General features: G+C 42.1%; 1 protein-coding gene across 1 annotated transcript; it reads left to right on the plus strand.

The window, feature by feature from the left end:
• The first annotated feature begins 2,762 nt into the window (after positions 1-2,762).
• Positions 2,763-45,844, plus strand: LOC148039189 (ARM repeat superfamily protein). The gene is made up of 8 exons (XM_087675091.1): positions 2,763-2,946; positions 4,545-4,733; positions 24,947-25,016; positions 44,205-44,303; positions 44,653-44,751; positions 44,910-45,035; positions 45,136-45,195; positions 45,323-45,844. The coding sequence occupies exons 2-8, from the start codon at positions 4,626-4,628 to the stop codon at positions 45,448-45,450; spliced, it is 690 nt and encodes a 229-aa protein (XP_087531217.1). The 5' UTR covers positions 2,763-2,946; positions 4,545-4,625; the 3' UTR covers positions 45,451-45,844.
• Positions 45,845-72,089: the final 26,245 nt, after the last annotated feature.

Below are 72,089 nucleotides of genomic sequence, written 5' to 3' on the forward strand. Positions count from 1 at the left end.
TAGGAGAGGAGGTATCATCATCATCATGATTCACTATTATCATCAATCAGATAATCATTCTTACTAGTAGCATTTCTACGAGTTTCAGTAAGAGAGATGGTCTTACAATCGGTATCTCCCCTTTGCATTCAATCAAATATCGTGAAAGTGAAGACAGAGTCATTATGGACACAATACTTTAAAGATCCCTCGCTGTGGCGGGACAATTACAATAGTAAGTTAGTTTGCCTCGATATATCTCATCATGACATAATCAACCTCTACAAAAATATAAAATCTTATGAGCTATCATAGAGACATAGCTTTTTCTCTCAACCCATTGCAATCGCAAGCTAATGCAAAGGTCTCTAGATTTCAAGCACAAAGTGACAATCGAGGCCTTGTGGATGGATTGCCAGTACAATCCAACCTAGGTTTTTGAAGAGCTTAGAAAAATGAATCAATGTCAATACTTGAATTGAATGAAGTAGAGCCTCAAGAGGAGAATGGATCTATCTTTTGAGAGGAGACTGCTCATGTTGTGGAACTTTGTGCAAAGCAAGCCAATCTATTCAAGGGCACAAGGCTACATGAGGAATTTGCAAATGGTGCTTACTTGAAAGGAGCCCCTATGCTACAAGCACTTTAATAACTATGTATGCTAAATGTGGTGCTCTTCCAAAAGCATAACAAGTACCTGACGAAGGTATTGTTCATGGATAGATTCTCATGACACTAATTGCAGGATATGCACAAAATGGCCACGATGATGAAGCTCTAAAATGCTTTGATAAGATGCATCACGAAGGTCACTTTCCACATTTAGTCACCTTTACATGTGCATTGAAAGCCTATACTTGTGTAGGAGCACTCGATAAGGATGAATGAATTTGTGATGAGATTGTCAGAGCAAAGCTGTCGGAGAAATATGTTGTACTCGTCGGTAATGCTTTGGTGAACATGTGTGCCACTTGTGGTGCATTGGGAAAAACACAAGGAGTGTTGGATGAACTTCCTGTGTGAGTATAGATGAAGGAGCTCCTATTATCTCTATTAGTATCCACCCTAGGCCATATAGGTCCGGTTTTATTTCATCATTTTTATTTTGACACATCATTCCCCTCCTCAATATACATCATCCCTCTTTCAATATATAAACCTATAAAAAAAGGGAGCCATGAAGATGAAAATTGTCGTGACAAAGATATCAATAACATCATTATGTTACTCACAAGACACACTTAATGGATGTATCCTTTTGCATTCCTCTTGTTTTTATCAAGAAGAGAATATGTGCTCTTGAAAGATGCTTCTCAAAGCACCCATTGATGCAAAACTACTTCTCGCAACCCCAAACCATGTACATGGGCTTCTCAGTCTGGAAACCCCTTTTCCCTCTTTCAAGTGTTGTTGTCAATCAGCGACACAATACTTGGAAGCAACATCACTCATTCAAACCAGGACATGGTCTCCCAAATAATCATGCACAAATATGATTTCACAAGTGACCATCTAAAAAACATGTATCCACAAAGTATTCACATTATCTCAACATAAACTCAAAGTTGTTTCCTGTTTTGCAACCATGGAACTCTCCCCATATGATCCAATGGTTTGCCAAGCCCAAGGCTAGAAGGCCAAAGAACAATCATGTTGCCACTTTTAACTAACAATAGTGTCCCCAAGACTATATACACTTCCTAAGACCATACTATCAAATGTGCTAGATCCAACCTTATATTTGTTGTATTCAATGGCAATTGAAGTAGGAGATGGGACATGGGATTTTATCCCACCTCCCACTTGTGTAGACACCTCTCTCATTCCCACTCTAATGGCATTAAAGCAAAGAGTGTTGGCATTCTATCCATCCAAGAACATGCTAACAACCCCTTGCTCTAATTATAAGCAAATCTACATTCTAACAATCTATCCAAGAACATGCTAACAATCCCTTGCTTTCATCATAAGCAAATCTACATGCTAACAATCTGTCCAAGAACATGCTAACAACTCCTTGCTTTCATTGTAAGCAAATTTACATGTATCTCATGGTGCTTGATCTTGATGCAAAGTGTCCTAGCATAGAAAGTTCTTTCAATTACATATGTGTGTGCCAATATCACATTGTTTTGGTCCCTTAAATGCTTCAATAGCTTCATACTTGAGGAGCGCTTGAGACCTACCTATGAGAGTACAACAATATAGTGGTTGAATAGCAACAATACAACAATATTAGTAACCAATAATATAACAACAAAAGAACAACAATATAATTGGACCCAATTCAAGGTTATGTGGTGTTCATCTTCCTCTCGGGAGCCCTTCTTCAAAATTTGCCATTTTTTCATCAATAGACAGCTTAAAGAACTCCATTTGCCCTCATCTTATTACTTTAGACTAAAATGCCTTCAATTTACTCTTTTTAGTTCAATGAAAAGATCCGATGCTGTATGTGCATGATCCTCTACATATAGTGCCACTAGTCCAGTCCTATTTTGTTTACATTTGGAAAATTTACATCAAGCTCTTAATACCAAAGGGCATAATAATGTCTTGAGGACATTACAATGTCTTAGTAGTGAACTAGTGTTGAGAGGGGTTTTTCACTAACCCTTTTCAAATGACATCTCAAACTATTCAAAAGGATATTTTTGCATGTTTCCTAGAAGGGACGGTGGGAAGCCCCTCTAAAACAATTTCTACTAGTGTGGAGGAATGTTGTTGAAGTTTCAAGAACGAGGGAAAATGAGGTTAACAGTAGGAATAACAATAACAATACTAGTAACGATAAAAACAAAACAAAACAAAACAGCAACGAACGTTTTCTGCTTCTTGCGAGAGAGGGACGGGGTTTAGGAAGCCGTGTATTTCACCTGCGCAACCATGAAGATCGAGGAAGTGCAGCTCACAACCAAGAAGTAGCGGGTGGCTTCCCCCACACACACCAAAGGCCTTGGTTTGAAGGTCGCCTCTCCCATCCCGTTGTTGTTTCTGTTTCCTTATAAACAAGTGTTCAACAAGCATACATACGTCTAGACTGCAAATTATCATGCTATTATGTCCTGCTTTGGAGTTCTGATTGCAGAGCCAAGCCATAATAGCAACCTTATCATGCAGAAATTATGCACATGGCAGGTTTCACACAGGACATAAACTGTTGTTTTCGTTTCATTGAAACAAACGTTCAAACAAGCATACACGTGTTCAGATTGCAAACTGTAATGCTGTTAGCCTTGCTTTCGAGTTCTGATCACAGAGCCAAACCGATACTATCATATAGGAATTATGCATGGCTGGTTTCCCACACAAGAAAAGATATAAATGTTCAATTATATACAGACATTCAGACTGCAAGTTGTGTCCTGCTTTGGAGTTTTAATCATGTAGCCAAGCCATTGTAACTGTTATCGTGTAAAGATCAGCACATGGCAGGTTTCTGATGCAAGGGAGATTGCATGCATGTTTTGATCCATGTTGCACTCTTGCGTGCTTGACTATCAGATGGACATGGCAGGTCCCCCACACAATGAATGTTGGGTTCATCTTGCATTCTTGTGTGCTTGGATTACTGACTTGGTTAGCCACATTTTCTTGCCAATGCTTGGTGCTAACATGCTAGTTGGTTTCACATGTTCTCACAAACTCTTGTATGTCGCATTCTTCTAGTCTAGTTTGTCTTGCATACAAATTTTCTACAATATGCAGACAATTACATGTTCATAAGTGGTGCATGGCCTGAGTAACATGGTGTTTGGCTTGATACAAGCATGTGCGAAGTGGCATCAGTATGTTGTCTTGTGCACTTTTGTTCAAAAAATTTCCATGTTTTAACAGTTTTAGTCAATCTCATATGCCCTTTGCTCAATCAAATGAGTTGACAGGGTGGAGGGCTTAGTTTTTATGCATGTTGGCCCTTGCAAGTCATTTCTTCAGCTTTGATGCATGTTGGCTCTTTTCGAGTTATTTCTTCGATGGTGCATGTCTTGAAGCTCTAAGGACTGGCTACCCATACCTTGTCTGCCAAGGCATTGGGCTTGAAAATTGGTCTCTTAAGTGGTTCAAAAATCGGTTTTCATATTTCACTTGAGTGAAGGGGGTTCGATAAGTCATCCAGCAACATTTAGTAATGTCTAGAAGTGGTACTCTAACCTACTAGACCTGTTCAGTATAAGTTTAATTTCTCAACCTTAATAGATTAATGTTGAAATCTGGCCACTGCTGTATTTGTGTCAAGCCTCACCACTTTACTATTGGGTCATTTGTGTGCAGTGGTACTTTGTGCAATCAATATGCTCTGTTTACATGTAATGCGCTTATGTATATTGGTTGCTTTTCTTATTGGAAAGCTTGTTTTTTTTCTTGTAATTCTCTTCAGACATCTTTACTTCACATGCCATATGGATGAATTTTATGACATCTCTTTGTGTAGGCACAACTTAGATCAATTGGTAATTATAGCAACAACTAACAATTTTGTAACATTCAGTTTAACAAATTTATTGGCCATGTAATTGTTGTATCAAAGTTGAATGACTAAAGAGGTTGATGTTTCTTACATTCAGGAAGATGGAACAGCTCTAGGTATGGGATAAGGTTTTGTTGGTCAAGAACAGGCTAGAGAAGCAGCAAGGTTGGTGGTTGATATGATTCGGGAAAAAAAGATGGCTGGACGAGCACTACTTCTTGTTGGTGCTCTAGGCACACGAAAGACCGCTCTTGCTTTGGGAATATCTCAGGACCTTGGAAGCAAGGTGAATAATTTTTATTTTTGGACATTACAGAGTGGGATTTCTACGGACTTTGTGTTATGGTAGGATGTTAGGGCTGACAAAATTAATAAGAGTGCTTGTTAGACTTCTATCTATTGAAAATTTGTTAGGTAGAATTAATGCAGACTTGTTACAAGAACCAATTACTTGCGGAACTTGTGTTTTGTAGTCACAGAAGTTAAAGAAAAAAAGGTTTGATGGCTTGGAATCCATGTTGCAAAATGTGTTAGTTGTGTTAGAGACTCAAGAGTTGCATTTTGAGGTGCATGGGAGGAAAGTTCCATCATGCCTTTGTTAGAGATCATCCCCTGGACACATGCATTTTTCTCTTTTAAGCTGTGTACATAAGTATTTTCCAGCCAGGCAGCCATTCGAGAGTGTTCCAGATCCGTTAGGGTCAGTATGAGTGCCACATTAGCAGCAGGGTGCCATGTCATCATTTTTGCCAGGTCAACAATCACATGTGTGATGGGAGATGCTGTCGTAGGTGCCACGTGACAGAGGCTGTGCAGTCGGACAGTTTTTGGGCATTTTTTAATGCAGTTGGTTGCATTTAATGTAGTCGACCTGATGCTGGGCATTGTTTTTTCCTAGGCTATATATAGCCAGTCTCTTGCACACTCTCATTCATTCACAGGCACTCTCAAGAGATCGTGGAGATTAGATCGTGATTAGGCCTTGTTGTCCTTGAGGTGTGCGCATGTGGTAACATCATCGAGGAGGAGATACACAGACATACGCACTGTGCCAGTGTACATATTTGCATTCCTTTGTATTCAGCATACTTCCTACAACAGATTTTCTTGTTGTACTGTCTCTCTCTCTCTCTCTCTCTCTCCTCTTCTCTCTATGTTCACTCTCTCTCTCAGTCTTGGTCCCACGTTTCTGCATTGTTGCACTCTAATATGGTATCAGAGCATTGAAGACAGACTGACTGAGTGAAGAACCTACCTAAAGAGGAGATTTCAGCGCGACACAAGGCTGCATTTCCAGCATTCGAGGGTGAGCAGAAGGGCTGCGCATTGAAACAAGGCTGAAGCGAGCGTGGGCGTGTGGGAAAGGAGTCCAGTTGGTGAATTTGCTACTATTTGTTGCTGTTTGAAGAGGAGGAAGGCTGCGTTTTCGGCCTTTAACTGCAGATTTTACCTTTTCGTCGCCTATGGGGGCTGAAGAAGGTTTGGGAAGTGGAGGAAAGAGCCCTAGCAGGCAGCGTCTTCACAGTCAGAGGGGGCTACTTTTGCGTTTGTGCGAGCATTGCAGGTGAAAATGTCTACAGAGACCGACTTGGAGTTTCAGGTGATCATGGACTGGAAGATACCTGTGTTACCGCTCTTCCATCAGATCAAAAGCTCGATGGCGACAATTATTGCATCTGATGCACATGATGATGTTGGCCATCCTAGAGCTCATCAACAAGCTGAGAGAGCTTCAGATGCAGATTCAGAATACAAGAAAGCCGATTTTCTCCGAAGACATGGCGATCACTTTACTGCCCCAGTTGCCGCCACGATTCGGTGCCTTTTATTTCGCTCTTATTGCTTCAGGGTGGGAGTCAACTCTTCATTGGAAAGAGTTAGTTCCTATGGTCTTGGACCAAGAGGAATAGTTGAAGGGACATAATGCTTCCAAATCGGAGGCATTGACAGGTCAAGCCTCTCAAAAGAAGGGGAAGGACCAAAAGAAGACTCAAATGGTCGATGGAGCATCGTACAATATCTGTAACTTCTCCCACACCTTCAAAGCTATACCTTCAAAGCTATATTGTAGGAGGCAACTGTCGGAAAGACCTCTTTAGAAATGCACCAAAGAAGCATAGAATAAGCATAGACGTCATGTGTATCCCAAGTAAATCCGAAGTAAGAACTACTTTCTCATAGTTGTTGCGGTCTCAATCATCTGGAAGAGGAGTTAGAATCTAGGGATGCACAATAGCTCCTCAAACCATGTACCACATGCATTTCTGTACAAACCAAGCTGCCATGATGGAACTCTAGGTTAGATAATTAGGACCATAAAGCTTATCATAAGTTGAGCAACACGGAAGTGCCATTGGAGAGGATGAGACGTGAAGGTGAAGAAAAGGAGAGAGAGAGAGAGAGAGAGTATAACCAAACACAGCACGGACTACACTTGGCATGAGTTCATACATAGTGAAGAGAACAATTGATCACAAAATGATTGCTATATATATAGAAGGGCATAATATGATCAAACACAACCAAAAAATGAAGATTGCAGCCAATAGGACCTGAAATAAAAATCATCCTAGCTTGGAGAGGCGATTAATGCAAAAAATGCAGTTGCTGTTAGGAAAACACAAGCAATACAAGCATTAAATGCAGCAGTACATGAATAAACTAATGTGGAAATTGAAGTTGTAGATTGCTGTGGACAATGTAGATAACAAATGGTTGGAGACAGGTCAATTTTGGTCAGGGACAGGTCGCCCAAATAGTAGTACACAGAGAAAGGTAGGCTAGGGGGTAGTTGTTGAAGGAGATCCCAACTAACATGTATCCCTTTGTATCCAACCTTGGCAATGATAACTCATCAATCCTCTGTAGCATCCCAATCCCTGTAAATCCTCCTAGATCATATGGCATCACAAACTCATAGGTCAACTTGTACTCCTTCCTCCTCTTCATCTGTGTCAATGTGCTCATCTTCCACCAGGTTCTCCATTGCATAGGCATCTTTTGCATCTCTTCTCTTGCATATCCTGATCCTCTTTCCTATCCTTGGTACCCTCATCTTAGTCTCAAACATCTCTGTCAAAGCATATGTCACATGCAATACTTTACATCCATCAGATTCAATCTTATCCTGTTTAGAAAACTGTCCTATAGGACCACCTTGTAGAAAACTGCTCGTATCTTTTGAACCATAACTTGGATTACCAAGCTTTAAACAGAAAAAATGTAGCCCCACTAGCAATCTACAACTTTTCTAAAGACACCTAGACCAACTTGTGAAGATTTCAGCCCCTAAATTTTTTTGCGCAACCTGCAACTGCTTATTACTGCTCCAAAATCAATGACATATGCCTTATATATCCATGCATATAACGGAATCCTTGTAGTAAATGTTGGGTATCATTACCTAGAAGTGTTATCATCCATCAGAAAGCATCAATACCTGTGTTAACCCATTATGGGCCTTCAAAATCCATTTCAGTCCTTTGAAACAGATTTATTACAGCTGCAGTAAAACATACATATGCTGCCCAAAAATCACTCCAAAGCATGTACTTTGGTTTTGGCAATCATCTATCAACCATAGAGCATCAATAGCAGTCAACGGGAGTCTTTGAACACCATAAATCAATCTGGAAAACCCTATGGATAGTGGATACCCGGCTATATACACAGTTTAGACAGCAGTAAACTGTCATAAGCTCTCACTTTGAAGGCTCTATGAGATCTTTGGGAGTACTACCATGCATATAACAAAATCCCTGTAGTAAATGATGGGTATCATTGCCTGGAAGTGCTATCATCCATCAAAAAGCATCAATACCTATGTTAACCAATTATGGGCCTTCAAAATCCATTTCATCCCTTTTAGACAGATTTATTACAGCAGCATTAAAACATACATATTCTGCCCAAAAATCACTCCAAAGCATGTACTTTGGTTCTGGTAATCATCTATCAACCATAGAGCTTCAGTAGCATTCAACGAGAGTATTTGAAGACCATAAATCAATTTAGAAAACCCTATGGACAGTAGATACCCTGCTGTATACCTAGTTTAGACAGCAGTAAACTGTCACAAGCTCTCACTTTGAAGCCCCTATGCAAGTGATCTGTAGGTAATGTCTCTGTCTGCCCTTTGCATGAAAGATGAGCTATCCCAACACAAAGCTTCTAGATTTCTTTTTGTTTTGTTTGCTTAATCACGAAGTATATATGTATGTTCAGCATATGGGTGAGCAAAATGTGTCTTCAGCATGTGCATGAGATGATGGAAATGTAGGAGATTGATCATTGCAGGTTCAATTCGCGAGAGGGTTCTCCCCAAGACATCTAGGACTGCATGCTCCTCCCACAATGGCGTTGTCCCGTTTTTTTTTTTTTTTTTTTTTTCCCTTTTGGATACGCTACTCTCGTTCAAATAAAACTCCTTGTTTTTTTCTATAAAGTTAGGCTATTGAGACTTAGTTAAGTCCCCCTTGTCCACCTAATTCCAGTCTCATGCATGCAAACTCCACTTCTTGACTTACTTGATTCCTTCCCCAACATAGCATGATCAATATTTGTCAGTTCTGGCAATGGCCAATACGCTTTCATACCATAGACATAAATCCCTTTGACAGCGTAGGCACCGTCCAACGAGTGTGAAGGGTCCATTGGATCAAATGTAGGTTTGTATTGTGGTCTAGCTCAAAATGCAGTAGGGAAGGTGGCAGAAATAGGTTGCCTTGCACTGTAGAATAGTAAACACAAGGTCTTTAGCACCTGGAGATGTCGCCTAACTGGTTGTAACATGGACATCAAGCTTCTCTTCATAGACTTTGGCTCCCACACTGTCTGGGGGTAGTGTGTTTAGCCACAAACCGCGGGGGTTCTTGAGAATGAGCAAGACAGAAGATAAGATAGAAGCAAAATCGACTGACACCAAAATCCTCTATGTATATTTGGAAACAGAAGTAGCTTGCATATCTCAATCCTCATCCCTATCCTTGGTACCCTCATGTCATTCTCAAACATCTCTATCAAAGCATGTCTCATGCAATAATTTACATTCATCAGATTTAGTCTTATCGTGTCTAGAAAATTGTCCTACAGCACCACCCTGCAGAAAATTGCTCCTATCTTTTGAATGGTAACTCAGATCACCAAGCTTTAAAAAGTAAAATTGTAGCCCTACTCACGATCTACAACTTTACTGAAGACCCCAGGACCAAATGTTGAAGGTATCAGCCCCTAAAATTCTCTGTGCAGCCTGCAACTATTCATTACAGCATGCAGTCCTGACCTTTTCAACTTTGTCTCGGAGGCATACGAACGCAGATGTCAACCAAACTTTGTAGGACCCTTCCTAAGGTATCAACATCCACTTTGGATGCATCGGTCATCATTAATCCTCTCCTAATTAAAACTGTTTTAGACATCTTTAGTTCAGCCCTGCTTGTCCATTGCAATCTCCTACAGCCATATCGCCCTCCTGGGTTAAACAACCACTACATACTCAGCCAATCGATCATGCATGCAACCCAGACATTGTCTCTTGGATCAAATGGTAGTCCATTAATCATGTCATTGTCGATATCCCTGAACCATACTCTTATATGCATACTTTTCCTTGGAAGAAAAGTGGTAGTATCATCCCAATGTCTTCTTTATGCTTCTCTTGGTTATTTGTATCCACTTGAACATTGGATAAGACATGAGTATCTTGTAATCCTTGTGCTAGCTTTTCATCTGCATCCTCCAATTCTGTAGTATCCATATCCACAAACTTTGCGTCTGACATTTCTGGGTCTAGTTCATATCTAACATTTCTAGGCATTTTATTGTGGCCATTATGATGTTTATTTGGGCATTTTATGCTGGCCAAGCTACTCCATTTAAGGCATATTTTTGCTCTTTATATTCAGGCTCCTCCTCAGTCAATCATTATCACCTACAGGTTATGTTGGAGAGAGGAAGCCAGTGCCATTGCCTATGCAACTAGTGACTCATTGTTGTATGTGACTGTCTCGTGTTTGGCGTATGGATTCCATTTTTCGAACATTCTTTTGAGTTCTCTTCTTTGCAGTGTTCTTTTGTGTTTTGTTCTCTTTTGTCCTTGTGTTCAGCAGTTTATTACAACATTTGTTTATGCTTCCATTGCTACATCCACTTTTGACATGGTATTAGATTTTAGGATCCAAGTTCGTGTTGTTGTTTTCTATTGTTTTAGGTTTGCGTTTTGACTTTTTTGCAGCTGATTGGACTTGTTTTTGATTGTTGCAATTGTTTTTTCAGCCTAGGTGACCATCTTTTGCTAATTTTCGGCCCGGTTTTTTCTCTTTTTCTTAGTGTTTTGTAGTCCACCATTTGCGTTTTAGGGACAATAGGCTCAGACGACCTGCTTTTATGGAGGACAACTGCATTTATTGCAGTTATTGATTGCGTTTTGACTCCAGCCTTCACTGCTTGTGTAGGGCTGGGCGGAAGTGTTTCAGGTTGATTTTTACTATGCCTGATTCGTATTTTTACCTTATCCATTGCGTGTGAACTCTGTCGTATAGTTTGTGCTCCTGGTTTGGCTATACTCTCTTTCTCCTCCTCTTCTTTTCGTTCTTTTCTATTCCTATTGTCTCTAGATGGCTCCCCCCTGTTGTTCCACTGATGACAAATTACATGGCCCTGATTATTTCACACGGAGTGTTGTTATGAAAGCTGGGTTTGTGCAAAAGCGGTTATGATATGTTGTATCTGGAGCTTGTGAGCGTCCTACTCCTCTTCAAGCTGATTTTGACTAGGACGATTATAAAGAAGTTGTGCTCACATGGGATACTGAGGATGCTTGTGCATATTCTGCCATTCTTCACTTCATTTCCAAAGTTCTTCTAGCAGTCACCGCTTGCAGGAATTCTCTTGCAATTTGGGCAAAGCTTCAGATATTGTATGAGGCTTTCTTACCTATGCATGACATTACTCTTAAATGGACAACTCAGACAGACGAAGTTCGAGCCAAAGGATATGATTTGGTCTTTCTTACTTCATGTCACACTGGTATAGGACCATCTTCAACATATGCAATCTGCCCTTCCAAAGGCTTATCTTATGGGGAATGTGCTCTATAAGCTCCCTCTAGAGTTTAATGGAGTGGCCAATGCTTTGTGGGCTCAAACAACATTGACACTTGTCAGTTTTCTATGTACTTCCTCGATGCTGCTTGAGCATGAGATGTCTTTGCGGTTATAGGCGAGGCTTCCCTCCTTATCTGGTAGATCCAGTGAGGCCTTTATAGCTTCAGAGAGGGGTGATAGGAAGAAGAAGTTGAAGTCCCAGCCTAGTGTTATCATTCTGGTAAGAAGGGACATTTGCGCAAGTTTTGAAAAGAGTTAGTGGCTTCAAGGAAGGCGGAGATGAAGATGAAGCAGGATCCTAACTCCCTGCTCAGTCATCCTCTTTCTTTGACCCTGACTTGGATCCTGGCCAAGGCCAAGGCCAAGGGGCGGACATGATCATCTTGTTCGGACCGCAGAAAGGGCTTGGCGGCGCTTCCTGCTTTCTAGTACTGGTGATGCGGTCATCCCTCACGACTCTCTAGTGCAGGAGGAAGAGTGAGTGGGTGGCGAGATGGGGTGAGTACGCCTCATCTATATAGGTATATAGGTGTACAGGTTCCAGAGAGGGACATCCTTGACACATCAACTAAAGTCTGACAGGTTTTGAAATCCTGGAGTTAGGGTTGATATCTAGGTTCATGATGGGTTGTTATTCGACAGAGGGCGGTATTGGCTCCTAGTTTGAGCTCATATGAGGCGACACTTTGGCGGTCTTGGCCAAAGGCAAGAAATCCATGGTTACATATGTTTAGAGGCATTTTCAATAGGATGGTCTTGTATTAGCTGCTTGACATCGACACTTAGGTTCTCTTTGAGGCACCTTGGTGGTGGCTTCATCACCCAGTACTTGGGTTTCCATGGTCTTATTTTGGTGGTCTTTGTTGTATGGACTATGATGAGTCATTATCATTGTATCATTCTATTGTATCATATATAATATCACCCATGATTTGAGAGAGGGCGTTAGCAGTGTGGCTAGCTCGTGTGACTCTAGTTCATACTTGATATTTCTAGGTATTTTGGACATTTTATTGTGACCATTTTGATGTTTATTTGAGCATTTTATGCAAGTCAATCTGCTGCCATTTATGGCATATTTTTGTCCTTTATATTTAGGCTCCTCCTTCTCAGTGAATCATTATCACATACAGGTTCTGTTGGAGGGAGGGAATATCCATCTTAGATCATAGTGAAAATTACATGGCTAAAGTATTGTAGCATCATGCTTTAATTTGAATTATATAGAAAGGGCCATAAAAATGCACTCTCTTTGAATTTTAGATTTATAGAAGAGATATAACTATTGCCTCCGAAATTCATAGAAGGGGCCGATACAATATGCCCCAAAAAGTGGATTTCATGCAAAAAGAATTCACTTTTCTTGTCATTGATAACCAACCTATTATGCTCACCCAGTTCATTGAACACAATGTCCAAGTGTTTTCTATGCTCTGCCTCGTTCTTTGAATAGACAATCATGTCATCAAAGAAAGTGTCCACAAATCCTCTATGTGGCTTCTTCCCATTCTCTAGGAAGCCCGAATCCTTCCCATGCAGCAAAGCATCGGCTGTAGCAGTAGTCTCTATGAGCTGAAACATGCTAGATTTAGTGGACTTAATGCAAAAATCCATGATTCCTTTGGGCAGCCCACAAACATATTTTTCCATGTGCTCATGAAGGGGTACGGGGCGATAGGAAGTAATAGGCAAGAATCCATCCCAAAACTTCTTATTATATTACTCCAAATTTTTACATTCCTTAGCATCTAGCTTATTCCAAGCTGTCACGATGTCCACCTCAAAGGTACTTGTCAACCAATTCGATGCAAACATTTGTTTGAATTGTACCCACGTTGACGGTGCTCTACCTTGCATCAAAAGAGTGGACCACCGCTGTAATGCATTCCCTTTCAAGAAAGTGGCTGCATTTCGAATCTTCGAGGACTTTGTGAAGCTCATCCTTGAATAGGCTGCATCAAAATTCTGAATGAAAGTCAAAGCTTTCAGCCTATCTTGTACATTGCTGAAGGACTCAAACTTCATTGTTTTTCCACCTCGGTGTCAAGTTGTCATATACTGGTTACTGCAAAAAGGGTGCATTTGCTGAATTTACATCAAAACCAATACCAAACGGAGCATTTGCATGACCAACATTCATTTCTTGAGCCCCATAAGCATTCGGGGGTGCAAATGTAGTACCAAACATGCTACTTTGTGCCCCAGGCATCAAGCCAATGCTGCCATACATAGGGTTTTGCATATTTCTAGCCATACCCGAATACATTGGGCCTGCACACCATGCATTGGTTGCTGCATACCATAGGGATTTGTGCCATACATTCTCGTATGCGGTCCTTGTCCAACCATAGCATGAAAAATCGCGCTTCCACCAAAATATCATGGCTGCCCCATCATAGCACACATGCCCTGCTGTCCAAAATCCATTGGATTGGCACTTCCGTGATGGCCTTGCATTTGCATTCCTTGCCTTGTAGGTACCAACTGTTTTATTTCATTAGCATCTTTGAGAGCCTCAAATGAAGGGTTTGGCATTATCTTCGGTGCATCTTTGTTGTCCCAAAGGTGTAGAAGACGTCTTCTTCTTCTTGCCTTTGCTGTCCTTCTTTGGAGCATTCTAAAATTGGGTGATTTGAGGATCCTTTGCCAATTCAGCAAAGAGATTTGCTGCTGTCCTTATCCGATTCTTGAACTAATCATCAAATTCCTCTTTACTTTACTGGTCATCAGCCTGCTTATGCCCTGAAGGCCGTGCATCTTACCCAACAGCAACATTTTCAGCTTGCTGTCCATGGTTTGAGTCTTGTCCAAGGTCAAGCATTGCATTTCCTTCATTCCCATGTGAATGTTCATACTGAGAGGCATTATCACTGCTTGAGTCCATCTCACTGTATAAAGATATATTGCTGTAATTTCTCAGCTGAGATTAAAAATCAGCACTACCACAAAGCTTTGGCTTGCAATTAGGTGCCTCGGGCCTACCAAATCAAGGGATTGAGTGGTGTCCTGGCAACGGAACCATGTAACCAGTCTTCCTCCTTGGATAGGGTGGTAAATAACTTGATTAAGCACTATTTACAATAGTTAACAAATTCACAAAATTGAAATGCACACTTTACCATATAATCTTGGACATTGGACACCCTGTTGGCCCCAAAATTGGTGCCCCTTTTTGTATTTATTTAACTTAATTGAAGAAGAAGTTGATGTACAATCTCTTTCGGTATTTCAAATCCCTTGCTGTCCAAAATGACCAGTAAGTCTTCAATATGATTTGCCCTTTGATTCGGGCAATCAATTGGCCTTCACCCACTTTGATAGAGATGAAAAATGCCCCAAATTCAATGATTCGCTGGTCCCTCCACTTGAGTAGGCTAAAAATAGTGTCAGCCTTGTTGAATCCAAGTCTTGGAGCTTTCGGCACACTTCTCGAGGTTGCTACTAAATCCTAATTTTTGATGCAAATCAGGGTTTATGGCAGAGAATTCTGAAATTTGTTAGCCTTTGGTGATCTCAATGCTATAATCTTCAGAGCAAGGCTATAGAAAGGCTGGGAGAATGCTGAGGAGAGAGAAAATTCAGGCTTTCTTCGCGAAAGACTGAAGAAAATCTGTTATTTATTGCTGTTGCTCTATCTCAATAGCTTGTAGATTCAAATAACTGAAGAAAATCAATCATTTACTATTGCTGTGCTATCTCGACAGCTTGTAGATGCTGTCACTTGCTGTTGATTGGTCTTCTCGTGCCCTTGGCTGCCTTAGAAGGTCCTCGAATGGCTGTAAATCAAACTAGCAACATCTCCTTCCTCTCTCTTGTAGACTGAATACACTAAAAATGCCTCTCTCTAGCCTCCAAAGACGGATTTTAGTCTTGCATGGGTATTTTTGACAAGTGGATGCCTTTCCAAATGGGTTTTCTAGTATTATCCATAATTAAAAATTAATTTTCAATCTTTAAATACTGAAAAGTAATTTAATAATTATTTTGGTATCTTGAAAAATAATTTGATTGCCAAATAAATTAAATTGGCTAGGCAACTTCCATTCCTGAGTGTCTCTGTGCCATCTTTGATCATTAGATTGGCATTAGGTACCATTAAATGCCACTTTCTTAGTGTCACCGACTTTTATGGCCCAATGATTGACCTAGGCCAACAACTGGCACCAACTACCACAAAGTACCTGTGTGGCATAACTTATAACAACTTTTGCCTTTGATATCCTGTGATTTTTTCGGGTCCCGAGCTTGTAAATTTACTCTAAATCCAGTTACATCTCACATGTGGAACATTTACTTAACCATGTGATTAAAAATTAATCCAGATGTTAAGTGAGGTTTCAAAAATAAATGTCATCGTGACATTGAGCCTTTGCTAACTCCACCTTATCACTGGAAGATAATCTGAACCTGTCTTGTGAAAAGGAACAATGAATAGTCTGCGTAACAAGCTCTACCAAATCATAGGACTCTAGAATGGCAATCATCATGACTGCCAAAAATACTCGGCATTGACCTTTTGATCTAATAGAAGAGTTGGTAAGATGGGCACTTTGCGATCCATGATCGCTTGAAACTCTGTCTTGGCCTTAGAAGATATCTTCACTTACAATGCTTGCACAAAATACAAAAAGCAGCCCTCTCTGACTGTGAGAATACAGCTTGCTAGGGCTCTTTTTCGCTCGTTCCGCTCGTTCTTCAACCATCGGACGCGATGAAAAGGTAAAATCTGCACTTGAAGGCCCAAAACACAGCCTTTTTCCTTCTCTAATAGCAAAAACCAGCGGCGATTTCAGTGAATCTTCTCCTTTCTCATACGCCCACGCTTACTTGAGCTTGGTTCTGATGTGCAACCCTCCTACCCGTACTTGAACACTGAAAATGCAGCCTTGTGTCATGCTGAAATCTCCTCTTCAGATGGGTCCACCCTATTTATTCCTTCAATGCTCTGATACCATATCAGAGTGAAGCAATACGGAAGAGAATAACCAAGACAAAGAGTGAACAGAGAGAGAGAAGAGAGAGAGAGAAAGAGAGTGAAACATAGAAAATCTGCAGTGTGGAATACTATATAAGGATGCATAAATATATACGGGTGCAGAGAGAATGTCTGCATATGTCTCCACCTCGAAGATCTCAGTCTCCGTCAATCCCAAGGGCAGTCTCCATGGTCTACAGTTTGAAATTTGAGAGAGCAATTGTATAAGATTGCTAAAATCAGGGCCAATAAATAGGCCAAAAAATAATGCCATAAATAATGGAGGTCGGTTGCATTAAATGCAGTCGATTGGACAACAGCTGTTTGACTTGCATTGACCTATTGCAACAAAACTGGCCAAGTGTGCCATGCGGCACTTGCGCTCCTTTCCGCTTGCTATACGAACTGACTGCCATGTGGACTGCCTGGTACAACTGCAGAGAAATTGCTCAGATGTGAAACCACTTGTCCAAGGAATGCCAATCTCTAACAGAGGGTTGCTACCACTTTGCTTTCCTTGTTGGGGGTTATTCGACAGGGATGCGAGGGTTTAATTTTTGGATTTGGACTGTGTGCCTCTTGCCTTAGAGCGACACTCATCGTCATAATGACCAGCCTTTTGACAACGTTGACAATATCTATTCTTTTTAGGTACATTCTACGATCTAGGTTTAAGTGTAGATTGTTTGGTTCCTTGGGATTCAGTAGTCCTGTTTTGATTTTGATTTGAGTTTTGTGTGCCCTTACCTTGTTGTTGCTTTTGAGAAGATGTAAGAAGAGCCCCCTCTATTGAGGACGTGCTATGAATTGATCGAACCACCGTGCATAATGCAACAATTGACACTCAAACTCATAAAATGTAGGCATCTCAGGCTGTGAAGTCACCTGTTGCACAAAATGGAAACATTTTTTTGGTAGCTTGTTAAGGAACATGATAACGCGGTCATCGGAGGACTTAGGAGCCCAAGTTGTTGAGAACTTTGTGAGAAGACGGCAATACTCAGCCAACTTGACTTTCAGGTCATCCTTGTCTATGATTTCGAAAATTTGGAGCTCATGATTCAAATTGATGCAACAAGTCCTGTCTAGAGCTGCGTAGTGGTTAGTCCAGTATGCCTAACACTCGAATGCTAAGTTAAAATGCTAAAGCTGAGAGTGAAACTCAGGCAGCAAGCCCTGTATAAGGTCGATAGTAGTAGAGGCATTATGAGCCTTCCATGAGTGGACAACCTCATATGGAACAAGAGCGAGATCAAGTTGGGGTTCTAACCCTTGCATTAAATCCCATAGGTTCTCAGAGTCTAAGACATGTCTCATCAAATTTGACCAAGTGGTGTAGTTTGACCCATTGAAATGAGTCTTGTCATTAAATGCATGCTTAGTGGATGAGGAGCTAGAGCCATTATGTGTCTGGGAAGATGAATGGAGAAGATGAGATGATGAATAAGACGGTGGTGGTGGTGGTGGATAAGAAGTAGGAGGGGGTAAAGGTGGACAAGTAGAAATAAGCTGTTGATGTCCAATGAGTGCTAATTGCTGTGAAGATACCAAAATGGACATAGGTCCATATGATACCGGTGGTGTAGATGGAGGCATCGGGACACGATAGCTTGGTCCAAATGTCGGATGGAGCACTATAGAATGATCGGATGGTCCACTAGGTAATGGCATGGAGGCAAACTACGGTACCGAACAATCCACACTTGAGTATGCTTGGGATGCACTCCTAGAGGGAGAACATGAAAGTGTGTGTGGGGGATGTCGAGCCTCTGTCACAGGTACACTCGAAAATGGATATGTAGAGATCCTAAAGGTTGTGTCTAAATGTGCAGAATCCCCCGATGTGGTGTGTGGTGGATAAGGTGGTGCGAAGCATCATAGGTTCCTTTTGTCCATTAAATGCATTGGATAAAGATGCACCTACTCCATAGTAACCATGAGAAATAAAATCATTTGAAGGAAAAGGAAGGGTAGGAATACCTATAAGTTTTTCTTTTACCTTCTTACCTAGGTTTGAGTTCATGAAGAAATACTTGTTTTTTTCATTACTCACAAACCGAAGCTTGTTTTGAAGAGTCCCTTCTTGATGAGCATCTCTTGATCCAACAGAAAATATAGAATCTGTTGGCATAGAATTCGAAATAGTAGGGTTTGTACTTGGCATTGGAGAAAATATGTACTGTGGAAGTGATGTGTAATCCAAGCCAGGTTCCACTTGCAGATGGCCGGTCCGTAGTGGAGATTCTGAAGGTCCTACAAGATCATTAGTTGTGTGCACTGAATCTAAAGGAGAAAACTGAGGCTTACCTTCAACCTCTTGTTGACCCCTATACACAAGGATGAGATCATACTCAGCGAGAGAAATTTGATATGGTCTATAGACTCCATGGTAGTCCCATGGTTCTCTACCCATATCAGATCGGACAATAGCAAGTTGGGAGGTCTACTTCTGATCGTTTCTGTCCATGTTTGGCTATGGAGATTGGAGTGGTGTTGTGCATGTGTTCAAAGTCATCAGACCCTTCTGTTGTTCTTGCTTTCATGAATGAGCTTTCTATAAAGGCCAAGGTTTCTCAAAGTACCTACCTTTGATACCATGCGAAGAAATGCTCTAAATGCAAAAAGCATGAAATCAATTGTATGACAAAGCATAGAATGATAAACTCAGAACACAGTTAGGGTAACTCAGAGATAGTGAACACAATGAATAATAAAGTGAATGAATAATGAATATATAGTGCTCATGCAGCAAATACACTATGCTGTGAATACTGAACCTGGAACTCTCATATCTCTAGTATCAAGGCATTGGTTATTAGTTGTAGAGTGTGTCGTACTTTGAATGGATCCGGAATTGCAGCAAACACAGTCTCCGAGTATTAAACACAGCAAACGCAGCTAAGGAACGTTGAATCTGATGCAGATGGCAGTGTAGTAGAAAGACTAAAAACGTAGGTACTTGAGGAGAGAGAAAATCTGCACAACTGTTAGGTGAAAACACATTAGATAGTGGTGAGAGAATGTCAGAGCGGCAGCCAGAAAATCGAAATGTAGCATTCAAAGGGGAAAGAAGATCCGGGGGATAGCTCTTAGCTGGTGGTAATAGCATCTAATTGTAGGCGATCGCTGTCATGGACATGCCATGATTAAGTGTACGCATTAATTCTTGTTCATGCCATATGAATCAATACTCCATGCGAATGCACCCTTAACAGGACATCCGCGCACTAATCATGCGAATCCACCCTTGCCATGTCATCGCTTGCATCATCGATGATGTCATCATGGAACATTCTAGAAGATCTTTATTTGCCCTCCAACACCTATAAAAGGAGGGGCTCGCCATAGAGCTTCTCAGTTTTGCCAACCAATGCCAGTCTTGGTAGCTCAAGGAGTCGAGACCTCTAAGTAAGTAACTTCGAGTTCGAGTTCTAGTTTTTGTTTAGTCATGGTATCTAGTCTTGTCTTGTCTTCCATTATACTCATGTTGTCTTGTCACCTTGTAATCTCGTAGTACGAGATCTTGTCTATTACTGTCTTGTATCTTGTCTTGTCTTGTCTTCCATTATACTCTTGTTATCTTGTCACCTTGAAATCTTGTAGTACGAGATCTTGTCTAGTATTGTCTCGTATCTTGTTCATCCCCGTCGAAGGAGATCTTGTAATTCAGATATCTTGTATCCATATATATGGTCCCGGGTTGTGGAATCCTTCATATTGAGTCTTGTTGTCCATACCTACGATCCCAGGTTGTGGGATTTTTCGTATCTTGTTAAGTTATCATTATATTGTGCCCCAAAATGGGATTATCTTGCTATCAGAATTTCTGTAATAAATCTTGCATCTAGCCTAGTCTCTAGAGCACAGTCTAGTGCTCCCATAACAATAGCTCCTAGGACCTGGTGAGAGCAGCATATAGACATGGAAGGTTGGAATTAGCGGCAAGATGGTAGTAAGTGGCTAGTGGAATCTTTGACTGCAATGTCCTCCACGAACGGGGTGTGGGCAGCAGACATACGGCTCTTGAAACCTGTAAAAACGAGATTAAGAGAGAGTGGTGGGTTGCATGCATATTTATAGAAAGTTTGAAGCACCCAAATTAGGATTTTGCTAATAGGACATAGTAACTGTCTGTGATCGTGTTTCTTTTTAAAATAAGAGGTTTTCTTCATTGATTAAGGATATTTTGGGGCTGCTTAAGTTAGCCTAATGCATTCTTAGCTCAACACACTAAACTCGTGGCATTGCATATGGTAGTATCCCTAGACACTTATCCTAGTAGTATATGGGATTGTTTTACTAGTTTTTTGAAGGTTATGGGGCTATCCATCCTTTCCGTACTTCAAGGCATAGTGACTCAATGGGACAAACTTTGAAAAAAAGAAGAAGGTCCATTATCTATTCCATCTAGTTTTGTAGGACTTGATAGGCCCATGAATAGCCGACATGGATTACCCTTGGTCCAATGCTTTGGCCTCTTTGGGGTGATTACTTCGGCTCCTTGGGTCAGATAACCATTGCCTTTGTAGTCTTGGGAGGTCACTAGGCAGTTGACATGCACCCTTTGCTTAATGCCCTGGCTATTTTGGGCCGGGACACCTTGGGGTACAAGAAAAAAAAATCAATAGAATGGGATTATTTCTCGTGGCTCAGCTTTGGGCCTAAGAGGGGGTGTTAAACTAAAAATGCATTAACCTGACTTAAAGAGGTCCAAAATACGCTTAATTAATAAAGAAACCATTTTATTTTAAAAATAAATGTGATCCTAGAGAGTTATTGTGTTCCATATGCAAAACCCTTATTTGGGTGCTCCTAACTTTCTATAAATAAGCATGTAGCCCACCACTCTCCCTCAATCTCGTTTTTGCAGGTTTCAAGATCTGTATCTCTGCTGCCCACACTTGGTTGCGGAGGACATTGCGGTCAAAGTCTTCCATCGCAGTCTACTATCATCTGGCGCCTATTTTTCAGCCTCTGTATTTGTCGCCTACCTCCTAGAGTTGTTGCCAACATTAGGAAATTTGCGTTTGTTGCTGCCAAGGCTAGTCACCATTATCTACATCCAGTTGCCATCAGTAGGAGCTGTTGCCATCATTATCTTGCTTGCATTTGCAGTCAATCTCTCTCTTGCAACTGTCGCCATCAGCATCTACATTGCTGCCAGCACAGTTAGCTTGCAGTTACCTGTTCTGCACGATCACTAATTTTCTCTCTCCTTAGGTACCTGCGTTTTTAGTCTCTCTCTCTCTCTCTCTCATGCTTTGCCATTTCCATCAGATTCAGTCTTCCTTGGCTGCGTTTGGTGGTATTCGACACTCAGAGGCTACCTTGTTGTGTTTTGGGATCTATTTGGAGTACAACACTCTCTCTAGCTCATAACCTCACCCTTGATCCCAGAGATACAGGAGTTCAAGATTCAGTAATCATTGCATAGTGTGTTTGTTGCATGAGCATTGTATTTTCAATATTCATTCACTTTACTATTCATTGTGTTCACTGTCTTTGAGTATCCTATTTCCAATTGTGTTCTGTGTTTATTAGTCTATGCTTTGTTGTACGATTGGTTTTGTGTTTTTTGTGTTTAGAGCATTTCTTCATAGCAGTTTGCCCATCCAGAGGCACATCTTGTGGAAATGGTACTCTACAAGCTTCCTTGAGAGTTTGATGGATTGGCGAACGATTTGAGGGCGTAGACATTCTCTACATCTATGAGCTTTACACATGTCCTCCATGCTACTTGAGCATGAGGCATCTTTTTGTTTATAGGGGAGGCTTCCATCTCATTATGGAGGTTCTAGTGAGGCCCTCATAGCTTCAAAGAGGGGTGATAGAAGTTGAAGGCCTAGTATTTTCACTGTGGCCACTTTTGGAAGGTCTGCAAGGAGTTAGCAACCTTACGTAAGAAGGAGACCAAGACGAAGCAGGATGTGGACTCCTCCAATAAATCATTCTCTTTCTCAGACTCTGCCTTCGATCCTCTGGCGATGGAGAAAGTTCGAGCCATGGAAGGAGTCCACCTCTTCAGATTGAGGGAAAGACTTGATTGCCCCTTTCTTTGCTGCATTCTAGTCCAGGTAATGTGGTCATCCCTCATGACACTCTATTGCTAGAGAGGGGGGGGGGGTGTGAGGGTAGTGAGATAAGGTAGATGAGCCTCATCTATATAGGTATACAATTGCATATGTTTTAGAGAGGGACATCCTTGACACATTGGTAGGTTCAAATCGTGGAGTTAGGATTGACATCAAGGTTCATGATGAGCTGGTTATTTGACAGAGAGCGGGCTTGGCTCCTAGTCTTGAGCTCACATGAGGGAACCCTTTGGCGGTCTTGGCCAAAGGTGGGGAATCCATGGTCACATATGTTTATAGGTATCTTTGACAGGATGGTCACATATGTTCATAGGCATCTTTGATAGGATGGACTTGTATGCTATTGCGAGACATTGTTGACGAACACAGAGATTTATTATGATTCTTCTCTATTTTCAAGAGCTGTTATGATCAACATGGACATCAACATCAGGTTCTCTCCAAGGCACCTTGGTGGTGGCTTGATCACCCACTATTTGGGTATCCATTGTCCTACTCTAGTGATTTTTGTTGTATGGACTATGATTAGCCTTTATCATTGTATCCTTGTATTGTATCGGATCACCCATGAATCCGAGAGAGTGTTAGGAGTCCAAACAACTTATGTGTGAGTTTGACCTATGTGGAGCATGGCTAGGTTATTTAGGCATTTTATTATGGTTATTATGATACTTATTTGGGGTACTTTAGGTTGGTCAACCAGCATTAAATGTTGGCAGACCTATCTCTACTTTGATACTATTTTCTTCTTAATATAGGCATCTCCCTCCTCATTTAGTCACATCATTACCTACAAGTTTTGTGGAGAGGGAGTCGGTGCCAGTGCCTAGGAGCTAGAGATTCACTGTTGTACGTGTCATTCTTCTGTTTGGTATATGGATTCCATTTCCCGGGGGCACATCTCTAAGTTCTCTTCTTTTGTAGTGTCCTTTTGTTTTCTTTCTTTTCTATCTTGTGTTTAGTAGTTTATTTCAGCACTTGTCTATGCTTCCATTGTTGCACCACTTCTGACAACCATGCCCATGCCTAGTTAGTCCATACCCACTTTTGGATCCATTGTGCACACATCATGCATGCATGATGGGTACTTTGGGGTCCCTTCCCAAGAGTACTCCACTCCCCCATCCTATGCACCCTACTCATCCTATTCCCCCTCACCATTATCACTCTTGTTGCTATGGCTAAGAATGCCTTTACAGAAAAGACTTGTTTCAATGGGTTGAATTTTACCACTTGGTCTAACCTAATGCAATAAGCACTTGAATCTCAAGGTATTTGAGACCTAATAGTTGGTTTAGAGCCTATGGTAGACCCTCAATTGGTCCATCTTGATTATATTTGTCAATGGAGAGCTTGCAATGCTACAAGAAATGTCAAGTTAATGCAGGAGTTACTTTCTGAGTTTCACTCTTAGTTACGACACTTTTTCCTAGTATCTGTTCGTTGGAGTCATCTCCTTGACTGCTATGTGATATGAGATCGAATTTGAGATATCAATCTTGATTCTGAGTTGTAGGAGTTTTGTATTAAGGGAGAAGATGATTTGAAAGGGCAAGTTTTTTGAATAGTTTCAAGCTAGTTTTGTTCGCTAAATTAAGTTATTGTTGCCCTTTAGTCTCGCCGCAGGTGGTTCTAGTAAGTTGCAGGATTAGAGGATTTCCTAGAATGGAACAGTGACTACTTTTTTTAATACGACAGCAATGAGAAAGCATATTATCCCATAGCTTGAGCCTTGGATAGCACAACATGCCAATATCCTGTAGCATCATATTGGGTCTCTTCTTAAATGGCGTTGATGAATGTTTAAAATTGGGGCCAACAAATTACCACTTAAGGAGCACTCTTTTTACAGTGATGTATGCTTGGTGTTGTTCTTTCAGGTTCTATGCTTACCATATGGTGCTTTCAATGAGAGCTCTCTAGACAGTTTTTGGAGTCATCCTGGTCCATAGGAGCTTATTCATTGGATGTCTTTTACTTGCAGAATTTGTTTTTCATCTTTTTGATTTGGTAAACTGTGTTGGCACATTGGATCTTTTCCAATTAGATTGAAGCCTTATGCCACTCTCCTTTCTTGGATGCACCTCTGGACACTTGGGACAGTATGGGAAATTTGCGGACATATATGTCCCTGTGTGTATGCAAACATAGATTTATACATGAGATAGTGTGTGTACACAGATGGGTTACTTGTGATTTCTATGTATCAATGTTTCTTTTGCTGTTTATTGACCTTTTGCAGTTGCATTCACTGTTCTTTTGCTAACGTGAAATGTACAGATTTTGGTCAAAGCCTAAGAGAAAGCTTACATGGATTATTTGTATCCAGATTGTGTTTGGAAGAACTCTCCCTTACTTCAGACAGCGAGTTTACTCTACACAAGCAATAGGGGAGGATGGTAAGTAGTCTCTAAGATATTGTGTAGTTTCACAAATGTTATGGGAAGATAGTAAGTATTCTCAATCACTAAGTACACACACATACTTCTTGATTGGAAGGGGCAAATTTTTGAAACGTCATTTTTGAAGGAAAAAGTTTAAAAGGCTAAAATTTTTTAAAGCTCCTTTCAAGGAATTACCTCTCCATTATTGAAGAGACATTGTGAGTGGAAAATTGATGGTTAAGCTAATTCCATGGATCCTAGTTGAAACCAGCCTTCCTTCTTGGATAGGGTGGTAAATGACCTGATTTAACAATAATTAGAGCAAGCTAATAATTTAAAAATCTGGAATAAATACCATCCCACTTTAGTCTTGGACAATTGACACCCGATTGGCCCTGAAAAGTGGCACTATTGTGGTTTGTGTAACTTGTATTGCATAAGTCCTAGTCTCATATCAAATCCGTAGAATAATGAGACATAGGCTGATCTCTCTACAAATTTGGGTTCCTTGTGGACCAAATTCAATGTGGATGTACGATTCCCTTCAGATCAGTTGTAATTTCTTCAATTTCAGCAGCTGCTTTGATCAGCATGCTTCCACTTTATAGGCATGTTTTTGGAGGTGACCGAAAACCCCTAAATTTAGTAGAAGTTAGGGTTTATGACAGATAATTTAATGCTGTCCTCTTCAATTTTGTTGAGAGCAATTGAGAACTTAACAAAGGAGAGAAAATCACCTGGAGAGGAAATCTTTCAAACAGTAACTATGATGGCAATTTTGATGGTGCCGACAGCTTTGAAAAGGGGATAAAACTCCTCTGCACGGCTGATGAGCTCTCCTCTTCTATCACCACCTCTCTTTGATTTGGAGATGGAATTTGCTGCACACAATCTGCTATCGCTGGTCTCCAAGCTGATTCGGCAGCCCACATAATGCACACAACCAGTAGTCGCCTTGGCTGGAATGAGCATTCCTCAGCCTCAGCCAGCCCCCAATGGTTTTAGGCAGCCTTGCATGGCAGGTCCCTCCCTTTTGACAAGGCACACATTCTAATGCAGTCTCAGCTTCTAGACTTTAATTTCCAGCAATATATCAATTGTGGAAATTAAGAGCCCTCTTGTCCTTGCCCATAAATTGGCCACTGCCCATCCACATTTAATGTGCTAAGCCCTTTGAACATGAAAGTTGTTTTAACTTTCATTAGCGCATTAAATGTTTAATTTTCCGTTCCCTAATAATTTGTGACAGCTTTTGCCAATGTCCCTTGCTGTCCAACTTGGGTTTTGGACTGTCACTGCTCCCAAATTAACTTGCACTTTGCATATGCACTTTACATGTGCATAGCTTAATTTTTCCAATAATAATAATTTGATCAAGCAAATAACTCACAAATTTGAAGTAAATACTTTAACACTTTAACCTTGGACAGCTGACACCTAATTGATCCCAAAAAAAATGCCCCTTGTGGTATTTCTTTAGCTTGTGTTGCTCAAATCTGCAGTAAACTGAGACATAGACTTATCTCTCTACAAATTTGGGCTCCTTGGGTTGTCACAAATGACTAATAGCATTAGGATTCAATTTGGCCTATGAATCTAGCACATATTGGGCACAAATTGAACCAAGAACAGTTGCAGGCGGGCCAATTTTAATGTGGATGTACAATCCCCTTTCGACTTTGATGCAATTTCTTCAATTGCAGTAGCTACTTTGATCACAGGGCTTCCAATTTATGGGCTTGCTTCTTGAGGTGGCTGAACAAATTCATTGCTGTCCTCTTAATTCTGTTGAGAGGAATTGATAGCTTAATAGAGGAGGGAGAAAACTAGAAGGTGCGAGAATATTTCAAATAGTTGATGGTACCAATAGCTTTGAAAGAAGGGCTGACTAGCCTTCGTCTTCTATTGGTGCCTTTCGCTGAGGCAAAGAGAGAATTTTCTGCCCCTGTCTTGTTGCGCATGTGTGATTTGCTGTCACTTGTCTCCAAGCTGTTCCGATAGCCGACAGAGTGCACACAACCAGCAGTCGACCTGGTTGGAATGAGCCTTTCTCAATGTTAGTTAGCCCTCAATGGTCTCAAGCAAACCTTGCATGGCAGGTCCCCTCTCCTTCCAGCAAATGGTACTCTCAGCCTCTATGACTTTAATTTTCAGCAATCAATTGATTATGGAAATTAAAAATCCTCTTATCCTTGCCCATACGTTGGCCTCTACCCATTCTTATTTAAGGTGCTAAGCCCTTGGAACTTGAAAATTGTTTTAACTTCCATTATCCATTATATCTTAGTAAAGATATTAAATGTTTACTTTTTCTTAGCCCAAATGAAACCATGAGTCATTTCTAAGGGCCCATTTAATGTCTAAGACGAAGATTGTCATCTACAAGTGCTTGTCTAGCATAACTTATGACAAATTTTGCCAATGTCCCCTATTACCCAACTTGAGTTTTGGATTGTCATTGTTCCCAAATTAACTTGCACTTCATATGCACACAATTTAATTATGCCAAAGAAAAGCAATACAATTACACGTTCCCAAGACACCGGTTTAGTTTGAAAACCACTATGAAACATTCTCCATTATTAAATAGAAATTGTAGGTGAAAAGCCCATAATGCGGTTGAACATTTGACTATCTATGATATACTATAGAGAGCTCTTAACATGGTTGAACATTCAACTATCTATGATATACTAACATGCCCTTGACTAGTGGTTTCCCACTTAGGTCAAGGGATGGCGCGTTGGACTTACAATCTTGTTCTCCTATAGTGAAGATGTAAATATCAACTATAGAGAGCTCTTAATGTGCTTGAACATTCAACTATCTACGCTATACTAACATGCCCTTGACTAGTGGTTTCCCACTTAGGTCAAGTGATGGCGCATTGGACTTACAATTCTATACATTTGAAATACTCATGCAACAAGGTTGTAAACAAGCTCCACTCAAACTACAATGTGATAAGGTCAGCAAATTGTGTAGTTTTAGCACATTCTATTAAACAATCCGTCATACAGTGTGCTACAACGTTGAATGTTTTTGGCATAGAGCTGATTTAAGTGTGCCATTGACTTTGCATGTATACCTAATGTACTATGGTCAAACCCTAATGTATCAGGGTGGTAGAGTGAGAGTAGGTGTGCAATGTGCATAGTGGACAATATCAAAGACACAAGTGAAACTAGGAATGTTGTCTAGATGGGGCAATGTGTGGATTTGTGGATACAAATTTCATGGTTGGAAAGAGTATTCAGAGATGTTTTGCATGATGACGTGGTAATGATGATATGGCATGCAAACATCCTAGGATGCTTGATGACATGGCATTGCTAACATGGTGAAGTCCAACATGGGAGTTAAATTTCAGTTTTGAAATATAATCTGTCTTTAAAAATCATAAAAAAAGCTTATGTTTGTTTTAAACAAATTTTTTGGAAGGAAAAAAAGGTGGATGATCTTTTTCGCATAGAAAAAACTGACCTTTTTCACTATTTTTGCCTATCTTTTGGTAATTTGGACCCGATTTGCTGGAAGAGAAAGACTGCAGTTTGGGAGTGTGTTGGCTATTATCTATTGCCATTTGGCATCCTATGGGCCAATTTGGTGGGCACATTGCTATCAAAGAATAACACATTCCTGTGTTGGGCACATATAAAGTTTTGGGTTGTCTAGTTGGCACTAGTGATTTGCATATTTGCTGTTTAACATGGTTTCCACTTGTTCTGTTTGATTGTTTCTTCTCCTCTTGGCTTGTCAGTTGTTGTAAAGAGAAATCTGGGTTCTTAGTGACAACAAGGATGGACATCAAGAGGGAAGAAATAGAGAAGTTGTATAGCGAAGAATGCTTGGTTGAAGTTTTTGACCAGTGAGCTATAGTACAAGCTCTCTTAATCTCTTGCAAGAGTACATAGCTACTCCTAGCAAAGATCTGAAGTGACTGGCAAATTTGTGGTGGTAATTTCTTCGCAGATTTGGGAAAAATTGGTTGTCTTGAACTTTTTTCTTCTCCTCCTCGCTTGCCCATTGTTGTAGCATAGTCAAATGGAAGGGGGGATGGGGATGGGAAACGTGGATGGGGATGAAACATGCATGGGGGGATAGGATGGTATTAAAAAAATGTAGTTTATAGTATGTAATTTTTAGGGGAAACAAGGAAAAATTCTCCAAGACGATCTCCTAACCCAATGATCATTGTTTGCTGGTTGTTCTTGCAAATTTCCATTTTCAACATGCTGTCCTGGCATTTCAGCCTGCAAATCAGCATTAACAGCTTGCTGTCCTGGCTATTCCTGCACATGTAGTGGCTCATTATTATGGGCAATAGTTGGTTGATCATTTCCAGCATCATTTTTTGCATTTACAGGTTTATTTACAGCAGGTATTTGCTGCGGTGCATTTTGCTGTTCAAAAGGTATTTCTTCTCGGAATACAACCCTACGGACCTCCTCAGTCTTTTCGGGCTGTTTGTGCATGCGATCTTCTTGGAAGATAACGTCATTGCGGCATACTACTTTCCTTTTCTCGGGATCCCACAATTTATACCCCATTTCACCCTCGTTACCATATCCTAAGAAAATGCATTTAGAGGACTTTGGCTCAAGTTTGATGCATTTTTCTTTACAAATGTGCACAAAAGCCTCGCAGCCAAACACTTTCAGATGAGCATATGAAGGTGGCTTGCCCGACTACGCTTCTTGGGGAACTCCCCCCCTCAAAGACTTGTTTAGTGATCGATTAATTAAGTGAACGGCTGTCATAACAGCCTCTACCCAAAAACCATGGGGTAATGTAGCATGAGACAACATCATACGGACCTTATCTTGTATGGTCCGATTCATATGCTCTACAACTCCATTTTTGGGCGGATTACGAGGGGCAGTGAGCTCTTTCTTTATCCCTTTGCTATCACAAAATGCTTGAAAGGCCTTGGACATATATTTACCACCATTGTCAGAGCGAAGACACTTAAGTGTCTTATCTGTCTGATTTTCAGCCAATGCCAAGAATTTTTTAAACTTGTCAAGCACTTCATCCTTGCTACGAATAGGGTAAACCCATACCTTCCGTGTAGCATCATCGACAAAGGTGACAAAATATTTCTTTCCTCCTAAAGATAATCCTGGCATTTGACATACATCCGAATGTACTAACTCTAGAGGAGAAGATTTCAAAGAAAGAGACTTTTTGTGAGATGTCTGTGCATGTTTGTCATAAAAACAATGATCACAGTGCTCAAAATCAGCATAACGAAGACAAGGCAAGTAACCCAAACGAGAAAGCACTTTCATTCCAGTTTGACTCATGTGTCCCAACCGGCCATGCCACAAAGAAACGCTTGGTTGCTCGGTCACGGCAACAACATGGTCACGCACACTAGATACATGAAGTGGATACAAAGTATTACTCTTGCAACCTTTGGCAATAACCCTAGATCCCTTACAAATCTTCAATTTTCCATTACCAAAGGTGATATGAAAACCATCATTATCTAGCTGCCCTGTGCTAATCAAGCTCTTCTTGAGCTGAGGTACATGCCGTACATGCTGAAGTGTAAAGACAGAGCCATGTTGAAACTGTAACTGCACACTGGCAATACCTGCAATTTCACATGCATAGTTGTCCCCAAGATGGACAACACCATGTTGACCCTTTGTATAGGCGGAGAACCACTCACGATGAGGGGTGACGTGAAAGGAAACACCTGAATCGAGAATCCAGGTATGCATGTCATAATCTCTATCTGCAAGTAAAGCATGTGCACCAAAGTGTGAAGAGACAAAGAGTACGTCACTCCCATAGTCATTGTCATGAGTGACTACATTCACCTCTTCAATTTTTACACTGCTATCCTTATGCTGACTGTTCTTCTTCTCTTCCTTGCTATCATCTGTCTTCTTGCCTTTTCCTTTCTCTTTCTTCCATTTGTAGTAGCCACGTTTAAAGTGACCCTTCTTGCCACAATGATGGCATTCAACATCATTGCCACGTGATTTACTGCGTTCCTTGCCATCATATTTACCCTTTTGCTGTGATCTGCCCCTAGTATGCAAAGCATTGGAAGACTTACTGGATGCATTGTTCTGCCGATTCATCTCTTCCATAAGTAGAGTACTCTCTACATCAGCATACAAAAGGATTACATTAGAATTGCTCATAGCAGTCCTGAATGTATCCAACTCTTTGGTAGAGTGCAAAGCAAGAAAGTAGCCTTAAATTCCTCATCAATCATGAACTTCAAGGCAACTAGCTGGCTGAAAATGGAGTTAAACTCACTCAAGTGAGTAGACATTGCTGTACCCTCTTTCATACGCAAATCCATAAGCTTTTTCAGCCAATACACTTTGCTTGCAGCACTCTTTTGTGCATACAGTTATTCCAGTCTAGTATATATAGTATATGCAGAATCCAAACCTTCAATGTTGAACAACAAGGCATCAGAAATCGATAGCTCTATGGTTGAGCATGCAAGCTCATTTAACTCATCCCAATCGTCCTGTTCCATGTCTGCGGGCTTTGCCCCTTTGGTTTTGGTCAGCTTTGCTTGCTTCTTTTGCAACAGGATATTGTAGCACTGCTTTTGCCAAACTGCAAAGTTATGTGCGTCTTCAAGCTTCTTTATGTGCATCAGATTACTGTTGTCATTGCTGCCAGCCATGATTTTCAGCCCAAATGTGACAAAAAAAATCAGCAAATGCAGGCCTAAACTGTCACCCAAGTGACCAAGGTACAAACAAGTACCAATTAGCAATAAATGACCACGTAGAAGGACAGATTTCAGATCTGTAGTTAAATTTTCAGAAGCACCAAACCATGTGCTACAGCATTATCCAACTGATTACAGCTATTCCAAGGGCATATGCATCACATTACATGAGAAATCCCAAAATTTCAGCTGCAATTTCTGTTGTACAAGCATGAAATTTGACACGAATGGTCAAAAGCCCCAAAATTTTGTGCTTAAAGCATCAGCCACACATCTGCATTTTCTTTGTCATGCATAGGACAGGCCAGCTTTGCCAAAATAGAGCAATTTCAGCAAAACCCCCAAATTTTACCAAGTGTCGATGTCCAAATTGCGTGGAATTCAACCTGCATGTACATAAAATGATCAAATGCTGCACAAATTTTGCCCAACGTGCAAAAGCCCCAAATTGCACAGGGTCCAATGTGCATCAATGTCGAGAAATTGGGTAAATTTCAGCCCAATTTGCGTATATATATGAAAAGCCCCAAATATCGGGGACAAAATGTCACAAATTCTTGCAATTTCTGAGATAGATTTGCTTGTCCTGCATCAAATTTCCCAAATCTGGGAAAAGCCCCAAATTTTTGGGCCAAGATTGCACGAAAATTGGAAGTTGTGCCTCCACGCGTAAATGCCCTTGGTAGGGAAACTTAAATTAGACTTTAGACCCATTTAAATTAGGCAAGCTTAAAGTTACATATGAGTAAAGAGGATGAACAACCTAAAACTAGTCGCGATTTGTTCATCAATAAAAGATAGTTCTAAGTAGAAGCCATTCCTAAAGTTCTACATAGTGTGTATGCCACAACTCAAAGAAGCAATACAAGTACAAAGGACCAAGGTAAACGTCCAATAGAAATGCTAAAGGTTGCTACGTACACTATGGTCCATATGGCATAATGATCATGAAAAAGAAAAATGAAGCTTGATAAACATCTGTCATGAGCAAGTACAAGTAACGAGACTCAAGGCTTGAGCAGCATATTATAAGGTCACATGGGATCAGAAGCTACAAATCTATCATAACCACTTATCTACACTCCCCCTACTCCTCGTGCTCTCCTGCTGCTCTTGTGGGATTCCCACACGTGGTATCAAAACTACCTACATGGGGAAACCAATTCCAAATGTGGGTAATTTTTATGGATTGCATATTTGTCTTTCTTTTTTTTGGGATTAAAACTTAGGGCAAACCACACACAACCCCATACTTGCTTGAAGTGACCACTGTTCTGGCAAAAATGACTGGCAGCAAGCATCGGAAAGGCTACTAGTGATAGGAAGAATACATATTTAGACTTGTCTTTGCTTGTAACTTGTGACCATTGGCTGAGGAGGTGGAGCACTGCAGTTTGCTGAGCAAGGCTGGAGATGGAGACATAGTAGGGAGAGGATGGTGATGATTGTAGGGGAGGGCAAAAGCAATTATGCCAATGATAATGGCTGGTGCTAGGAATGAAGTGGTCAGCCCATGACAGATTCTTTTATAGCACTTTTTGAGCCAATTATCATACTGTCATTTTAAATTTACAATATCAATTCTTTTGAAATAATTCTTTTTGAGGTGGTTTCTAGAGTTAATTTAGGTTTAAAAATATGATCAATCAAGATTAATTCAGACCTTAATTCACTTGTTTAACAAGTGGCTGGCCTATAAATAGGACTTTTGTAGGATGCCACTTGGTATACATGAGGGCATGGACATAAAATGGTTTGACCATAAAAAGCATTTGACCTAAAGTATGGCTTAATATTGAGTTGGGCAAACTCTTAGGACAAACTCTCAACATACCCTCAATGACATTTTGGGAAGCACGTGTCAGATCCCAAATTGTGCTAAGGGGTAAAAATTAAAATGGAAAATGATTTGTACAAAAGTGGAGAGGGAAAATAGAAAGCCCCATTTTAGAATTAAAGAAGTTTTTTTTTTTCCTGTTGGGGGTTGGTGTTGAGGGGGGGTATAATAAACCCCTAAACGACAAGATATCTCTTGTAGAAGGTACTTCGAACTGGGCTTGAAAGGAGAGAGGATAGGCACCTCTCTCTCGAAAGGTGTGGTTGGTGTGTTTCTTTGTTGACTTGGTAGTGAAGATGGAATTGGAATCTTTGATCATGCGTGGGATGGCTATGTGAAAACGTGCAAATGATTTAGAGCATGAACATTAATAGGGAGAAAGAACACATGAAATAATCACTTAGAATAAGTATGGGCAATGAAATCCATAAGATGAAGCAAAAGATGTGTAGTGCAGTACTAGTAGGGCATTGGTACAATGATGACTAGTAGTAGTGTCACAGGGACGTGAAATTTTGAGATGCTTTAATCTTGCTAGTAACATTTGATTAAGTTATTAATCAAATGTGCAAGGTTATTAAGCACATGTGATGCACATGGCAGTTATTTCATGGGAACGGGCCAAGGACCCCGAGGATGCAGTGGGTGTTAAAGGCAAAAGTTGTGTTAAGTTATGCCAACTGGGTTTTGGTGGTCAGTTGGTGCCAGGTTGGACCCTAGGACAATTGTTTGGCCATTAAGTGTCAGTGGTGACACTAGGGACTAGCATTAATTAATTAATTAATGCTAGTCTAAGGGTCAACAGAGGTTGGAAACCACTCCAAGTTGCAAATGGCCTAGCCAATTTCATTACAGATGGGCATGTTTAATTTTGGGCAGGCTCAAAAGGGTTGAAATTAATTTTCAGAATTAATTAATACTGAAAAATTAATTTAATGGCTGAAAATGCATTAGGAAGGCTGCCACTTGGCAAAGCTTTCCCATGCAACTAGGGAGAATGCTGTTGGAGGATGGTGGAAGTGGAATTGCAATTGTTCGGAGCTTGGAAGAGGGAAAGGAGGTGATCAGATTTGACTCTGAGAGGCGACGACGACTGATCGCGTGCCACGACAGGACGGGGGGCAATAGGATTTCTCTTCCGCCTCAAGAGAGGCGGCGGTAGAGGAGGAGGGCTCGTAAGCGGTAGCGGAGCTAGTGTTTTACCCCCCTTTTGAAGTTGTTGGTGCCATCAGATTTGTCATCAGAGCTACGAATCAAAAGATACATTTCAGCTGATTTTCTCTCTCTCTACAACATTCTCTCATCTCCTCCAGTCTATGCTCAAGCATTCTCAGTAATTCTCAGCCATTGGTAGCAGAGTACAGCCAAATTTGGTGGACAACAGAGAGTTTACTGCTGTAAACCCTAAATTGCAGCGGCAATTAGGGTTTAGCAGCCACCTTGGGACCTGTGCCATCAGTCAAAGGCATTGTACGCTGAAATCAGCACCGGAAATTCGTGGAATTGTGAGGATTTCAGATGCCAGCCCATCTATTGTGAATTTGGGGCAGCATTTGACTAGTTGGGGTTCCATTAGAGCAAGTCCTGGGTGAAAATCAAGGGGCAATTTGCCCGAATGCTTTGCTGATTATTGGAACAGCAAGGGGCTTTTGAATCAGCCAAGGAGATCGTGAAATCTCGGCTTGTGATTTATCCATCAGCAATTGAAATTAAAGAAATACCGAAAGAGGCGTCAGTTTTGGGTCCAACAGGGTGTCCATTGTCCAAGTTTATGAAGGTAAAGTGAGCATTTTAGTTTATGTTCATTTGCTATTTACTGTAATTAAGTGCTTAATTAGGTTAAACCACCCTATCCGAGAAGCAAGGCTAGTTACAAGTAGTGTCTCCAATCTCCCTCTCTCCAGGGATGCAAGATGATGTGATACTGTTAGAGATCACAGCCTGGTGCAGTCGGACAGTGTGCAGTCGGACTGCACAGTCGGACTGCCACGTGGCAGTCCGACCCACTGCAGGCAGTCGGCTAAATGCAGCCAACTGGGCATTTCTGGCGCCTTATTTCCTGGCAGTTTCTGGCTATAAATAGCCGACATTCCCAGCAGTCTCCTACACTTCTCTGCTCGCAGATTACAGACCGGTGACACGCGCAGATTCCGTCTCTGTTCGCAGATTTCAGACAGGAGACAATGCAGACTGCAGCGGACTTCGAGGTGAACAGCAGGTTGCATCATTGAGGTGGAGACACGCAGTCCAGCGCACTGCGCCCGTGTATATATCTGCATATCTTTGTATTCAGCACACTTTATACAGCAGATCTTCATCTTCCACTGTCTCTTTCTCTCTCTTCTCTCTCTGCGTTCTCTCTCTCTTAGTCCTACACTTTCGCATCGCTGCACTCTGACATGGTATCAGAGCAGTGTTAGAGGGCTGACTGAGCGCAGAATCAACCTGAAGAGGAGTTTCCATCGCGACACAAATTTGCGTTTTTTGCGTTTAAGGGCAGACAGGAGGGCTGCGCCTTGGAACAAGGCTGAAGCGAGTGTGGGCGCGCAGGAAAGGAGTCCAGGTGGTGGATTTGCTGCTGTTTACTGCTGTTTGACGCGGAGGAAGTTTGAGTTTTCAGCCTACAAGTGCAGGTTTTGCTTTTTTCATCGCCTCCGGCGGGTGAAGAAGGTTCAGGACGCGGAAGAGCCTTAGTAGGCTGAGTTTTCCCAGTCAGAGGGGGCTGCTTTTGTGTTTGTGAAGGCATTACAGGTGAAGATGTCTACAGAGATTGACTTGGAGTTCCAGTCGATTATGGACTGGAAGGTGCCTGTCTTACCGGCTCTTCTTGCAGATGAGAAGCTCGACGGCGACAACTACCGCATTTGGCGCGTCATGATGTTGGCCATCCTTGAGTCCTATGATTTGGCGGAGTTGGTACAGGAGGAGATCGACCGGCCCTCGGTAAGAGATGAGTCCAAACTCTCTTCCGATGCTCGTGCGGAGCTGGCCAAGGCCCAGTCTCATTGGGACAAACTGAATGCCAGGATTCGTTCCTTTCTCTTTTTATCATGTACTACAGCCGTGATTGCTCACATCGAGCACTTGACGGTGGCTCGGGAGATATGGCTGGAGCTTGATCAGATGTACAATCGGATGACCCTTATGAAGCGGGTTTCTTTGGAGGTACAGATGCGGACCTTGTCCGTAAATAAGTCTTCTTCGCTGCGGGAGCACATTAACAAGCTAAGGCAACTTCAGATGCAGGTTCAGAATGCAGGGAAGCCGATTTCCTCCGAAGACATGGCGATCACACTATTGTCCCAGTTGCCGCCACGATTCGATACATTTTACTCTGCCCTTATTGCTTCGGGGCGAGAGTCTACTCTTCGGTGGGAAGAGTTGGTTCCTATGGTCTTGGACCAAGAGGAACAGTTAAAGGGACAGAATGCTTCCAAGTCGGAGGCGTTGATAGGTCAAGCCTCTCAGAAGAAGGGGAAGGACCAAAAGAAGAAGAAGGGGGATAACAAGTCCAAGAAGGACAAGGACAAAGACTCCACATGCCATATTTGTGGAAAGACTGGCCATTGGAAGAAGGATTGCCCTGACAAAGACAAGAAGGACACCAACAAGAAGGGCACCAAGGATTCTGGAGCGGTGGCTTCACCCTCATCAGCTGCATTTCTTCATCTAGCTGTCATTGAGGACGCTTCACCAAATGCTTCTGATGCTGCGATGACGGCTCCCCAAGCTCGAGAGTGGATCGTTGATAGTGGTGCCTCACGGCACATGACTCCTTCATCAGATGGTGTTGCCCAATTGCGACCCTCGCGTGGGCAGATTCTCATTGGAGACAGCTCTTCAGTATCTCTTGCAGGTCGGGGTAAGATGCAACTTATTCCCGATGGTCGAGGTGGTACCCATACCTCAGAGGTTTTGCATGTACCAGGATTAGGGTACCATCTCCTTTCAGTTCATAAGATTTGCTCCCTTGGCCTTTTGGTGGAGTTTGACAGTACTACGGTGCGAGTCCTTGATCGTGGATCGAGGAAGGTTCTCTCATCCGGATATGAGGAGAACGGCATTTACAAACCGAAGTCTTCCACCGCCCTCTCTACTCTACTTCTTACCTCTCAGTCACAGTCAGAGTTATGGCATGCTCGGTTTGGTCACCTGAACTATGCTTATCTTCGGAGGGCGTCACGTGGACAGCTTGTTCGAGGGTTGCCGGATATAGTGGTGAGCCAGCAGCCATGTGTCTCCTGCATTCGGGGGAAACAGCATAGGGATGCCATTCCCCACACAGCTTCGCGACGGTCTACTTCCCCGATGGAGCTTGTATCTACGGATCTATGTGGCCCTATGAGGAATGAGTCCTTGCGTGGGAGCTCGTACTTCATGCTGATCGTGGATGACTACAGCAGGATGACATGGGCCTATTTTTTGGCATTAAATGTCAGAAGCTTTCTCACACTTCAAGGATTGGCTTCTCTTTGCGGAGAACCGATCGGGCCGGAAGTTGAAGACCTTGCGATCCGACAAGGGCGGTGAATTTGTTTCTAATGAGTTTGCTCGGTTTTGTCCAGATAAAGGAATTCACCAGGAGTTTGCCAATACCAACACTCCTCAAGAAAATGACATTCTTGAACGGAAGAACCGTAGTGTGATCGAGATGGCGCTCATCATGATGGAGCACCGACAGACTCCTCAGGTTCTGTGGGCCGAGGCTGTGGCTACTGTAGTCCACATCCTTAATCGATCCCCTACTTCGGCCGTGGAAGGGATGACCCCGTTTGAGGCTTATTTTGGGACGAAGCCAGATGTTTCTTACTTTTGGGTCTTTGGGCGTGATGCCTATGTTCACATTCCCAAGACTCATCGTGATAAATTTGCAGCAGCTTCCCGAAAACAGGTATTTATTGGCTACAGCTCCCAGTCCCAAGGCTACCGACTGTATGATCCCGTCAAATGGGATGTGTACACTAGCCGTGATGTGCGGTTTGTGGAGGTTCCGGCTACATCAACGGGTGAGGAGCATCCCGTTCTTGGAGATCCAGGGGAGAGTTGGGCTCCTTCTAAAGTTCCACTGAAACCCGTGCCTTTTGATTATGATTCTGTTTCTGACACAGAGTCTACTGCACCACCGGTCGCCTCAGAGGAGTTACCATCGGTGGATATTCCAGAGTCTTCTGCTGATGGAGAGAGACGAGGGGAGGTTCGGCCTCCTCCTCGCTGGGCCCGTGACACGCTCCGTGATTCAGGGATCGAGGGGGTTCCTGAGGAGTGGGGACCGCAGGATGGTCCGCGGCGGTCACGGCGGCACCAGGCACATTCTACGGAGCTTGTTTGCTCCAACTATTGTTTGATGACCCGTGTTATGCAGGATCGAGAGCCCACCTCCGTGAAGGAGGCTTTACAGTCCGCACCATGGAAGAAAGCTATGGAAGCTGAGTTGGAGGCTATTGAGAGGAATGGCACTTGGTCACTTGTGCCCCGCCCCCCGAATAAGAAGGTGATTGGCGTCAAGTGGGTCTTCAAGACCAAATACCTTAGCGACGGTTCTTTGGATAAGCACAAGGCTCGCCTTGTTGCTAAAGGTTTTGGACAGCGCCCAGGGATTGACTGTCATGATACTTTTGCCCCCATAGCTTGTATGGCGACCATTAGAGCTGTTCTTGCTTTGGCTGGCCATAGGAGATGGCCTGTTTACCAGTTGGATGTGAAGTCGGCCTTCCTCAATGGTGATTTAAAGGAGGAGATCTATGTTGAGTAGCCTCCTGGTTTTGAATCTTCAGATGGGAAAGTCTACAGGTTGAAGAAGGCCTTGTATGGCCTCAAGCAGGCTCCGCGTGCATGGAACGAGTAGATTGATTCGTTCCTCCAATCTCAGTTGGGATATCGGCGTTCCAAGGCCGATCCGCAGCTTTATGTTCACACTTCCGAGGATGGTTGTGTGCTTTTTGTTTTATATGTTGATGATTTGATTGTCACAGGTGATGATGCACATCAGGTCCAAGAGACGAAGTCAGCTTTACATCGGACGTTCGAGATGAGGGACTTGGGTCTACTCCACTTCTTTTTGGGCCATGAGATTTATGTCTCAGAGGGGGATCTTTATCTCTCAACAGAGATATGTACAGGAGCTCTTGGTGTCTTTTGAGATGGAGGATTGTCGGGCCCTTTCTACTCCTATGGATCCGACCTGGAAGGCCACTTCCCATTCAGTTTCTCCTATGGCGGATGCTTCCCGCTATCGTCAGTTGATTGGGTCCTTGATTTGGCTTCTCAACACTAGGGTTGATCTATGTTTTGCTGTTGGGCTCTTGGCAGGGTTCATGAGTGAACCTCAGACGGTGCATTGGCAGGCTGCTCAGACGATACTTCGGTATTTGAGGGGGACGTCTGATTTAGGGATTCATTACCCCGCAGGGACAGATGGTTCAGATCTTGTACTTGCAGGTTGGAGCGACTCGGATTGGGCCGCTGATGTGGGCCACAGGCGGTCTACTACAGGTTACTGTTTTACCTTGGGTGCAGGTGTTATCTCATGAAGTAGCAAGAAGCAGCCCACGGTAGCCCTTTCGTCTACTGAGGCGGAGTATCGGGCCGCGTCTTCCACCACATGTGAGGCTGTGTGGCTTCAGAGATTATTGGAGGAGCTTGGGTGCCCCCAGACTCGTCCTACTTTGCTGCAATGTGACAATGAGAGTTGCATTGCCTTGGCACGGAACCCTGTTTTTCATGCCCGGACAAAGCACATAGAGATCCAGTACCATTTCATCCGAGAAAAGCTTCTGGATGAGACCATCACTGTGGAGTACTGCAAGACGGAGGACAATCTTGCGGATTTGTTTACGAAGGCACTTCCCCAGGCTCTACTTCGGAGACATTCCAGATCCCTCAGGCTTCTGCCCTGCCCAGGCTCTGAGAGGGGGCGTTAGAGATCACAACCTGGTGCAGTCGGACAGTGTGCAGTCGGACTGCACAGTCGGACTGCCACGTGGCAGTCCGACCCACTGCAGGCAGTCGGCTGCATTTAATGCAGCCGACTGGGCATTTCTGGCGCCTTATTTCCTGGCAGTTTCTGGCTATAAATAGCCGACATTCCCAGCAGTCTCCTACACTTCTCTGTTCGCAGATTACAGACCGGTGACACGCGCAGATTCCGTCTCTGTTCGCAGATTTCAGACAGGAGACAGTGCAGACTGCAGCGGACTTTGAGGTGAACAGCAGGTTGCATCGTCGAGGTGGAGACACGCAGTCCAGCGCATTGCGCCCGTGTATATATCTGCATATCTTTTTATTCAGCACACTTTATACAACAGATCTTCATCTTCCACTGTCTCTTTCTCTCTCTTCTCTCTCTGCGTTCTCTCTCTCTCAGTCCTACGCTTCCGCACCGCTGCACTCTGACAGATACAACTATAAGGAGTGAAGGTTATATAGAAGCCTTGAGAGAGGCATGAGACAATTGGAGAAACCGTAAAATTGGCTGCCTAGTTGCCTTTGTTCAACGCCCAACTGAAGGCTAAACATATTTCTTAAAGCTCATGATATGTTCTAAACTAACACCCTCTCTTATATCATCGATGATCAATACAATAAAATATACAATGATGGGGAACTTACAAACCCCTAGGGACCACTACCATGTTCCATATCATAACAATTATCTACAAAAAATGGTACCATCACAACACATACAAACAATGATAATCAACTAAGACCATGGGTACTCAAAGGGCCAGAATACTAATTTCTTAGTCATGCAGCCTTAGCTGTATGACTGGAATTAGAGTGGAGGTCCAAGGATGATGAAGAGCTTGAGTCACCCTTGCCCTTCTTCCCCTTCTTCTTTTGAAAAGCTGCTAGCTTCTTGCAATCCTTCTAGAGATGCCCCTTCTCACCATAGAAAAAACACTTCACCTTTGTCTTCTTGTCACCCCCCTGTATTTGCAAAAGCTCGAACATGTGTAGTGTCAGCTTGAGATGGCATCCTCCCCTATAATTGCACAAACCAAGCCTCCAGAATAGCACTCCAAGGTGAGTTTTCATTGCCTTCAAGCTTGTCATCAGCAGACGAAAATAAAGTGCAATGAGAGCAAATCTGGCCGACCAGCTGCAGTTGGCCACATAAATGCTGACCAACTAACTGTAATAAATGTTCAATCAGTTGATAAAAATTAGGAACAGACCGCCCATCATAAATACATGCCACCCTCTACGTTGGCCACTGAAAAAGAAACGTAGGGGTTGTAAACCATCCTTTGTTAGTGTGAACACACTCGAAACTCACTGAAAAAGAAATGCATTGTAATGCATGCTCTAGAAGAGCTGCTCCTTTTCCATAACACATGATAGATTTAGTGTCAGAGCTCCTAATGTCCCCATCTCACTCAAACTAAGGCTCATTGTGGCAGGATATGACTACGCACAATTGCTAACACCCTCTCTCAGATCTTGGATGTGGCTGAAGGCCAAAGATGATAGAATGGATCCAAGGGTGACATAAAAAGTTCCAATGCTAGTCAGGTCCATTGATGTAGTCCATTGATAAAGAAGCTCCTCATGATCTTGGGAACTCCCCCTTCAAAACACAAGGAGCCAAGGACTCCATAGCCTTGTCATTGATATCATCCCTCTTTGAAAGGGGTGGGGGTTTTCACCTTTGAAACATTGCATTTCAGCATGAAACATTTCACCTTGGGGTATGTCCAATGTGAAATGCCACATGAAATGGTAGAATCGCACATTTGAAGTATATGTATTCGGGAGGTTTTTAATATAAATTGTTTTTTCCCATTGGAGTGAAATGGATGTGCGAAATGTTGCACACTGAAACATTTCACGCTTGCCTCTTTTCAAAATGTTCTACGCAATCCTTGCATTCATCCCGCTTCTCTTTTTCCAACCCAACCTTTTTGCTAGCCCAATCAATTCGGTCGGTTTCATTCTAGGAATTCTATGTACTTCTTTTTGAAGAACTTGTAAAACATGTTGATCGCTGGACTTGTACTTTGTAGACCTTTTTTACAGAAGACATCTTTGTGTGAAAATTTTCATTGTACCATCTATTATTCATATAATCCCTTTCACTCATGACAACTCTAACTTGGTTGTATGAACTGTGCCCTTCAAATATAGGTATCTGTAAGTGAAAACACAGGTCCTAGCTCCTCAAATGCAAGGCTTTCAAGGTCAGCAGCAGTCCACTGGGGAGCGCTCAGCTGAAGGCATTCTTACCAATCTGCTGCAGGCTGAAGGACTGCCAAAAGCACCAAGAAAGGAGTTGCCCAGGTCATGTGCAGGATCAGCAGGTCAGCCACAAGGCTGGGGGTGTGTTGCCAGGCAGAGAGGAGGGTGTGGCAGTGCAAAGTGCAGGCTGCAAGGATTGGCACAGCAGCACAACAGCAGGAGAGGGCCAGGAAGTGACTGGCAGCAAATGTACAGGAAACACAAGGCTGCCGAGGGGGATAGGAGGCTGATTGATGTGTGGCTCTCTCACAAAGGTTTATGGTGATGATACCATGTGAGGGGTGCAGTGGAAGAGGATGAAGATGAGCAGAAAGTTAACACTATAGGCAAGAGTGAAGATGATGCAAAACTCAGCTGAATGATGAAGAGAAGCTGATACAACCCTGCATGTGCTACAAATGTAGCTGCAGTGAGGGCACTGGGAGAGAGGTGGGAGACAGAAGAAGTCAATGATTGAATTGATGTTGACCAACTAACAGGTGAAGCCTATATAGGCAAGTTTGACCTAAAAACCTCTAGGACAGTGTCCCAGGTGAAAAACATGGACAGGGCGGAAGAATAGGGACCACAGACAAAAAGACCAGAAGGGACCAAAAATGATTGGAGCTGCACGAGGCTCCTAATGTCGCTCATAAACTCAGTGTAGGGCTCATGATCAGGAGATGACCATGTCCGTTAAACAATTCCATGTATATTGATACTGCTCATGATCAGGAGATGACCATGTCCGTTAAACAATTCCGTGTATATTGATACTGTGCTTGTGAAAGATTTTTGGGTAATGACTAGGAAATACCCTAATCATGATTCATGAATTCATTTGAAATTGTCTCTAGCTTCATTTTTGGTCATGCCAGGCTGCATTTTGCATCCCGTCAGACAACAAAATGCTCTTTGGAGGCATCAAGGGTTGCATACACTCCCAAGCAATAGTAAGAGTGTTTTTACCTGGTTGAGGCAGCAGGCATGCATAGAAGGTTGATTTCAGGGAAAAGTACAGCTAGTCTGAGATTATGCTTCCTAATATATCGAGGCTGTGGTCAGAATTATGCACATAGTTGCAATGAAGTGGATCTCATACCTTTAGGTTCCATACAACTTGTTTTGAAGTGTTTTGTTATATGAACCATGTTTAATTCAGCCAAATCTCTCAAAAGATTTTAAATGTTTAAATACACTTACCAGATCTTTGTAAATATCCATTTTCTTCCAGTTTCAAATGATGTCTAGAAGATGCCATGGCTTGACTTGTGTTCACAAATATGGATCTATCCAGTGTGAAAACAAACCTTTTACCCTCTTTTATAGCTTTATGACATGTTTGTAAACAAATGGAATTCATTGCACACCTTCCTTTTTCAAACCAACTGGCAGCTTTGATCACACATTTTAGTTTTAGCAGAGTTTACTGACATTAACTGTGCAGAAATGGAAAGCAGTTTGAGAAAAAAGTTTGGATGGCTATTGAAGTTACTGGCAGCAGGGACATTGACTTACGTGGGGCTTAACATGTTTCCACTGATGGGTATAAACCGTCTACTCTTCATGGCTGTGCTAACGAGTAAAACATCTGTTTGATTGAATTTTAGAAGGTAGCCCACATGTTTGGCCTTGCTCATGTCTAGCTTTGTCAAACATCTTGTTGAGAATACCCAGTGCCTGCTGAAACATACTCATAAGAAATAGGTAACTCTGGTATTTCAAGTAGACACTCTGCTACTGTGGGAGGAAATTTGGCACCTTGTAGGCACACAAGCCTTAAAGTACACAGATAACTTTTGTAGATCTCTATACACACTTCCACAGCAGCCTGGGTTCATGTTTTTGGCAGCCTATAGCCAAGCAACTCACAAGCTGTGCATTGTATTTTGAAGGTGATAGCATGATTTGGCAGACAGTTGCTTTAGTAAGATCTGATGATCCTTTCATGCAACGAAGTGGTGCTTCCAGAATATGTTGGATTGCAAAAGATGGTATGTGTGTGTGACCCTTCACGTTTAATCTACTATTTATTAGTCTTATATTAAGAATGATTAGTATGCCTCTATCATCACACACTATTAATCTTATAGAAAATATTAATTTTCAAATAGTATCATCAGTCACTCTTTCCTCTGGAGGATTTCTGTAGATAAACGCAGAAGGAACTTTGTGGAAGCTGGTGGAGTATCAGAATTGTCAAAAATGTTGAGAACTGCCCCTGATGACAAAACACGCCGAGGGGCTGTCAAAGCACTTGTGGCACTATGCCAATGTGGTAAGTCTTGATGTAGTTTTGCAAGCTGGTGCACACTTATCTGGAGTTTATGTTGCAGCAGGGCACTCGCGTCACTTCACTCTTTGTTTCATGTTGAAAGATGTTGCTGTGGAAGCTTTACATGCATTAGGGACAGAACCTCTTGTTCAGTCACTTGCAAGTGAGTCCTCTGATCCAGATATAGCCAGCCATTCTACAGTTTTGCTAGAAAAGCTTGGTAAGTATAAAGAAAAATGTAGCCAACAGCAGCTTGAAGGATGACTAAAGGATGCTACTGCTACTTATAGAGGTTTTTCTGAAGACCAAGCTCTCTCTTGTTCAGTCAATTGCAAACAAATTCTCTGATCCAGATATAGCCAGCTATAGTTTTATTGGAAAAGCTTATATAAAGAAAGTGGGGTCAACAGCAGCTTGAAGGATGATGTGAAGGGTGCTGCTGCTACTGAGCAGATTTTTCTGAGAACCAAGCTTACTTTTTAGGACGTATGCTGAGTCGTGGAAAAATTGTCCCAAATATCTGCGAGACAGGCAACAAAGGGCCTGAGAGATTTCACAATTGTGGTGATTTATTCAGGGATTACTTTGTTTTCTGTGGGCAGTTGGGAGGTCAATGTTGGCAACTAACTCAAATTTGGATTGGTTTTGAGCATTACTAATAAATTTTGGTATCCAGACCTTAACATTGCCTGCTAAGTTCAGAGTGTTCTACTGGCAGCACTGACTTTTCTTATTGCACCTTACATTCATGTAGACCCAAATTACACTTGGCCGTGCTGGTCGGTAGAAATGAAGGGCTCAGTTTCATGTTTCATGTGTGCACATGAGAGAGAGAGAGAGAGAGAGAGAGAGAGAGAGAGAGAGTAATCACCAGCTATAAAACTATATTGCAAAGCAAAGTGATGTACAATACAATGTCTTAGTTGGAATAAAAAGGGGTTTGGGTGGACGGAGCACTACGTGAGTAGCTATGTGGCTGAATGATGGGCTGCTATATCAGCACTGTTGATCTATGGACCCCATGACTAGTCCAAGGGAGGTGTCCCCTTTGAATAGTGTGGGTATCTCAACCGGATTGTACTATAGGCCTTGCATATGCATGTGCAGTGCTCCTCACTCTCTACCTGCGCTAGGCATACTTTACAAATCTTTTTGGCCTTAGGGACGTGGGATGCTTTCCTTGTCTTGATCCCTAGCCAGTGAGAAGAGACTTAGTTGGCTAGTGGCTACTTGCATCTCATGTGGCATGCATATGTTTAGGTATCTAGGTCTCTCAAAATGAAACTATATGATGCGGTCCTCAAAAAGTACATCTTTAGGAGGGGGGTTGTTGGGGCAAAATCCATGTATCTTATATGTGTAGGTGATAGAGATCTTGTCACATGACCAGGTTCATAGTGTGGGAGAGAGGTATGTTTGGATGGATGCCTCACACTTTGTGTATAAAGCTAACGGTTTGAAAAAGGTGCTTAGTCATCATAGGAGATATTGCAACTTGTGCTTTGACGATCTTGTGTGGTATTGATGGTTTGTTGCGGATTATCTGAGAGCGCAATAATTTGTTCTCAATCTATGTCCATAGGGATGTAGCCAAATCAATTGTTTAGACGTGCTCTACATATCATGGTTGGTGTTACCAATGCATGGAACAACTGTCTCCTTGTGCAAGGCTTACGGAAGTATACATGATGACCTCTCTAACACGACTGATGATGCATGCGCTCATAGTGAGTCTATCTTTGATTGCATGTGACATGGTGAATCTCCTAGTCGTAAATGTAACCCAAATAGATATATGAACCTACACTTTTCACCTATCTTGCTCCTAGAGTGAAGATCGACCTTCTTTGTTATGGGGCCAAGTTTAATTCCTACATCCGTACATTCATCTAGTATAGGAACAAATTAAGCAAGATTTGATCGCACATGTAGGGTTCAATACCTAAGTAGCTTATCACTAGTTTAACCACTCCTTTATCGGAGAGAGAGAGAGAGAGAGAGAGAGAGAGAGAGAGAGAGAGAGAGAGAGAGAGAGAGAGAGAGAGAGAGAGAGAGAGAGAGAGAAGGAAAGAGTTAATGTCAATTGAGGTTGAACATATACGATTTCCTTTTACCCTTAGTCTACGTGTAATGTAGATTTTCTCGGTTCTCTTTATATTTGATATCCTTGCACCCTTCGTTTAGAAGGTGTTACTCTTGATATCAATGGATTTTCACAATCTCTCTAACACAATCTTTATATTTGATATCCTTGTAGCTTTGATCTCCTAAACTTTGGAGTGCCAATCCTCTATGTGAGGGAAAAGTGTATGTAATTGATATCTGGAAGAAATTAATAGAGATGTGACTCTTTGTCTCTCTCTTTGCTCTAAGGGACTTCTCTACTTATTGCAGGAGTACATTCATGAAGTCCTTGAGTAATTCCATATGTAGAGTGGTAAAGCCCATTGGTTGGCCATTATCTTTATCATGTGAAGATAGGTTAGGTAGATTTTTCCCAATCCAATGATGAGAAGAATGAGATAGCCAAGATCCCGTATATATCCGTGGTGGTGGGCTACTTGACGAATGTCATGATAGCCATTTTATATAGCGATACATGGCATGTGATATTGGGACATTGTAGAGGGTATCATGAGATATCTTAAGGGCACTATAAATATGTGCATTTGTTATGGTGACCAAGATATTGGAGTCCTGGGCTAGATAGGCTTTGACTATACAAGACATGCAGATATAGTAGGAAGTTCACATTTCGCGCTATGTTCACTTTTGTTGGAGGTGGTGTTTCTTGGATATCCAAGGTACAGAAATACACTGTCTTATCTACTATCGAGCTCGAGTACATTGCAGTTAAATTGAGGCTTGCAAGGAGGCTCTATGGTTAGGCCATCTAGGGGTAGAAATGAACATCCTTGTTTACTATTGAGTTCGAGTATATTGCAAGTCTGCTTGCAAGGAGGCTTGATGTTGTGGCTCGTTATAGAATGACACTTGGTAGAAATGCATGGCCTTGTTTATTATCGAGCTTGAGTACATTGCAAGCCTCCTTGCAAGGAGGCTTGATGTTGTGGCTCGTTATATAAAGACACTTGGCATGAGGCATTGGGAATCTGTGAAGGGTATCATGAGATATCTTAAGGGCACTATAGATATGTGCATTTGTTATGGTAGCCAAGATTCTAGAGTCGTGGGTTATATAGACTTTGACTATGTAGATATAATAGAAAGTCCACCTTTGGCTATGTATTCACTTTTGTTGGAGGGGGGGTTTCTTAGATGTCCAGGGTCTAGAAATGCACATGCTCAGGCTTGAGTACATTGTAAGTCTCCTTGCAAGGAGGATTGATGTTGTGGCTTGTTATATAACGACACTTGGCATAAGACATTGGGAAGCTGTGAAGGGTATCATGAGATATTTTAAGGGCACTACATATATGTGCTTTTGTTATGGTGTCGAAGATACTAGAGTCACGGGTTATATAGACTTTGATTATGTAGGACATGCAAATATAGTAGAAAGTCTACAATTGGCTATGCGTTCACTTTTGTTGGAGGTGTTGTTTCTTAGATGTCCAGGGTTCAAAAATGCATGGCCTTGTCTACTATAAAGCTTAAGTATATTATAGCCAAATTGGGGCTTACAAAGAGACCCTATGGTTAGGCCATCTAGGGGTAGAAATGCATTGCCTAGCATGAGTAAATTGCAAAACTCCTTGCAAGGAGCCCTATGGTTAGGCCATCTATTGGCAAACCTTGGTATGACTATGACTCGTACATTGCATTCAGACTCTATGAATGCCATTTAGTTAGCACGTAAATGAGTCTTTCATATAAAGACCAAGTACATTGAGATATCTTATCAATTCATCAAAGAACTCGTTGGGGAGAACCAGATAGGGCTTGTTGAGATCTCAATTGACTTGAATCTTGTAGGTTTGCTCACTAAAAGTTTCATAGTGGAACGTTATGCCTTTCTTAGGAGGATGATGAATATAGGATGGGATGAAGTCTATTTCTCATTCTATTGTACTTCTATGTACACTTTGTTACTTTTTTCTTATTTTCTCTATACTTAAGGACGTTTGCCATTAAGTAGAATGTTGTTGGGGATTAAAGGCTGTCTATGCATGTCTATATCTACTTGTACTTAGTACTCGCATATCTATATATTGCAAGTGGCAGTTGCTCGTTCACTATCAGTTCATTCTTTATTTTTACATGACAATAGAATAAGGGAAGGCAAGTCACACATTGTGACTATTGGAGTTTTCATATAATGTCTCGCTCTCTCTTGCTTGAACCTCCATGCCTTTTGATTCTCTCTTACTTTCGCCTGTGCTTTCACTCATGCTCCATCTTTCAAGTTGTTAGATGAAAAAGTTATTGTATAGGTTGAAGCAAAGCTTGAGAGCATTGTATCAATGGATAGATCATAGGAAGCCATAATTATGTGTTCAAGGAGTAGCCACATATAGTGGAGACAAACATAAATTTTTTTGCTTTATTATCAAAGTAAAGAAGTATTCCACTCTAAACTTATCCCAAGAGATATCCCTATCCTTAAGGAGGAGGAAGCATCATCCTTGGATGATGAAGAGAAAGATTACCAATTTTCTATATTTTACCACAAAAAAAAGCCATAGCTGATGGGTGAAGCAATTGTATGATCGAAATAATCCTATGCCTACATCTGTTAAGGAAAAGGCACATGGATCAATGAGGCCTTATATAATAAAGGGACAGAGAAAGGCTTCTACTCATATAATTAATATGGCCTTAATGGTTGAGATTATGAGAGAAGTAAAAAAGTTAGTTAACTTGGAATAAGCACTTGTACATTCAACATGGAGATTAACTATATACACTAAGTATGCCAACATAATGAAGAACGACACTTGAAAGCTAGTGGATTGGCTAGCCATGAGGAAGGCTATTGGCACCAAGTGAAAGGTAACTACAAGGTTAACTCAACCTTAGAATGTTGAGGGGTTTGATATTCAAGAGTCATTGCTCCACCTAGGAAAATGACCATTCATATAGTACTTGCAATGGCCTCGCACAAGAAGTGGCAAGTTTACTAAATGGATGTTAAATTAACATTATTAAACGGTGACCTCAATAAAGAGATATATGCAGCTTAGATGCTAGGGTTTAAGGGGCCTACTTTGATAGTAAAGTTTGTTAGTTGAAAAAGATAATGTATGGGTTAAAACAAGCCTAAAAGCATGGTATGAGTGGAATATATAATTTCTTCTTATGCTTAAACTTTAAAACATGTGCCTTAGATACTAACTTTTATGTTTATAAGGTGGTAAAAAGTTTATAGTCGTTGTCATATACATGAACGACCTTCTTGATAGTGTCTATAGAGATTAGATTGCAAATGCTTTGAGTTCTAAGTTTGAAGCTAGTGGAGATATTAAAATAATTTGGCACGACTAATTTCAACGAGGTAGCTACACCTATGGAGGTTAATGTGTAGTTATCCATTGAGGATATGTCAACACTTGCAGAAATTGAGAGGTAGATGAGGTTGGTTGGTAGTCCTCTATTTGTGCAAAACTAGGTCACTATTGATATATTGATCATGTTCTCAAAAAAATCCCATTAGAGTCTTTGGAAAGTTGGGATGTGGGTTTTGAAATACTTGAAGGGAACTTTTGACTATGGTATCATACATAATTTTAAAGCTTCTTTGATGGAAAATTGTGACTCAGATTTGGAAGAAGAAAGTGGTTTCAAAAAGTTAGTTTTAGATTATTATTTAGGTTTAGAAATATTTTCTTGGATTAGCAAGAAAACAGTTCCAAAAATTTAGTTTCTATTATTGTTTAGGTTCAAGAATATTCTCTTGGATTATTAAGAAGCAATCAATAGTGGTAGTCTTCTACTACAATAGAGGATAAGGCATCTTGTTTTGTTGCATGTGAAGCAAAATGGTTAAGTAGGATCCTATGGCACATGGAATGCAGAATGAAAAACCAATTGTGCTATGATGTGACAACACCATTGCCAAAAATCCAACGCTCTATGTGTGCAGTGAATATGTAGAGATTCAATATCATTATGTGCATGATTTGACCAAGGATGGGATACTGGAGCTAGTTTACTATTCAATAAACAATGTTGGGCCAAGGATATACTTCATTTATGAGTGGACATCAAGGGGGGTAGGGGGAGGTGTTTGTTAGATACACTCAATGCCCCATCCTTGTAAGATGCCATCAATGATCCATGGTGCTCAAACTTTAAGATCCCCATGATGAGAAGAAGCTATTTGGAGTCCAAAAATTGGTTGGATCCTGACTTGTATATCAGATGAGAATGATGTGATATGATGATAAAAAGTGACATCTGTGGTTCTATCCTTTGGGTTAGATAGAGTAGTTAAGGTGGTAAGAACCCAAACCACATTGTATGGAGCTGCTATGGGGTGTGGGAGTTATCAATACCCCTATTTTGGGTCCCACATAGGCAATGGAATTGGCCTCCAAGGAGTCCTTAGAAAGCCAATAGTCCCATTGGTGGGAGTTTGAAGAGTGTCCTCGAACTAACAATAAAGAGAATAGTCATTGGAGTATTGCTTAGCCAAGTGGCAAAGGTTAATAGGTATGTTGGTTTGGAGGACTTGAATAAGTTCATGGGGCTATACAAGGAGAACCCCCTCAAAACCATCATAATCTAAATATCTTTTCCTTGTTAGAGTTCTTCCACTAGTCTTAAGTTCTTCACCTATCATATATCTAGATTGCCATCTAAGCTTCATAGTGAAAATATAGAGTGGTGTTAGCCTAGGCTTTGACATCATATTTACATATGACAATAATATTATATTTTACATTAGCCATTCACCTTATTTCATTAGTCTTAATACGCAAATGGACTTTAGAAGTCATATAATTAGTGATATATGTAGTTAGAATAGACATGGCCGAAAGAGACATGATTATTCTTTTGTATTTGCTGATCACACTATATGGATGATGAGATTTTGATGATGGAATTTAGTCTTGACAATTTGCACCCTTTTTACCTTGTTTTATGCTTTATTTTAGCAATATTCTCTATTCATTTGCATCCTTAATGTTGTCATGAACATTATGTAGTCTTTCTCTATGTTCCATAATGTTATCACTAATTTCTATGCTCATTCCCTAAAGCAGTAGGGAAGTTTGTTGGATTGCATGTAGCAATTTGTTATATTTCTTTATATAACAATACAATCTTGTTATGTATTCTACATAGACTTAGGGTTATAATACTATGGCAATCTTGCTATTACAGCCTTGAACCTTTGGCTTGAAACCTTAAAAAAAAAACCCTATTTTATGTGGTAGATATTTCAGTTTTGTCGATCCTGAAGTAATGGTTCATTCCCTTAAGCATAATGATGTAGTTCAAGGGGTTTCTCACATTACCCATCAAATGTTATTTTGACAAGAAGCAAGTCCAACCAATTGAGGGAGTTACAGGCAATACAGTAATAACACGAGTCATTAAGGAATTATAGAAGAGAAGCAAGAGAAAGTACAACCTTGGACGAGGGAAGCTATACAATTTATATAGAGGATTACCAAGATGTTGGTGCCTTTGGAGGAGTGCCCTCGGTGTATCATTCCCTTGCTAGCTCTATAGAAGAAGATGAATTGGTTCCTCCTACCCAAACTTAGATTACTCCTCCTCATCAAGTGGCAAAGAGGTTACGACATTTAGTGTTGGGTAGACAAGTTCCATTTCAAACTTCTGTAGTGGTAGCAAAGAAAATGTCAAATTTCAATCCCTTTTCTCTATTGAGAAGGCCAAGGAGGTAGCCCATAATGAAATCAAATCAACCAATTAACCCTAAGGTTAGGGCTTCCAAGTTTTTTTGGAAGAAGAAGAAGGACCCAAATTGCCATGTGACCCACTTTGAGACAAGATGGCTTGCTAATGGCTTCAATAACGTGTATGGGGATGAAGTCGAACTTCAGCAATTTGTTGCAAGCTTTAAGGGTAAGGTATAGCACATAGTATTGGTCATTCTACTACTTATGATGCACTCAAAAATACATTTTTAATAAGATTTAGAAAAGATAAAATATGCACATATGTGTCAAAGAAGTTAAAACAATTGAAACAAAAGTCTATGCTTATGCAAGATTATGCACAAAATCGCCCATTTGCTTTAAGTTGTACAAAAGCGCCCATTTCTTTAATCAATAACATTGAAGCGTCCATTTGCTTAATTTTTTTGAGTTGTACCAAAGTTATTATACATCAAGCTTCTCCAATTCCCTATTTTTTTTTCCTTTGCAATTTGGTTAGACAAAAATGAATGCAAAAAAAAGAAACATGTTTGTAATGTCATTGATATATTCCTTACCAAAGTATGTTTTAAAAAAAATCTAGTTTTCTCTTCATTGTTCCCAATCACAATGAAGAAAATAGTCACTTTGAGACAAATTCAAATCTCTTAATTACTCAACTTTTTTTAATCACATAATTTATGCTGAATTTATGCTTTTGGTTGACGTGTAAATTCATTGGCTCTACTCGTTGTCCCTATTTTAAATTGAATAATGAGTAAAGGTATTTAAGGATCATCTTATGCTTTTAAAAAAGGAGTTATTGATAAGGAGGCATATTGTAGTTTAGGACCGAGTACATGCTTAGATTATAGCTCCAAATGTAGGTGACAAGAATTAGGTGTTGTAGGAGATCAACATCTAGTTGAAGAGAAATACAATTGGCACTACAAAATGGTATTATAGGTGACAATGGCTAAAGCTAAGGTGCTTCCTTTGGCTTTAGATCTCTAGGCAAAGAGACTCAAGTGATTTAAGGGTGGCTAATAGCCTTGATACTCCTTAAGAAAAATCATTGTGTAGATGTCTCAAAATGGTGTGGTGCTTTGAGATAGATCGTGAAAGCTCAAATGTACAAGGGTTATTGTGTTGCATTCTTCTTTTTTTGGTAGATATTACACTTTTTGTTTTATCTCTATTTTCTCATAAGGTCATTCCATGTCCATTCAGCATAACAAGTTCAATGCAAAGAAAAATTCTTAAGTAATCTCTAAAACAAGGAGTCTCCATGTGTTCAAATGCAATTAAAAAATGTGTGCTGCTTCTTAGATTTAATGTCATGAGGAATAAGCCATATTAATTCAACATCATCAAGGATTATTGATATCTCCATATGTGGCAATATGGCATGATAATGAACCAAAGAAAATGTGATGGAACACATGTTGTCGGAGGGGTTTTAGTCGAAAGGTCGTATCCATCGAGGATCAAAGAGGGAAGGAAGTAGAGAATAGGAGATAGAAGAGATGAAAAATAATAGACAAGAGATACACAAGATAAAGACAAAGCTCAATGAATCAAAGTACTATGTATTGATAGAACCTGAGAAGATGAACAAAATCCTTGTTTGGGACTACTCGAAAGCAATCTCCAAGCATTAGATCTCCTAAAGCTCCCTGGTAGACCAAAAATGCGCACCAAACATTAACTTCTTCTTTGCTTCTCAGACCACAAATCTCATGGTTTCGTTGGCTCCAAAAGGGGGGCAAAACTTCAGGACATCTACCTAGAATTCTTCAAGATCACTCCTTTTTCTTCTCCCAGTTTGGAGTGTTGTTTGTTGACTGTAAACTGCAATCGTGTGCTGCGCGATTTCAAAAGCCCTTCTTTTTACATGGGATCTCCTAAACTGACTGAAAAAGCAACTTACTTTTTGCATGTCACCCTGTTCTAAAAGTTTTCTATAGCTTTTCAGGATATTTATAAGAAATAATATCAAAAATATAAAAAATAGGCTAAATGTGTCCAAATATCCCGTATTTTGGAACTAACCATACCATGGACACTAGCACTAATGACTACGTTGACATTGAGTCTCTAGATTCATAAGAAAGACGAATGATGATGCACTCCATGTTTTTTCACATTGTGCCCGCATAGTGGCACGACTACGTACACACACAAAAGAAAAAAAGAAAGAAAAAGTTGTATTAGCATCCTTTAGGATGCCTCAACTCATCTAAGAAAAAATGACATACCTTAGGGTTTCGATTTCAATCCACTTTAAGGTACCATTGGCACAAAATAGAAACAACCTACTTACCTACAAGAGTTAGAATATTTATCTTGAGCTTAAAGAATGCTAATGCTTAGGCATTTCCAAATTTGTTATCATGCCTCTACTACCTCGATAGACTACCCATTTTCCTTCTTCCTAGTTGTCTTTATCTTGCCCACATTACATTGACTATGATTGGAATTTTGGCCCCCATTAAGCATTTTGATTGTTTTGGTCCTTCAATTAGAAGTTTATGTCTACGAGCTTCAAAGTTTCTTGATTATTTCCTTACTTGGTGATGCACCATATGGGGTCACCCAATTAACCCCTTGATGTTTGTATAATAATCTTTATTTGGATCTATAACATGTATGCCTCTAAACATGATCAACGATCTTTAACATTTGGTTCCCCTTGTGTTTTGCCATGCCACTAGTCAAGGAGGACTCCTAGTCAAGCATATAATTCAATATCTTTTGCAATGAGTTTTCATTTGTTGGGGGTAAAGGGGCCTGTGTTTATGCTGCTTTGTATTTACTTCACATATTGTGACCACACACCTGTGCAATGCAAGTGGCGAGTGGCCATCACTGTCACTTTATTCTTTATTCTTTCATTGACTATTGAATAAGGAAAGCTCAGTTACACATTATGACCATTGGAGTTCCCACATACGGTGTTTCTCTCTCTTGGTCTCTTGCTCCATCCATCATAGCTCTTGCTTTGTTCTCGCTTCCGCTTGTGTGCTTCCACTTGGGATATACCTTTCAATTGGTATCAAAGTGCATGAATAAGACAATTCAGGAGAGAGTTCATAGTATGCTTAGCCAAGCACACTTATCGTAGCATTTTTAGGTTGAGGCAGCTACTTTCTTGGATATTTGTCCACAAGTAGATTGACATATACTGTTGTCTTTATTTTAACATTGCTATAATTACAATTTTCAATATTGTCTTGGGGAGCATACATTGTACTTTGGTAGTTTATTGCTTGTAGTTGGTGGACACATCTATACTTTGATATTTACTCCTATTTTGTCCTTGTTTTAGCTGAGTTTTCAGGGTTGACTTGCAACCATCTATAGCAACCCATTCTCTTGGATTTTGCATTGGTGTACTATCATTATGACTGATTCTTTCAACGATAGTGCTGTTCTCAATATTAAAAAGCTTGATGGCACAAATTTCACTTATTAGAAGATATAGATATGGTCATTACTAGTTCAAAAGACGCAGGTTAGGCCATTGAAAACCAAGTGTAAAGTGCAAATGCATGGATTAGGATGATTGGGATGACTTGGATGAACTATGAAAATCCACTCTTATATTGTCATTGTCTAAATAGATTTATTTCAATGTTGTGGCAGGTGAGGATAATGCTTGACAATGGGAAAAGATATGCAATCTTTATGGCAAGCAATGTAATGCTTCATAGATGTATTTGTTGAAGCAGCTCATGGAGCTTCACATGAAAGAAGGGACTAATGTGTCCATGCATTTAAAGGAACTTTGTATGAAGGAAGGGACTAGTATGTGTCCGCATATTTGAATGAGTTTACTCAATTTTGGGCCTGTTGATTTCATAGGGCATTGGGTTTAAGAATAACCTCCCTCCCTTGTTCTTGCTTGTGGCATTTCCGAAGTCATGGGACGCTTTTCATACTACCATGTGTGCTAATATGCCTAAGGATGGTTTGAAACTCCAAGATGTTGAGAGTACCTTACAAAGGAGATAAATGGAAAAAATATGGATGCAACCCGTACTTCCCATGCATTGACTGTTAGGGGCCGACATGATGGTAAGAACAGTAATGACCGCCCTGGTAGAGACTCATAGAGGTCTTAGTCTCATGGTAGTCTCATAGTAAGTCTTGTGGTCATAAGGCCTCTCTTACATATCATTATTGTGGAAAGCAAGGTCATATTTGACTGCAATGCCATAGCATATGTGATGATAAGCACAAAGAGAAAGGCAAGGGTAAAATACATGAAAAGTTTGATGATGCAGCATTGTCCCTAATAAGTCTAGCATAAAAATTGGGGAGATAAATACCTTGGAGCCTGACTTTGATAATGATTACATCTTGGTAGCTTCTTCTCTTGATGCTAGTCAGTTGGTTGTCCACTTTTTCTCAATGTTGGTTGCTTGATTCTAGGGCTTATTTCCATGTTATCCCACATACATATTGATTTCATTCCTATCATAACCTGACAGGAAATGACATGGCATTGGATATTATTGGCATTGGTGATATTACATTACACTTTGCTTCAAGTAGCACTTTTGTTTTGCATGATGTATGCCTTGTTCTAGCTTTGACCAAAATCCTACTCTCCATGTTTTGGTTGTATAGCTGACATACAACATGTATCTTTATGGCATCCTTGCCTTGGATACATGTCCTTAAAAAGAAATGAAAATGCTTACTCATTTGTGGTATCTTCCACACCCCCTTGACTAGAAATGTTTTGATTCATATGATCATTGTCTTTATGGTATATAGACATGCGGTTCTCATAAGAAGTTTGACATTACACGCACAGGTGAGACTCTGAACCTTATTCCTTCTAATGTATGTAGTCCCATGCCATGTTAGGTGATGCATACTATTTCAACATCAGCTTGCTCTTGTTGAGAACTAGTCTAGGTATAGGGTGAAATGCCTAAAGTCAGATAATGGGAGTGAACATGTCTCTAAAGCATTTGAGTAATTTTGTGATGAGTGGGGTACTAAGTGTTAGTTGATCGCCCGTTGTTACACCCCACCCCAGAATAGTATTGCACATCTCCTAAATACGGCGATTTAGGAGAGAGTTTGTAGTATGCTTAGCTAGGCAGGCTTATCACTATATTTTTGGATTGAGGCAGCTACTATTGCCATACACTTGATAAATAGATCCCCATGTATTGTTATTGGGTGTCAAGTTGTAGAGGAGGTATGGTCTAGAAAACCTCACGCATATGCTCATTTGCATGTCTTTGGATGGATATGAAGCTTTTTGCCATGTTCAATAAGTTGGATCCTAAATTAGTAAAATGCATCTTTCTTAGTTATGAGGATGTAGGTGAGATGGGCTATTACCTATGGGATCCATAGGCTAAGAAGGTCATCTATAGCCATGATGTTGTTTTCTATAAGATATATAAGCAGCATGAGCAATTCATTGCAGTATGTAGCATCATATTTTCAGAGGAGTCTCTTGTTACCATTTAGCCAGCTAGAAAGCCTATAGCTGATGTTCCAATGGCCCATGATCATGATGTTGGACAGGAGGTACAATCCCAAAAGCCTATTTTGGGATGATCTACTAGAGATATTGGTTTGAGCCCTTCATGCACTATGTTATGGTGGCAGATTCTGGTGAACCCCTTATAAGGAGGCCTTTTGTAGAGGTGATAGTCACTCTTGGGAGAGGGCCATTCAGTTAGAGTATGACTCATTGCAGAAAAACCATACATGGGATTTGATTCCTTTGCCCGATGGAAAACATGCATTGTTCTGCAAGTGGGTGTACAAGTTGAAGAGTACCCTTGGATGCCCCAAACCAACATATAAGGCTAGATTTTTCACTAAGGGTTTTAAGTAGGAACATTATCAAATGGGTGTTAAGATGACTTTCTTACATGGGGACTTGCATGATGAGATTTATATTGTGGGAGCTTTCACTCAACCGCCAAGACCCTCGGACCGCTTATTGTTTCAAGCGTTCCAAGCCGAGCACTAATGGCTACCTCTCACATAGCTGACGCGCCATCCATATCTACGGGTGTAGTGAGCTTACCTCCGTGCCGTTCGAGTTACCTCCTCTCCCGCACACTCTGGTGGCTCCACGATCCAAGTGCAAGCTTCAAGCAAGCTCCATCCTCAAGCTCCACGCTCCAAGCTCCATTGCCGCGAGCAAGAGAAGAGAAGAGAAGAGAAGAGAAGAAGAGAGGAGACGATGGAGAGCTTCTCCTCCTCGGTCCCTCACCCTCACACACTCACTCCCTCACACTCTCACACTCCCTCTCTCAAGCACAAGCTCAAGCAAGCAAGAAGAAGAAGAAGAGGAGAGCTACTTTTGGCCACACACAAGAATGAGCTTCTCATTCACTTTTCAACTTTATATACAAAACCCTAAATCCCTTTTGGGCGATCATCCCCTTTTCCCCTTTTTACATGGCCTGCCGTAGCCTTGGCCCTCTTTCCCATTGTCCTTCTATCTTCCTAGCTTCCTTTCCACCGCCCATCTACATTTACAAATTGCACGGGTGAGAGCCCGGCGCTCTTTTACAAGATTTCAGGGTGCGCCTTTTCATTTTAAAATGCGCCTTTCCCCTTTTGCCTTTGCCTTGGACTCTTAAGGTTGCCCTTGCGCTTTTGGCATTTTCTCCTTTTCTTTCTTCAGTCGGGCTACCTTTTTTCTGCCTTTGCCCTGCGTCTTTTCCACTTCCTTTTGCTTTCTTCGTGTTGGGGTTAACATTACCCCCCTCCTAGACGAGTGCCAGTCCCATGGCACTCACCGTCGTAGGTAGCAGGCCGTGGCATGCACCAAAGACGTGGGTGACAAGGACGCCTGTGGTTTCCGTGGAGGCGTGTTGGTGGTGGCTGGTGGAAGGTTGTTGGAATTGGTGGTAGGGCTATGCTGTGTTGGGGATTGCATTGATGGTCAACACACATGTTGGTTTGTTGGGGATTCTGCACATGTCGATTCTTTGCGGGCTTGTCGGATGGTAAGGGATAAGCATTTAGAGTTGGGTGTTGATGAAGATCGAGCGACACTTTCTGTGGAGTCTTCAACACTTGCAATTTGAAAACCTCTCGTGTGGTCTCTCCCTAAGGGGTAGTGCTAGTCTTCTCATCGTGCACAAGACATAGTTTGATTAGTTTGGGAGACAGGTCGAACTCTAAGCAAGCCTAGAGTATTGTCCTGCACTTGAGGACCCAAACTATGGATATACGTCGGTGCAGATATTATGTGAGTGCTTGTGCATACTTAGATATTACATAGTTAGAAGACCATGGGCTAGTTTCTCATAACAATGCGTGGATGAAGCAAAGTTGTCCATGTGGAGAAGGAGTACATGTGAAGGTATATGAGACATCCTTTGCATTGTGACTGCACGATGTAGCATAATTGAATACAAGGACACCGCACGTTCAGTAGCTGGAACTATTAGACTTGCTTGATGAGTACAGTGTACTTTTCATGGGCAATCGTGTGGTGCTTATCACCACTGATTGCAATGGTACTAAGGCAGAGTGCAAAAGAAAATTGTGCAAGTGGGTCAGGGTGACAGGTCTAACCCTAGGCGAGACAAGGTCCCTAGGTATGTCCTGCCCTTGATGTGCCCTGAACAATTGTGGGTGAGTGTAAGGGGCTAGGGGACTAGGGACGAAGCCAGTCGACCAAGGTCACCAGATGTACCTAATTTGAGGACCCCTAGGTGCTGTGCTGTGATCGTGGGTGCTTATTTTTTCATTCACTTCTTTTTTTTTTTTTTTTTTTTGCCTGAGTACAACCATTACAATGTGTTGAGGCTATCAGCCTTTCAATGGGTTGGAAAATGTCAAGCTTTGAAGGCTCAGAAAATGAATAGTACAATGATGATGGTGCCCTAGCCTCGCTGTTAGAGAAACATTTGGTGGAAGGGGGAGATACACTTGAGATATTGCAACCCTCCTTGCGGCACATGCGATACTGGTACAATTGAGGTAACGCTTGCCGTGAGCCAACTATAGAGCTTGTCCCAAAAGGGGGCGTGGTCCAGGAATGTTTTGTGGGCCATGCCATGTGGGCAGTTGGCAAGGGTGCTTTTCGGCAGCGTGGCTTTGCCGCGGCTCGTTGTGGGGTTGTGGGTGTTGCGGTGATTGGGTATTGAACATTTTCGCACAGGGACCTGTATTATCCTGCATCCACTTATCGCTTCATGAGAGCATATGCATTGTGTATGGCGCAACTATAATAAACCAGTGCAATGCAAGGAGACAACACTTATTTGAATTCTATGGTGTTGACTAGACATTTCTCACCTGCGCTTGATTAGCTTTTTCTTTTGCTAAAGGCATAGCATATATTAAACGCAGATATGATAAGTTCATACAAGTCAGGAACATGTCAACACTTAACAAGTCGGGAACACTCAACCATTTAAAACAAACAGTCCTGGCCAGCTATCATTTGATAAGCTTTTTATGCATTATGGGCTACTCGATTTGTACGAGGCGGGGCGAGTCTGGATGGCCGGGTGATTGGGGCTCTGCTAGTGTGGGACTCCCGTGGGGGTGAGCAGGAAACATGTCGGCCGGGATATGAATGGTGTAATCCCGGCTCGCTACCGTCTCCAGAATTTCTTTAAATAATTCATTAAATTCTTCTCTTTCCCAGGCTACCCTTTCTGCCTTTGAGCGTCTGGGGCCCGAGCAGGAGCTGGGAGTGCGTACTACTAGTGCTGCGGCCTGTTGCGGGTTTCGAGTCTCGACTTTCTTGACTCGAGGGTTCTTCGGCCTTCGCCCTCGGCAATGTCGCTTAGGGCCCCGCTTCTTGGCATACCTTTTGATGGTGGGCACATAGCGCTCTGGTGGAGGGGCGCGTGCCACATGCTCTCGCCTTCTGCGAAGAGCGTCTTTGCAAGCCAACTCTTCATGATTCTCCATGCGTTCCGCCAAAAAAGGAAACCTGCAAGGTGCGAACCAAGGGTTAGACCTTGATATAGGATACAATTGTTCGCATGGAAGGGATTTTAGTGTGGTTTATCAAGCGCATATGACAAGAAGGGGGGGGGTGAGGCATGCGGTGTTTGTTGTAGGGGAATGGTCCCCATGCTGATGTTCGCGTTGCCTCCAGTCAGTAGCGGATATTAGTTTATGCTGAGTCGCGTGGACTGGTTGTTGTGGAGTGGGACAGGGTACTTCCTCGGGAGGATAGACCAAAAGGGAAGAAGGTGTATGGGAAGGGACTACACCCTGTCTACACCATCAAAGTTGTTGGTCAAGGCCTCCTATGGCGGCAATATGGGTTGCATGCCCTTCACTTGGAGGTGGGGCTGATCACCCGACTTTTAAAAGTGTGATATGAGGAGGATTTGAGGAGCTTAGCCTGTCAAACCCAACTCTTCTCCTAGCGCTTGACTATCATTGCTTGTGTGTGTTGATATTGTTTATACATGGTGACACAAAAATCAGTGTTTATTTATATACATATCTATGAATCCATGTCACATCACGAGGATAAGAACCAAGTGTAGAACTCGGGGTTGTACCGGAGCATGGCACACGCATCTAGTATTCGTGGCAGCTGACTTAATACTGATAGATATTTTGCCACGTCGAGTAGCATGGAACCTTGACCAAGTCTACTGGCAATATGTAACTCCTCTTCGGTGAGAACCTTATCAATCAAAGGGCCCTGTAGCCTAGTCCCAGCCAAGTCCGCACCCCGAATGTCAGTGAGCACTCGAAGGGAAGTTGGTGCCACGTAGGTTGGGTCTCTTTGAGACCGCCATTTGGCCAATCGCTCTTCAGAGACCATCATGATCTGAGCCCCTACTTCGGCCATTACGACGCGGCTTTCGCACCAACGCCGCTCAAATTGACTCTGGCCTGCTGCTGATAGTCGCTTTAGTAGCTCTATGTCTACGAGATTCGGTCGACAGAGCACTTCATTGAACGTGACGGTTAAGCGTAGTTCGTCAGCCTCCTCGTCAGGGATGAGTCGCATCTGTTCATGTAGGAGCCTGTCGTAGTGCCCGTTAAGATGTTCTTGTTCTTCCCATGATAGAGGAAAGGTCAAGTACTCTCTAAGCTGCTCCTTGGGGATCGTGCCCACGTTCGCAAGGACGTAGACACGTGCGACCACTTTGAGCTTAGCCTCCAACTCAGTTAAGCATTCTGCAACATTTCTATGTTCAACGAGGGCTTGCTCGGTTGCTATCTCATGCAAAGTTCTAAGAGTTTCCTTAGGCTTTAGCATGGCTGGGGGCTCAGGCCTGGATGAGCAAGATTGGTCAACGCTAGGATTTCTTATGCTCTTGGGGTTCTCACGTTTCTCCTGAGGTTTTGCTACCATTTTGTCATGGTTTTTCTCGGATGTGACTGGTATAGATTTGTCACCTTGTTGTGACAGCATTGCATCCACTCTTGATTGATCAATGTGAGTTCTATTGTCAGTGGATAGAATGTTGCAAGCAACTATTGATGGCAACTGTTGCTTTGGTTTGTCAGAGCACACAGGTGTGTCTGAGGTTTCACCGGTATTAAGAGAGGCATCAATGAGTTCATTGGTGGATGGACTTGATGCTTTATTCATTGGCTCTTTGGCACTCTTCATCTCAATGTTCTTGGGGTCCACAACCACCTGCAACTGTTGCTGTTTTCTTTGCTTTCTCCTCTTTTTCTTGGTCAATGAAGGTGCCTCTCTCGACGACTCAGGACCCTGGACTATATCGACCGTTGATGTGCTTGGTCGGGCCTCAGCATTTCCCTTCTCTAGTGTGTCCTTATGGGACATAGCTGCGGTTTGCTGAATAGCCTTGCCCGGTTGTGAGGGCACAACTGCCTTCCTTTTCGGAGAGTCTAGCCCTTCAGCCAACTCGCTTGCATTTAACTCCTCCAGCCTAGGCTTTAGGCACTTTGAAAGTGCTGGAGTTGTTGAGGGATTTGGTTGCGACACCTCCTTCACAGGTAAACTACTAAGGACACGTTCCACATAGGGTATTGTCACGGACAAGGGCTGTGACTGCTGTGATCCGTGATTGGAAGTAGTAGCAACTAGTTCAGTGGGCTGGCTACCCTTGGTGGATTGCGGTGTCAAGTCCCTAGGGCGATCAGAAGTGGCTGTGTCTTTCGTTGGCCTTTGAGCACTCATCTGTGTAGATCGAACATGAGCTGATATAGTCGCATTAGGTGGCTCAGGCATATCCTTGGGTCGAGAGCTACGGATGGCATCATGTCCCACCTCTTTGACGGTTGGAAGCTTAGATGGAGATAGAGATTGGAATTGAGCAGTCGCCCTTGACAACTGCTCTGGTGCTTCCTGCGTCTGTTTGGGAGGAGCGGGCATAGGAGATCTAGGGCTCCTAGGTGGATGTGGCACTAGCTGAATGATTTTCTCAAGGCTATTAGATGATTGTGCCATTTGCTTTGTTGAGCGATTAGCCTTGCTTTGAGGAATGTTGTGCCTATGATGCTTGTTCTCCCCTTGGAAAATCAAAGGCCCCTTGGGCACTAATGGTTTTTGTGCCTGCTCAATGGCTACGTATGACATCTGTCTATTTAGCATGCTAGGCTGGGGCTCCTTCCTTCGAACAATCATGCCTGGTTCCTTGCCTTGAGACCTAGAGCTTCTCTTAGATCTCCTCCTGTGCCATGCTTTTGATGCATTCTGGCCTCCAGCTGATAGAGGTGGTTTAGCAGGGGGTTTGGGCACCCAAATCCATTGGTTTCCTGCGTAGTATCCTTGAGCAAGTAGCAATGCTTTGGATATCCATCGCGGTGTTGTGCTGACTCTCCATCGACGCCTCCGTCTATAAGGCTTGGGCTTCTTTCGTGGTCTTCTACGATATTTGTGAGTCCAAACCCTGTCCTTGGCCTTGTCTCTTGACCTTTTTGTTTCCGGCATGGCCTCACTCACTGGTTCTCGTTGTTCGACCTGTGCTTGTATCAACTCTTCCAACAAGTCCTTGCCCTCGTTAGTAGGCTTGACTGTTACGTCAGCACCTTCCTTGCCTTTCCCTCGAGGTTTGATGAGGTTACCCTTGCTAAAGGTTGTGACTATCCTCACACCCGGTAGTGTCAGGTGTATCCTCTGTGCCACATAGTCCGCCTCACATTTGGTCGCCCTTTTGAAGGGTCTTCCTAGGAGGGTTTCTTTCCCACAGCCAGCACTATTTGGAGGAACGTGAAATAGAATAGGCAAGCTTTCTGTTTCAATTGTCGCAAGGATTTTGCACTTCCCTATGAGTGCTTGTGGGTGTCCCCCATAAGGGCTAAGAGTTGCACTAGTCGGTGTCAGCTCTGGTTGGCCTAGTAGGGTCCATGATTCATAGGTCAAGATATTAAAATCTGCTCCTTCATCAATTAGAGCATCAATAGTATGCTCTCTTTTTGTGGTGAGTTTGACCCTAAGATAAGCAGGTGGTACTATGTCTTCATCTTCCGGGTCCTGGCTTGTAAATTTAAGCCTTTTGACAGATGCCCTTGAGTTCTCGACTGCACGACCAGATGTGGATTCTCCACTGCTGTCTTGGATCGTCAGTGCAGTATTATTCAAGGTACATCTCTCGTCAAGTGTGTTATGTCTAGTCATCTTCGCATTTGTAGCTTGCTGAAGTTGCATTTTGCTCTGACTAGACACAGTCTGAACACAATGTCTTTGTGTTCCCGTGGTGTGGCCTTTTCGCCCTTGATGGCTAGTTTGGCCCATTGATGTTCTAGGGTCTCTGTTTCTCTCTGTCCGGGTATGGGCTTTTGGTTGCTCTTTTGTAAGTGAGCATCCATGCTTGTGTAGAGCCATTACTTCACTAGGGTCCAATTTGGAAGGCCTGTCATGGCGCGCGTTTTCTCTCCAACCTACTCGGGGGAGGTGCGGAGGGGGCAGAGCCCCCTCTACGGGGGTCCGGGGGGGGGGCAGTCCCCCCCGGCCCGCAGGGCCGTTACAGTAGATGCCATATATAATTTGAAGGACCGTTTATAGCCAAATTTTGAACTACGTGCTTTAGATTTTAGCCCAGTGATGGAACTGTGATGTGCCTTTAGCTCTAGCAGCCTTTGGGGTCAATCTTGGGGTTTAGATGTGTTAAAATTTACGTTCTAGATACCTGTCCGATTTTGACACTTTTTTGTCCGATTCTCAGATGTCTGATTTTCAGGAGTCCGATTATCAGAATCGGACGTCCGATTTTGGGTTGGTCCGATCGGCCCAGTGGTCCGATTTTGCTCACGTCCGATTCTAGGAGTCGGATCAAAAAGTGGTCCGATTTTAAAGTGGTCCGATTTCCTGAATCGGATCGGATAAGGTCCGATTCTGTCTGGTCCAATTCTGGCTGGTCCGAGTCTGGGACTCGGACCGGGCTGGTCCGATTGTGAGTGGTCCGATTATGGACTCGTCCGAGTGTCCGAGTCGGACGGGTTGGTCCGAGCATCCGATTCTCAAAATCGGACGGGGTGGTCCGAGTGCCACGTGGCACGTCCGATCGGGTTGGTCCGATTCTGGGAATCGGACGGTCTGACTCCCGAACTCGGGTGGTCCGATTCTGGGAATCGGACCACAGCGAGTTGGTCCGAGTGCATCGACAGGCGGACGCGATTCCCACGCGTTTGTCCCCTCCTCACTGTCTGGTGCACAAAATCACCACAGACTTTCTAAATCTGATCAGGGCACTTGGTGGAAAACATCAGTTTCACCTGGAGCAGCACGAATCACCGATGCCTAGGAATCGGGGCAGCGCTTCCTCGTCCTATGAACCAGAAGTTCTCTCTCTCTCTCTCTCACACACACACACAAGGCAAACCAAGGAAATGAGGTCTTTCCTGGCCTCCCAGGCCTCTTAAGGCCCTTTCCGAGCACTGCAGAACCTCACAGCTAGTTCCTTGTCCCTATCTTACCCAGAAACTTGAATCTGGTCCCCTGTTTCCCTGTTTTAGCCTGTTATACAGCAATAGAAAACCCCACTGTTTGTTTCTTTTTCTTTGTTTTTTTCCTATCCTAATGCATCCAATCACAAAGTAAATTCCTACACTACTTCATTCCACAACATAAATCACAGAAAGCAAAAAACCTACTTGCCAAGGAGATCGAATACCATCTTCAACCCCCTCGCTTCCTACCTATCTCAAGCACCAGTTCAGGGAAACCCTTACTTTGATGCTCGATTCGAAGCGCGCAAGCGCTCAAGGCTTGAATCCGTTGGTCCCGGCAACGGAACCAAAATGTGGGAGCTTTCACTCAACCGCCAAGACCCTCGGACCGCTTATTGTTTCAAGCGTTCCAAGCCGAGCACTAATGGCTACCTCTCACATAGCCGACGCACCATCCATATCTACGGGTGTAGTGAGCTTACCTCCGTGCCGTTCGAGTTACCTCCTCTCCCGCACACTCTGGTGGCTCCACGATCCAAGTGCAAGCTTCAAGCAAGCTCCATCCTCAAGCTCCACGCTCCAAGCTCCATTGCCGCGAGCAAGACAAGAGAAGAGAAGAGAAGAGAAGAAGAGAGGAGACGATGGAGAGCTTCTCCTCCTCGGTCCCTCACCCTCACACACTCACTCCCTCACACTCTCACACTCCCTCTCTCAAGCACAAGCTCAAGCAAGCAAGAAGAAGAAGAAGAAGAAGAAGAAGAGGAGAGCTACTTTTGGCCACACACAAGAATGAGCTTCTCATTCACTTTTCAACTTTATATACAAAACCCTAAATCCCTTTTGGGCGGTCATCCCCTTTTCCCCTTTTTACATGGCCGGCCGTAGCCTTGGCCCTCTTTCCCATTGTCCTTCTATCTTCCTAGCTTCCTTTCCACCGCCCATCTACATTTACAAATTGCACGAGTGAGAGCCCGACGCTCTTTTACAAGATTTCAGGGTGCGCCTTTTCATTTTAAAATGCGCCTTTCCCCTTTTGCCTTTGCCTTGGACTTTTAAGGTTGCCCTTGCGCTTTTGGCCTTTTCTCCTTTTCTTTCTTCAGTCGGGCTACCTTTTTTCCGCCTTTGCCCTGCGTCTTTTCCACTTCCTTTTGCTTTCTTCGTGTTGGGGTTAACATATATGATGCAGCCTAAGGGCTTTTAGGAAAAGCCTAGGGAACACCTAGTGTGCAGGTTGAGAAAGAGCCTTTATAGTCTTAAGCTCGCACCTAGGAAATGGTATAAGTTTAATGCATTTACGTAGTCACAATGTCACTCTTATAGTGATAGGGATTTGTGTCTCTACACGAAGAAGGCTCATGATGGCAGCCTTTTTTTCTTGGTACTTTATGTGGATGATATGTTGATTGCAGGGAGAGCTCATGATAAGCTAGATGCTTTGAAAGCTCAGATCAAAAAGATCATTGAGATAAAGGACATGGGGTAGGTCTTGCATACTCTTGGGATGCGCATCACACATGATTGCTCTAAGGGGCTCCTTTACTTATCACAAAAGGAGTATATCCAGAAGGTTCTTGAGTGATTTCATATGTCGGATATTGAGCCTATTGGCTATCCTTTATCTTCTTATGTGAAGGTCAATCAAGCACATTGTCCCCAATCAGATAAGTAGAAGGTCAAGATGGCCAAGTTCCCTTATGTATCTGTAGTGGAAAGTTTAATGTATGCCATGATAGCCAATCACCCTAACATAGAATTTGCAATGGGAGTTATGGTATGTTATATGGCTACACTTGATAGGCAGTAATAGGATGCTGTGAAGGGTATCATGAGGTACCCTAAGGCCACTACAGATATGTGCATATATTATGGTTGCTAGGATACAGGAGTCATGGGGTACATTGACTTGGATTATGTAGGACACGGAGACAATAGGAAGTTGTAATACCCCCACCCCCCATCCCTTTTCTGTGTCCCATAGGACCCCCCCTAAATAATTTAAATTATTTGAAATTTTTTTAACTTCTCCCCTTGTCAACGCTACTAGTTGGCGGGAGGGAGGGGAAGTAGTAGATGATGACGGCTATTATGAAGGTGACGATGATGACGATGGGGAGGAGGGGCACACGTGTGCCCCCACACCCCCCAGCTCGCAACGACACTTGCTGATGGCGGAGCTTTTCTATCCGCCCAGGTGGAGGTGGGGAGAAGGCCATAATACCCCTCCTTCTCCCTATAAAACCTTCCCCCTTGCAGGCTTGCGCAAGGAGGGAGAGAGAGAGAGAGAGAGAGAGAGAGAGAGAGAGAGAGAGAGAGAGAGAGAGGAGTTTTCTCCCTTCCTCCTCTTAAGGGGGGGTCACAAGTACCCTCCCTTCCTCAGTATTCCCACGATTTCTCTATCATCTACCCCTCTATTTGGGCAAGAGTTTGCTAGATTCAAAGCGCAATGTAGGAAATTCATGCAAAAAGGAGTGCACCAAGAAAAGAGAAGGGAGATCGTTTGGTCAAGCCCTGCATTCCAAGTTCAAGAATGGCCTCGAAATGCGGATTCTCCCAAGTGGCCGGGAAGGCCCCAACCACGGAAGGTGGTTCGGGCAAAGATGCCACCGCTAACACGAATGGGTTATTGGGTATAAATACCAACTCATCACTCCAAAACTAGGTACCACTACGGTGTCTTGTCCTATGAATGGAATGGTAAATTGTAATTATCATGGAAAAGAATCATACTTTTGCATCGTATACATTGTATAAATTGAAAGGTAGATGCATAGGTTTGAATCTAATTCATGATGGTCATGTTAAATTATGGGTTGATTGACATTTATGGGTTGACTGCAATACTAAGCTGATTAGTAGGCGTAAATTTTGCGAATGCATCTTGGAATTGCTGATATGTAAATATACAAGCTCATGCAAAGGATTGCATCTTATAAACCATTAAAGAAAATTAGCTTGCATTTACATGATGCATGATGGATTCATGCACTTCGCACTTAAAAATGCAAGTCGCAATTTATGATTTGCATAAATTCATTGAAATGAATTCTCAAGGAATGGAAGTCTTGCATTGTATTATGAAATCAAGAAAAACTGGCATCTCGATTTGCAAGGCATTGTAGGTAGATTTGACTGCACTACACGACAAAAATTCATATTAAAAGATAGATCGGAGATGTGCATACAAATTGTTAAACTCAATCGTAAGAAGTAATTCGTTAAATGAATCCCTAGATGGTACTAAAGTTGGGGTTTAGTTAAACTCAATCGTAAGAAGTAATTCGTTAAATGAATCCCTAGATGGTACTAAAGTTGGGGTTTAGTTGTAAATGAACCAATTAATGCTACGATCATAGATTGATGTAAAATCAAATCAATACGGTCATAGATCTCTACCCTAGCAACTAGCTCGTGATAAGTCGAATAACACTCATAGAGGTATCATTTTAAACCATGATATAACTCGATGTCGATGTGAAAAACTCAAATGTCGTATCTACATGAAATAAAGACAATGCTCAATGTGTCATTTGATGCTCGCAATTACTCAAAGATTGCGAAGGATTTAGGTTACTCTTGGCTTGTAGGAGAGATGAATGAAAGATTTCTGTCATGAAATCTTGAGGGATGAAACCCTCAGGCAAACTTGGGAACCATGATAGAGTTCTGAGAAAGTAAGTGGTTACCAAATGATCAATTTGGATCCTAGATTGAATCATCTAGATCCTATAATCTCAAGATAAGAACCCTAATCTAAAAGTCAAAATTTAGGGAAATTACCATCCAGAATCTAATGGGTGATGCTAATTGGATGCAAGACCAATTGCATGAATTCTCGTTCTTATTGCATAAGAACAAGGGACGAAACAAGGTATTCCCTATCCCCCCCCCTTTGGTGGCCCCGGAGGGCCATTGCAGTTGACACCAAGGCAAGAAAAATTCGAAGGTTGAATGCTAAGCGTTCAAAAAGGAACTCCAGCTTAGCAGGTGTTTTGAGTACTCACCCACATTATTGTTTGTGTTTGTAACTTTAGGAGTATTGTCTATGAAAGGATTGTTTGACCCAAGCTCTCATAAGGAATTGGTATAATGAACCAAGGTAAATCTCTAGAGGGCGCGCCAAACCACCACCAACTGGCCGCCAACCCTATCCAAGGGGGCTCTAAATAACCGTGAGGGAAATATGGACCGAAATCACCACGAAAGGTCTCTTCGTGGATTAGTTTGAACTTAGGAGGATACTTAGATGCGGGTGAGCTTTGGTTGAAAATCCACTGCCTCCGGGTCCTACTTAAATGGTCTACGTGACTCGAGTGGATTCTCGAGGCCGTGTTACTAGTGCAAGGGTAGAAACTTGGAGGATAATAATACGCATCCTTATGGATTGCGGGAACCATCCTATGGACGGAATTTGTATCTCAATTGAAATTTTAACATAGAGTTTACATTTCAAGAATTTGCATGAACAATTTTTGTGTCAGTGCATAAATTACGTAAAGGAAAATGTGAATAACGAGTTAATTAAGGAAGCTGCTTGAATGTGTTGTCACTAATGTGCCCTTAGGTAAGTAGAAAACTAAAGCTATCAAGGGAAGCGGGTGGCCGAAGGTCTCATCCTACGGCAGGGTGGTCCTAGAGAATTGGGAGGCTTCTCAACATTCAAATTGTGATGACATATTGACCTTAAATAATGTAGGGTAGAACCTTGGCTCATATCGTTTTAGGGGACTGGAATGGGACTTTACCCTGCGGGTAGAGAGGTCGAGCGATGCATCCCTCTCATTTCCCATTCTCTTTGAACCAAGTGTGATATGAGTGTGCCTCGGTTTAAATGCTCTGCACAAAGTAGACCAATGCTAGAAGGCTGGAGCATGACTTGATCATTAGAAATCCAGAAAGATTCAGGTTGGATCCTAACAGGGTTGGCCGATATGCTTCATTGCGGAGTAGACTCGGGATTCGCTATTCGACAAACCCTGTGACATTCTGTGGGAGTGATAGGCAGCGTCTTTTAGATCAGACTCCCGATGGACTACTAAAACGTGACACGTTATAGTTGGCATCAGAGCAAACCAATGAGTAAAACAATCAAGATAAGAATAAATCAGGAAGAGTGAAGTGATGTTCACTATAAAACATTTTTTCTTCTACTCACTTCTGGATTGTTGCTGCTTCCAGACCTACGAGGCATGGAGCAAGTTCCTCATATTTCATATCATGTTCAGGATGGATATGAATTTTTCAAGCTATCGCAAAAGAATCAACATGATGGGGATCCTGGATCGCCTCTACAACCTTCACCACTGTATGGGGAAATGCATTGGACTTGGAGCATTGGTTATTGTTTCATAGATGCCAACCGGCTTGCCTATCTTCAAAACAATTTGAAGAGGCTAAAATGGTTGGAGGACTTGAAGATTATCAAGTTATTCATCTT

Source organism: Lygodium microphyllum, chromosome 3, assembly GCF_053477565.2.
Source record: "Lygodium microphyllum isolate KBCC chromosome 3, Lygodium_microphyllum_v1.1.10, whole genome shotgun sequence".
NCBI lineage: Eukaryota > Viridiplantae > Streptophyta > Polypodiopsida > Schizaeales > Lygodiaceae > Lygodium > Lygodium microphyllum.

Excerpts from the sequence above, each read along its gene's own strand:
- LOC148039189 (XM_087675091.1), top strand. The coding sequence starts at position 4,626 with ATGATTCGGGAAAAAAAGATGGCTGGACGAGCACTACTTCTTGTTGGT. Across the intron at positions 4,734-24,946 it reads CTCAGGACCTTGGAAGCAAG|ATTGTGTTTGGAAGAACTCT; the intron begins GTGAATAATTTT and ends ATTTGTATCCAG. Across the intron at positions 45,196-45,322 it reads TCTTGTTCAGTCACTTGCAA|AGGTTTTTCTGAAGACCAAG; the intron begins GTGAGTCCTCTG and ends TGCTACTTATAG.